The 60,948-nt window shown below is 36.2% G+C and overlaps 4 protein-coding genes and 1 non-coding gene across 5 annotated transcripts; all 5 read left to right on the top strand.

The window, feature by feature from the left end:
* Positions 1-231: 231 nt before the first annotated feature.
* LOC145212775 (uncharacterized) lies at positions 232-4,147 on the top strand. The gene is made up of 9 exons (XM_080081026.1): positions 232-295; positions 522-716; positions 781-852; positions 1,331-1,510; positions 1,737-1,808; positions 1,877-2,053; positions 2,521-2,592; positions 2,722-2,895; positions 3,362-4,147. The coding sequence occupies exons 1-9, from the start codon at positions 245-247 to the stop codon at positions 3,413-3,415; spliced, it is 1,047 nt and encodes a 348-aa protein (XP_079937152.1). The 5' UTR covers positions 232-244; the 3' UTR covers positions 3,416-4,147.
* A 1,790-nt stretch (positions 4,148-5,937) lies between these two features.
* On the top strand, positions 5,938-18,101 carry LOC145213054 (uncharacterized). The gene is made up of 23 exons (XM_080081297.1): positions 5,938-6,058; positions 6,128-6,193; positions 6,540-6,689; positions 7,339-7,413; positions 8,376-8,596; positions 8,655-8,789; positions 8,897-9,052; positions 9,120-9,182; positions 9,246-9,480; positions 10,078-10,262; positions 10,530-10,601; positions 10,668-10,862; positions 11,281-11,352; positions 11,903-12,097; positions 12,187-12,258; positions 12,800-12,994; positions 13,115-13,186; positions 13,659-13,853; positions 14,281-14,352; positions 14,678-14,866; positions 14,935-15,006; positions 16,032-16,606; positions 17,360-18,101. The coding sequence occupies exons 1-23, from the start codon at positions 5,938-5,940 to the stop codon at positions 17,769-17,771; spliced, it is 3,795 nt and encodes a 1,264-aa protein (XP_079937423.1). The 3' UTR covers positions 17,772-18,101.
* A 2,514-nt stretch (positions 18,102-20,615) lies between these two features.
* Positions 20,616-20,689, top strand: Trnas-gga (transfer RNA serine (anticodon GGA)). Its single transcript has one exon. It is a non-coding gene; the product is annotated as a tRNA-Ser (tRNA).
* Positions 20,690-22,868: 2,179 nt separating this feature from the next.
* On the top strand, positions 22,869-23,662 carry LOC145212789 (uncharacterized). Its single transcript, XM_080081038.1, has 5 exons — positions 22,869-22,917; positions 22,997-23,058; positions 23,147-23,299; positions 23,361-23,471; positions 23,547-23,662. Exons 1-5 carry the CDS (start codon positions 22,869-22,871, stop codon positions 23,643-23,645), a joined length of 474 nt encoding a protein of 157 aa, XP_079937164.1. The 3' UTR covers positions 23,646-23,662.
* Positions 23,663-23,721: 59 nt separating this feature from the next.
* On the top strand, positions 23,722-26,815 carry LOC145213053 (uncharacterized). Its single transcript, XM_080081296.1, has 8 exons — positions 23,722-23,779; positions 24,012-24,217; positions 24,486-24,596; positions 24,660-24,757; positions 25,843-26,034; positions 26,119-26,315; positions 26,381-26,404; positions 26,505-26,815. The coding sequence occupies exons 2-8, from the start codon at positions 24,053-24,055 to the stop codon at positions 26,813-26,815; spliced, it is 1,098 nt and encodes a 365-aa protein (XP_079937422.1). The 5' UTR covers positions 23,722-23,779; positions 24,012-24,052.
* The last annotated feature ends 34,133 nt before the right edge of the window (positions 26,816-60,948 follow it).

The following is a 60,948-nucleotide window of genomic DNA, read 5'->3' as shown; positions in this document are numbered from 1 at the left end:
ACCGAAGCAGATCCAACAAAATAGTTCCTCTTTTGGTGGTATTGTTGAATGAGTTTCCTATCTGTATACAAATTTCAGGTGATTTGAAATTGGAACATTGCTTTAGGTCGATTCTTTGCATTAAGACTAAACTAATTGGAAAAATGACCAATTCGGTAAGATACTGAAACAGTATTTAGTAACTTATATAAAACAACAGTCAACTGTGCTAAACTTGTGTTTGCAGGATATTCGTAAACTGCTTATGGCAAAAGTGGCAGATGCTGAACGATTTTATAACAAGCGAATGAATGAGGTAATAATTGACTTTTTATGCCTCGGAATAAAACTACAATTGCCAAAAGAGCTCTATAAACTTGAATAAAAAGTACGTTATTTCTTAATGACTATGGCTTGCTATTTATGGCAAATCTGTAATAGCAAATTAATTAAGGCATTGGTAGTGAGTTGAAATAGTTACCTGATAAAGTTTGGTGTCTTTGTGCTTCATTGCAAGTTAATTAGTTTCTTACAAAATGCAGCAATGCAAGCACAAGTATGCTGACCCAGGGCGGCTAAACGCTCTCGATGAATCCTGTGTGCTCGAAGCCGTCGAACATTTCAATAGAATATCCTCACACTTCAGCCTCGAAGACAGAGACGAGTACGAGATGATTTTGAACGGCAACCTACGAAGACTGTTTCACCGTTACCTTGTCGAAAACGCATCAAGAAAAGTTAATATTTGCCAAAGGTCGCCACTATTAACCGATTCGCATTTTCATTTAGCTGTTTTTTTAGGAAGATTTAAGGACTGAGCTGACAGCCGAAATGGCAAAAGGGAAACGTGTATACGTGGATATTATGGACAAGGTTGGTGCAAATCTACTAAGTAACATATAACGTAAGTTATTCATTGATGAGATAAAAGTTGTAGTAATGCTAGGTTTGGTGTTTACTTTCGGTTTCACTGTGGTTTGGACAACAGTTTTTTTTAACACCTGATTATCACTGATTTTTCGCTATCTCATCGTTTGTCTGCAAACCTTTTATCGGTGTGACGTAGTTGATTGTACCTTTTCTCGTTACTTTTCTGTGCATATAAACGCGCTTGTTTCCTCTTGTGTTTTACATTATATTCACTGATGATGACAATGGTTTTCGTCGAAACGTCCGAGTAATAAAATGAATTCGTTTTTTTCCACTTCGCTGGCAAATTGATTTTAGTAAAGCTACCATTTAAGTCCGTGTCTTGTGTACCTAAGTTAAAAACCAAAAATGTGAAACTTAACTAAGTTACTATATAACTAAATTGAATATATTTACGTTCTGAATGTTGTGCTTGGTGCAGGCTGCCAAAGGAAGCGCAGTTGTCGATATTCAGAAAATCCACGATCTTGCGTTAGGAAAAGCAATGGAATATCTTAATGCTGTTGAAGTGGGTTTGGGAGCGGATCTTAAGCAAGAAGTCGTTTCCGAGTTGTACACAGTCGTCAGCCAACAAAAAGATTCGTTTTTACGGATGAACAGAGTGGGTCAATTGCCCTTTAAGTTACATTAATTTAAAATAAGTATTCAAAGTTTTGGGAAGATGTACACGGTGTGAAGTGACATCAATACAGCTAAATAAATAAAGACGTTTGATTTTACTGTTTTACCACTTTCAACCAGTGGGTCTATTTCTATACGATGCAACCACATATTTAATTTATATTCAACAAATTTGTTTTTGGAAACATTTTCTTTGGTTTCTGCAGGATAAAGTGAATAGTCGAGTGGTGGAAGCTAAAAAAGCCGCTGTTATACAATACAAACAAATCATGACAGAGGTAACATTTTTGAGCTGACATTTGTCCTTGGTCGATCCCAAATTAACACGAAAATTGCCCCGTTGTAGAAAGCTAATGCGGCCTTCCTCGATACACAACAACTGAACACTGCACACCGATATGCGCAAGAAGCAGCCGTCTCGAAACTTAGAGCGCTCAAACTTGGATCTCTTGTAGAGAGGGAAGTTAACGAAGTTAAGGTGGCAACTTCTGAGTTGAGGCTTCCTTTTCAACGTCTGAGTTTGGTATGAACTGAACTACAATGTTTGTAAAATGAAAACAAAAACCACATGCAAGGGGTACGATGATAATTCGCTGATGACAAACTTTGGAGCTCAAACTTTTGTTTCGCCGATTAAATTGGTCGTAGCATACTCACAAACTAAAAGTTCAACGTTTATTTATCTTATATTTATCAAAGACAATATGCTCTTAGTTGATCAGGAGACTGGTTATTAAAAAAATTTTACTGAAAAATTTTTTCACTTTCACTGAATTTATTCAGTAAAAAGATATGGTATGATTCGTTTACAGTGACTAGACTTTTACACACCTTTTTAACTACGTTACACAGTAATGCTGAAAATCCATAACCTTGAATATAAAAGATAAAATCACAAAAAAAAATTTAAATCACGTGTACATGCTGGGCTTTATAAATAGCATAGAAATGTAATGTAAGCTTGGCTATTTCTGTTTTTTATGTTGCCAGGAAAAAGCTGTTGCATCGTTTCGTGAGAGGAAGAATCTGGCGTTGGTAGCCTATAAACGGAGTATGACCCAGGTAATCAGCTCATACAATAGCTTATTCGCAATCATCGTGTGTATCTGTAATCATGTGAGAAAATATATTATTCACATCCTAAAATACAGGGGATAGATTGTAATGATATACTTCATTTTTTTCCTTCAGAAAGAAATTCGCAATCTTTCTAAAGAAGATTTCAAGCTTTGCCACGGTTTGTGTAAGATGGCCGCCCTTAAGGCTTTCGAGGACAGCGGACCTCACGATCCAGTTTCAGAGTTCAACAAAGTTGGACAGGAATTGTTGAACCAGATACAAGAATTTGCTCGTCAGTTATTGCTGGTGTGTACAACATCTATTTGAAATATATATGCCATCTTCGAGTTGTTGTAGTAAGGTCAAGAGGAGACACTATACTATAATTAGGTCAAAACAACTATTAAAAATGTTGTATGAAAATCTATAGTTCCTTAAAAAGTCGTCATGGAAATAAGATATAAAGACGTATAGGCGACTTTTCTAAAACTCTTATACTCCATAGATTTCTTTTGAAGCAAGATTCGACAACTTTTATGACTTTTAAAGTGTCTAAACCTTTCATAATTTTACTAAACATGTACTAACTTACGACATAAAACTTCACCGAGAAAAACATTAAAACAGCTGGTTCTACAATCACTTTAAATTTGCTAACAGCAAATGTCATCTATGATAAAGATATGTTGTTTTTCACGTCTTCATTCAGAAAGTCATTTTAGTTTGCAGTACATGTAATTTTGCCTTAACTCTCACGTACATCTGATTACAGGAAAATCTGAGAGAGGATCTTGCAATGGAATTTCTTAGGATGGTACTCAGATAAATTGCTAAATGTCTGCTGTACTGCAGCATGATTCTATTGGAAGGAGAGTTTTCAAAAACAATGTCAGCACATTTTCAGTTTGTAGTCGAAAAGAAATTTGTTTACAGCAACCTCTTAATTTTTTTTGCCTCACCCTACTATTGCAAGATTTTGGCCTGGTAAAATGATTGATTATATGTGCAAGTGCTTTAATCAAATCTACCCAACCTTTCCGTTAGTTCCTTTTTTACGACAAGATATTGCAAATTTGCATCACTAGTATGAAATAATTTTCCGTATTTGTATTTTCATATTCATTTGCTAGTGGAAGTCGAGTGATGAGAACACAATACGCACATGGAACGTGGCTATTGCTAGAGTTGGTCGTACACACCACCGTAATTGATAACTTGATAAACGTTTTTAGAGAATCAGGATTGAGTTCAACTATTAAAGCGAATCATATAATTTTTGTCATGCAATATATATTTACACTTTAGTAGGCTAAACTTTAGTAGTTGCGAATTACAGACCGTATCGCAGGTATTACCTTGGTAAATGATCATCGTAAAAAGGTGTAAGTTAAATGCACGATTATGTTACTTTTTAGTCCATGTAAGCAGGCATGCTAATTACTTATTATCAATGTAAGCGGACATAATTTAGTACATGTTAATTACAGATACCACTGCAAATTTCACTAGTGGTTCGTTTGTTGTGTTAGTACTCCCTGATTTTCCACTAATGTTTGTGATTGTTGTCTGTTCGCGAATCTTCTTTTCGAGCGTAAAAATTTAAAATCAAACTTAACTTTTTCGCTTTAAGATTTTATTTACAACATTATTAAGAAAAAGCAAACAAAAACTGCACAATTCAAGTTATTGGCAGTTCCATTTTAGTTGAAAATTTGCGTTTTTTACCTCTTCCACATGATAACGGGAAAAGAAAGGGTACGGCTGTCGGTTAGACCTCACACTACCACACTGTTTGACGAATTTGTTTTGGAACCGGTGTACCGTTACAAATAAAGTTGAACTAGGTTTATTGACTTAAATCAGGGGTCGGCAACCTTTTTTGCAATGCGGACCGTTTTTGAAAGTGAAATTTTATCGCGGACCGGTCTTTAAAAAACTACAAGTATTTAGCAATAAAAACGCTTAAATTAGTTTATCATCTCCGGGATACATAGGCAAAATGTTTTAAAGCATTGAACCTAAAAAATTATACGGACCGGTAACGAACTTCTCGCGGACCGGTACCGGGCCGCGGATCGGCGGTTACCGACCACTGACTTAAATGACAGAAAATACACTTACGTAATCAAAAGTTGATATATCGCAAAACAGATTATAGGCCTACGATTTAATGAGTTAAACGATAGGGCTTATCGACCTTTTATGTAGCCAGTTGCAATACCAAGTTTGCGGTGAGTATTGAGTCTCCTTTTTTCCACTAAAACAAGTAGCTCTTGGCGACAAAATTTGCTCTTTTGGCAACGACAAAGCCGGGCAAATTTAACAGACGATGGGCAAAAAACTTGCTGTTTAGGGATAAGTTTCCTTTTAAATTGTTTACCCAAGGTTTCTAAAAGTCAGGAATGCTACATCAAGTGAATCTTAATTGACATTCATTGGCATTCAAGCGTAATCAAGCAAATCACGCAACAGTCACAGGTATAAGGTTGCACCACACAGTACTGCCACAGCGTCCAACGCGCAAACAGACGCGTCGTAGTTGTTCAAACCGAACAAGGTCGTAACGTAGACTTAAGACAACGGTGAAGTTTTTGCAGTTTCGGTGCAAGTTTATTGGCATTGTGTTTATTTGAATGAGACAGTTGTAAAAAGAAGACCTAAAAGTACCGGTTTACCGACAGTTTAGTGCTCCGTTCATTGATAAAACATAGGTTTAGATTTTCCTTTGTTTCGTTTGGAGTAGAGTTTTAACTGATCAACAAGCAAAAGAGGAACCATCGACTAAAATGACGTAGCGTGTGAATGTGCGTGCGTGCGAGTGTTATCGGCGTGGGCATCGTGAAAAACAGGAACTAGTTGCTTTTGTATGTCTTCAAATGAACTTTTCTTTTATTAATAGACTTGTGTTTGATTTGCTATTTGGTCTGACTGATCAGGTGTTTAAGTTTAGCCATTTAGAGCAAATATCTCCCGATATAAAGCAGACAAGAACAAACGTTTAGGAATTGTCAGTTGGCGAGGTTGACAATAATACAAACTTGGCAGACTGTGTGCGTCTGCTTTTATAAAAGCAATAGCCTCCACAATGCTACAAGTACAGTTTTCTAACCATGACCGTAAGTTTGATTTGCAAATTTTACAATGTTGCAAAGCTTTTTTCAAAAATGTGGTACGCCCCAACAGTGTAAATATTTGCACATGAAGGTTTATCTTAAGATTTGGTTATGTACAGTCAAATAGATTCCGTTTAATTGTCCTACTAAAGTTGCTTTTGCCCAAAGACAGTATCTGTTAAAGTGAAAAGTAAAGCATTTAAAATTGTTTATTGTCAACTGCTGATCTTTAACAATGTTTGGCGGATCCGAAGATCCCGGGTATGTTGCTGACAGTGATGAGCATAAAATTATACAAGGGCTAAAAGAGATGGGTTTTGAAGAGCAAAGGATAAGAAGTGCTGCTGCATACATTGGTGAACTACTTTTTGCTTATCCTGGTTAATTTAACTTTAACCTCTTTGCATTTTTTGTTTGTTTTTTAGGTGTTGAAATCAACTCGTCGTCAAGTGATCTGCTCACAGACACGTTACTCAACAATCCTAATATAGGTATATTGTTTCAAAATTTATGTTTGAAGAATTCCTCATAAATGTAACAAACCTGAAAGTGCAGGTTTTAGCCTAATCACTTTTGCATTAAAAACAATAGATAATGTTGGTTCCTATTATGCCCGAATGTGCTCTGTGTGATTGATTTGCTATAATTTATATCAGTTACTGTAGCTTTGAAACCACACGGAACAACGGCCACTAAAAGAGGAACTTGTTTCATTGTTGGGTGTCTGTTATCGCTATTAAGACAGTTTACGAGAGGAACTAGTCTCCACACGTCTAAAACGAAACTTGTGTTTTCATGCTCTTATATTGCAATAAAGGCGTTTTGTAATGTTTAAAGGAAGTTCCATGACCAGCGATCCGAATCGATTCTCTACTTCTTTCTCTGGTCAACAGAGTACATTAGACCCAATGCAGCATTTTGGAATGCAAGGAACGCCACCACTTAGGTCTCCGCAACCATCCTATTTCCCCAGAGAAGCAGTTTTTGGTGTGAAAAACCAGTTCTTATGCCACTATTGATATTCGCCATAACAAGCAAACAACATATTCCGACATTGTAGCAAGAGTAATCAACAACAGTTGCGTCAAATTTATGCAATATCAAATTTATAAAGCTCTTCTGGCAATTGAATTTATATTTCAACGTTTCGACGTTCTATACAGGACGCCTTCATTATGCAATATGTCAAAGTACCTTCTATACAGGTGCCCAAACATACCGCCAGTGTAAAACATTGGTTTAAAGATGTTTTACGTTGTTAGTTGTAGCGCTAATTACAAGGGGTCATGTGACCGCTAAAAGGGTATTTAGTTATGCCTGGAAATATTCGATACGGTCTGTTAAGCGCATGGCGTGGCAAAGAGGAACTATAAATTATATAATATAATGTCACAAGACCGAAAGAGGAACAGGAACCATATACGACGGGAACAGGAACCATAAACGATTTCTTGTTCCTATACGACGCTAAGCATTGTTGTAACCTAATATTTGTACAACTACACCTGGAGAAACAGATGTGATGCATTAAGCCTTTTTCAAAACTAATGGGTAAATTCATTTCAAAGGTCAAACTTTTTAAATCTTTAAATAAATAACGTTTATGTTGCATTAAAATCATTGCATTTGTCCGAAGGGAATCCTGTCACAAGCAACCCGAGTAGATCCTCTCCACAACAATCCCCATACCCCAGTTCTCAACAGAATGCAGGTACAATACATTATCAAATGTATTCTGTAACCTTTCGAACTTAACACGTTCTATTGAAAGAACCATTATTAACAACAAGGGTTTATGAGTTTAAAGTGTTGGGTGGATGTATATAGTTTATTACGACTTGGAAATAATGCAGTAGTATTTAATCGCCATCGCCTAAAGAAAAGTAAACAAAACCCTGATTTTACTACCGGTTTCAAAATTGCGTCTGCATTGGAGGTTATCTTTATCTCAAAAACAATGTTCACATACCGTTTTGGATGAGTCTGCATATTTTTTAAAAATTCTTTCCTGTCTGGTGTTACGTTTTTTTCGTTAATGGTAATAAATCAATGCTGTACTTGACATTTACCAACTAATGTCTACACTATGGCAAAGTAGTATACAAAATACGCTATTATACAGTTTGGCAAAGTACAACACAAAATAGTTCGAAATATTGCTCGTCTTTAACGTCATCTGATCGCTTCAATACCATGCGCCCTATAACATGCGGCAAAGTTCGCGGGTTGCTTACTTCAAAACTTTTCAGCCCGTGCGTTAGCGCCCACTTCTGGGCGTTTTATTTTTTCAAAATTTGTGCTTGTGGTACGCAAGTCGTTGATACATGCTATACATTGTAAAGACAAAGTTATGGGCAGGAACTTGGCCGAATGGTCCGGCGCTTCTGACCCATATACAGACATAAAAAACCCTGATCGGGATTCGTCCCCGGGAGACTCCTGGGTTCGAACCCCGTAAAAAAATGACAAAGTTATGGTACATTCATTACTCTGTTTTAACACACAGTTGAAACTTATTGTTGTAAGAAAATAATGAATGTATACTTTTTAGGTATTGGCACATATTATATCATTCATTCGCAAATTGGAATATCCGTTTCAAAAATGCAACACCACAACTAAAGGCCCCCATACATTTTTTTGATATGTTATTGTTTACTTCCGTTTCTTTAGAGTATGTTAATCCTTCGGAACACAAAGCTGTGCAAATTATACTTCCTGACCGTACGAATGGTTACAGCATCAACCAGGAAGAAATAGAAAGGATCTTTGGTCATCCAGATGTTGCCAACACACCAGTTGCTATCTATTCTGTTGCTGGAGCATTTCGAAAAGGAAAATCATTCATGTTAAACTTTTTTCTGCGTTTTTTGTGGGCAAAAAACGACAACAGGGTATGCTTGTTGGCGACAAAAAGCACTTTCCAAAAACATATTAAAATGTACTTTGTAGTCAGAATCTTGGCTTCAATCAAAACAAAAGGAATTAAACCATGGATTTGGATGGCGTGGTGGATCGGTGCAACATACGCAAGGAATATGGTTGTGGGACGAACCTTTTTTCGTAGAAACTCGTCATCACAAACGGGTTTGTGCTTCACGTCTATTATATACTCTCTACAGATGTTAATTTTCCAATATAACATTTCTTTATACACCGGGCTTTAATATTTTGATTTTTTTACATATTTTTAGGTGGCATTATTTCTTATGGATACTCAAGGATCGTTTGAACCCGGAGCTGCAGTAAAGGATTGCTCGGTGATCTTTGCACTTAGTACCCTCATAAGTTCGGTGCAAATATACAACGTTTCGCAAAACATACAAGAAGACACGTTGCAGCATCTTCAGGTTAGTTTAGTTGTTGACATAACTAGAAAGTTTTATAACATGTTGTAAATTTGAACGTTTTTTTTAGCTTTTTACTGAATACGGAAAAGTTGCCAAAAAGATGCGCAACCAAGGTGGAAAGTCGTTTCAGGTTTGTTGCAGAAATGGATGTTAAAAAAATTTAAACTGGCTGTTCAATAAAATTTTGTTTAAGGATTTGATGTTTCTTGTCCGTGACTGGTCCGACCCAGAGGTTCCATACGGATTTGGAGGAGGCGAAGAGTTGATGCATAGAGTTTTTCACGTACAGCTTGATCACCACGATATTAAATCAGTTCGAAACAATTTGCGTGATTCGTTTGAAAACGTTTCATGTTTTCTTATGCCATATCCTGGAGAGAAGGTTGCTGTACGAGGCCAAAACCAAGGAGATCATCTAGATTTGGCAGGTATAGCGTTTTTGGTATATTGGCTGGTATACGAAAAGAACGCATTTTGATTACACATTGTTTTACCTTTCTCTCGTTGTTGTGCTGCATACCATATATCTCAGGTAATGATTTTGCCTTTATATATAAAGTATACTAACCTGTTATCTTTCTAGCACGTAATGATTCTACTTGTTTCGCACTGTTAAAACAATACAGATTGGCACAGGTTTCAATCGTATAACTTGCTTTAATCAAAAATATGTTCCATGCTGTGTTTTTAACAAATTTGTTGTTCAACTGATGTGATGCTAAACAAAATACTAGCTGTTTTTTTAAGAACTTGTAGTTTTGCTGACGTTAAGCTGTGCTTAATCGTAATTTTTCACTGATTGTCGTAAAAACTTATTCACGTAGAACGGCCAATATATTACTTCACTTTTACAAAACAAGAACCAAAATAATATTAATGGAACGTTAATATAACAAATACCATGCTTCTATTTTAAACCTTGACATATTAGTGTTATATGTTAAAGAACAATCTAATCCTTAAACTTTTATAAATCACGAAACAATGTTCCAAGTCTTACTGTTTTACTATCATTGTATTTTAAGATGTTAAGCCGGTCTTCAAAGAAATGGTAGATTCTCTGGTGCGACGCCTCTTTTCGCGCGACAAACTTGTAGTGAAACAAGTCAACCAGAGTCCAGTCACAGGAAAAGACCTAATCAACTTCACGCTGGCTTACTTTAATGTGTTTCGGAGTGGGAAAATGCCCGAAGTTGGTACTGTCATGCAAGTAAGTGCTTTAAGTCAGTGGTCGTCAACCGCAGGTCCGCGAGTTGTTAGTTACCGGGCCGCATAATTTTTCAGGTTAAAGTCCGGTCCGCTATAAAATTTCCTTTTCAAAAACGGTCCGCAAAACAAAAAACGTCGCCGACCCCTGCTCAGAGTTACGAAAGTTAATGTCCACTGCACCACTATTAAAAAAAGTTAGCTTGACATCCTAAATATAGTAGCTCATTTGTTGTTGTCATACATATTAAAAAAACTTGTTGTTCATCAGGCAACAGCGAAGGCAGCGATTCTTGCAATCATTCAAGATTGCAAAGAAGTTTACCGCCGACAGATGAAAAAGGTTAGTTAAACTACTCCACTACTGCTATTTAAAGAATGTTAGAGCCTCTACTATTTTGTTCTGTAGTCGTGCGAAAATACCTACAAAAGTGACGAGGAAATAAAAAATACCCACGACATGTGTAAAATGGAAGCATTGTACCAGTTTGACCAAACTCCAAAATTTGGAGATGATTTATTCATTAAACAACACCGCAAAACGTTGGAAGACCTTATGAACCAAGAATTTGATGTTTACAAACAAACCAACATAGCTGAAAAGGTTTGTAGTCAAATCAGTTTGGTTTGATTTTTGGTTGCAATTTTTCTAATTCCGTAATTGAAAAACAGCAAAGGTGCATATTGATATTTGAATTAGGCGGTCGGGTCTTACCTTTGAACGTTATGTAAACGTTATTGGGGTCTAACTTTTAAACATGTCAGTGACAATAGAATTTAAGTTGATGTGTTAACTACCTTATTTAAAGAGGTACCTTATTCATCTTACGTGCTGATAGACTTTTACCGCCTGACTGCTGACACCTTAACCATCTTTCCGTTTCTGTTTCTCAGGATGAAGTCATTTTCGGTGGGGGTTATACAATAAAATTAAACACAGCCCTCAAGCTACATGCGAAACGAGACCAACTTGGCAATCTATTAGTGGTTTACAATTTTACTCACTGAAAATTGTTGTTTAGGAGCGGATGAAAAATGAAGTTCGAGATGTTGTTGCAGTCGCCGAACAACAATACACAAAAGGTCTTGAAGATGTAAGCATCTTTTTGTTAAAACAATACTAAAATAACCCTAACAGATCTTCGGCAACCTTTGCTTGCGATTAAAAATATAAGCAAAATTCTCTTCAAATAACTTTTTTATGACAGTTAAGAGCAGCAGCAAAATAAACATGATTTTGTAGAAGATGGCAAGGGCGTTAGATAACACCAAAACCAGTGGTTATCAAACTGTGGGCCATGGCCCAGTACTAGGCCACCAAGACATTTTCAATGGGCTACAGAGCCATTTGAACAGATTCTACTGTTTTGTTTGTTTTGAAAAACATAATTTTTGCAAAGAATTCCGAATCTTGTGGCCAAATTTCAGGAGCATGTATCTCATTAAAAAATAAATTGCTAGAAACCATTTCGTCTGTTTTTGAGTTTTTTATTTGTTTGTGCACAAATTTACAGCACGTGGTGGGCCACGAATCGCTATTAAATAGACATTTGGGCCACAGATGAAAAAAGTTTGGGAAGCGCTGACCTAAACTAAAGTAAATTTTAGTTAAACAAACGGGTAAAAACAATTTTTAATTAACAGTGCAGCAGTGGACAGTATGTTGAAAAAGATTCAATTAATGAAATTGACAAGGGTTGTCGAGAAGGTGCGCTGGAATATTTTAAAGAACAAACAAAAAAATATCCCCGTGATGCAGTTGAGAAGAACCGACGAAAACTGAATGAACTTTTGGATCAAGCATTCAAACGGTTTAAAGAAAGCAACAATCACAAACAAGTAAGATACTGTTCTCATGTTTTAAAATTTTGTTTAGATTATAATCATTTGCTTAAAAATGTTTACAAATGGCTTTACTTGCTTTCCAGGTGGAATTACGGCGCCAACTGGAGGACAAGTCCATCCAGGCCATGCAACAGTACAGACGCTCAATGGATGCGGTAAGTAAAATTAAGCAAACAATGAAGACAGGATATTAATGTAAGTTATATTGGAATTTAAAATCCCAGAATTATTTAAATTTTTGGGAAGACCCTTTTTTTATTAAATCCCACCACAGGCTAGATTTTTCTGGCCCATGTCGTTTATTGGACTGCTTGGGTGACCGGCTGGATTCGGAGTAACGCCTTCAATGGGCCCTGCGTACCATGGTAGCTAAAATTTAAGGCAAATTTAACGAGTCTGGTGTTTGCCATCCTAACATGTGTCCCATGTTGGAGACATTTACCCAGACAAGCGTTTAGGCACTGGACTGAAATTGCTAAAACACTTCAGGTCTGATTTTGAACGCACATTTACTCTCGTAAATTTACATGGGACAATTGTTGAATATGTGAGGGCCTATATAACTTTCGATGTTCCTTCAAAAATCGCAAGTTTGTTGTTCTGATTTGTGCAGTATTAAATACATCATGCTTTGGTGGCCTAAATATACAACATACTAATTTCGACCTTGTACATGTGCTTTTATTATTCTTTTAGAAAAGTGGTGATCTCTTCCTCAGCGATGCGGAGTTCGATGAAGCACATCAGGCGGCGGAAACTGAAGCATTAAAACAATTCGAAGAGTCAGATGTTGGCAGACATACTGATCAATGGACAAAAGAGAGGGAACGTCTACTTTTGCAAATTGAACAAGAAGAAGTCAAATACAAAGCAAACAACGAAATGAACAGAGTGATATACTTTTCTATGTTAGAACAATCATTTGACGAATAAAATATATTTTTGTACATTTGCGACGAAATAGTGACAGTAAACGCTTTTTTAACAAATGTGTCTTGTTATTTATTGCAGAAACTAGCGAATGCTAAGACCCTAGAGACCATGAATGAAGCAAAAACTATCTACAAGTCTTTAATGGAAGAAGTGAGTATACGAGAGATGGTCCAGTTAAACCTCTAATCAAAGGATTTTAAACTTCAAACTCAAGTTCAAATATTTGTTCCTTGTTTGTGTGAATGCAACACGTACTACGACATCATCAGTTTGAGTTCTCAGATAACCGATAACCTTCAGACTCGTTAGCTGTTTTAAAACTGTTTCTGCTTTTTAGGAATATTAGTTAGTTTCGTTTACCACAAATCCGCACTATGAAGCAATATGCATGCAATTATATCACTTTTGATTGTTTAAAACGCGCTTAACAATAGAGGAAATCAGTTATCAGCTTATATGGAGAATATGTGTTGTTAATAAAGAAAAATATGACGACAGGAGAATTTGTGTTGTTTGTCGATCGCTTGTTTCCAAAATGTATTTAAAATTTTCTCTGTTAGGTGTAATTCTGTGGATACTAGAGGAATATTTCCCTTTTAACCGACTACTTTTGCATTTGTAGGCCTGTGGCATTGGGTACATTGACGCTGCGAGATTGCAACAGACTCATTCTGACGCCAAGGAGCAAGCGAAAGCTGTTATCTCATCGGTGGAAGACAGCAAGGGACCGGAGTTTGCTGATAAATGCAAATCTCAGTTCAATGAATTCCTTAACAATGAGTTTGAAAAATTCCAAAGAAGAAATGAGAATCTAAAGGTTTGTAACCAAACTTTTTGTGTGTATGAAATTAATGCCATTACTTTCTATGTCTACAAATTGGAAAGATCATAAAGTGTAGTACCTGCAAAACACGAGCCACATTGTCTGCAAAATATCTTGTTCAGTAAAGATGTTATGGAATTTCATAACTACCTGCATCAATAACACAAGGTTTTCATTCATCAGAAATAGGATTTTAGGTTCGGTCTGATAATCAGTTTAGGACTGAACCTATTAAGGCGGGTTTAGCGCATCACCAGTTAATATTGTTGTTAGTACGTAAAGTGGTGGACTCCTGTAAACAAACGGAACAAATCCAAATAAACAATGGAGGGATATTAGTAAAACGTTTCGAGTAGATGAATTTTCGACTGCCCGGCGCATGAACAACGTGATGTCAAATAACCACTAATTTTTTTTCCAGCAAAGTGCAAACAACCGCTTTAAACAAAGAAAAAATGATGCATATACAAGATATCAACAGCAAATCGATCGCGTAAGTTGTTCCACTATGTTGTAAGTTATATATTTACTTGTAAATCGCTGCAAAGTTAATTTTCCTGAGAATTCAGGATTCAGATATGATTTGTGTAGTAGGTATCATTTATTATGGAAAAGCCTTCGTAAAGCGATAATTATATGTTCACGAACTCAAAGTAACAGTTACTTAAGCGAAACAAAATGAAAAAAAAAACGTTTAGAATCTATTACCTTGAAACAATCATGATAAAATACAAATCAAGAATGGTAATGGAACAGGGAATGATTCCACAGAATATGTTACCAGGACATACAAATTATTTTGATTCCTCTTTTTGTAGTTGACCGAAAAGTATATTGACGAAAGATCTTTGGGTGAACAACACAGCAAGGAAAAGCGGAATGCTCTGACGTATTATCGCAGCGGCGAAGACGAACCGAGAACCGATTTCAACGAAATTGGGGAGGAGCTGGATCGTGACATTGAAAAACATTATCAGTTGGTTCTTGAGAAAAATGCAGAGAACAAGGTTTGTTAAAATTAAAAGCTGGATATAGTGTTTGCCATTTTGTTGCCTAAATGATTTTTGTTGTGCAGAAACGTGCTGAAGAGATGGCTGAGAGAGTTCTACAGGAAATTAAGGATCAATATCTCAAGCACATGACAAATGTAAGTAAATGTAACGTACATTAGAAGGCATATCTCGATTAGCTGATAAACAAACCTCAGTTTAGAAATTATAGGCACTTCCAATCCTTAACATGCAAAATTTAGTCTGTTAATGTATTTGCATTACATATATTTTTTTTCTTGGTCATAGTTGCTCCACTTCTGTAAAACGCGATCAGTGCTGCACAATGTAAACTACTAAATCACAATAATAATACATAAAAAGGCGAAACGAAAGGATGGTGATTTATAAAAACAATGTTGTGACACATAATGTAAAGAGAGTTTAGTATTAGTCGATAATCATAATTTGGCGTAAAAAAAATAAATAAATAAACAAACACTTTGTTATCGATTTGGCAAGAAAAAATTAAAAAATGTCGCACAAAATGACCAAAATATAAACCTGCTTCTTCACAATAGCTTTTTATTTTCACCTTTACTGTCCCCTTTTTCTTGTTCCTTTATACCAACGATCTGTTAGTAAAACATTCTGTGATAATGGTTTTCAGAATTACTGTTGCACGTTACTGTTGACTCTCCTTTTCAGCTGTTTACCGATTTTTAGTTTAGTTTTTTGTGGTGCTATCATTATGTAGCATTGATCGTAAATCAGCCTACCCTCAAATATACTACGTTTATCAAACAATAAGTGCAAATATTTCGTGTGATTATTTATTACATTATTACATTACATTCTATTACATATTTATAAAAAACATTCTTGATCGTGGCTTTCTGCGCCCCAACTTCTTAGTGTGCACGAAAGCTGTTAGTGGTTTTGGTTAATAAAATAAAATTTAATTTACGTCGAAAAAGCAGAGTGTATAGAGGGTAGGGTATATCTAGTTAATCTGTGCTTACTAAACTCCACATTAAAACACGTGCAATTGCCAAACTTAGCATTTACATCACGAACTATTTCGCAAATTTGCATTTTTGGCTTTTTTTGTTCTGACCAACTTGACTAGTTGAAATGATGTAGCACTGCTTAATCCAAAGATGAAATTCACTTCTGGTTTTAGTTGTGTGATGGACAATACGTTGATCCAAGCGTGCTGAAGAATGTTCACGAAGAGTTTTGTCGGGGAATTCAGAGCAGGGTGAAGAATGAAATTTCTCACCAAAATATGGCAGAGAGAATTGTCAACGATTTCGAACAATATGCGGAGCAGCAATTCAAAGACATTTCTCTTCAGAACGACAAACAGAAAGATGTTTGGTACAGATCTATTGGACCCAAACTTGGTGCAGCTCTTCTCAAAGGAGCAACAGCGTTTTTTACTAATATGTCACATCCAAAACGCTGGGCATTGGCTGGAGTGGCTGCTCTTTCGAGTTTTCTTACCCACAAAGATGACGACAAGTCTGAAAATCCCCACAAGGCTGACCTTGAAAGTTTTTCCGGCAAAACGTTTCCTTTTATCGACCTATCGAAGTCAAGCAGTGTTGACCCACATACTTATCAACAACCCAGTACTTCAGGAATACCCGATACAGCACCTCCGCCGTACAGCGAAAAACCACCAACTAATTCGAAACCACGAGAGTCAATGGACTCTCCATTGAAGAAACGACCACCAAGCGATGAATCGAAAAAGCAATAACCAACGAGTTACTGATTTGTTTGTGCATGGGACATTATTTGTTATCTTTTCTTTTATGGTAGTCACATGAAGTTTGATGATAGCTGTTGATTTTCATGTTTCTTGTTTAATTGGTTATGACACCTTGGTTCCTGATTTGCATGTTTTTATTTTATGCTGCAATTACTTATCAAGAATAACAATTCAGTTCTGCTGTGCTTGTACTCCGTTTGACTGCAAAAATCTCAACAAAATTGCATTTGGTCGAAATGCATATTTTGCCACAATGGAAACATTGATTGGAATTATTGCTTTTAGTTATGTGATGGTCGTTACGTCAAACCCGATGTCCTGCGCAAGTCACATGACCAGTATACTTCGAACTTGCTACAGCGACCAATGGATAGCCCGCTGGGAGAAGAATTTAATAAGTCTTACAACAAGCGGTGTAGTGAGGAACTAGAAAAGTTATATCGCACCGTCCACAAAAACAACGAAGCCAACAAAGGCTTTTGGGTTCGAGTCTCAGAAGTCGTGGAAACTGTTATTGTAAAACCAGTACAGGCGCTTTGGAAGGCAGTTACCAGTTTATTTTCGTAAATTTGCTGTGTATATGTACGTAATGTTAGGCTATATTGGCATGCTGTTTTATTTTACTTTTTTTTAGTTCGATCGATAGTTATGGTGTGTTGCTGATGTGATATGTATATTGGTAAACATGTGCTTTTTATGCGGTTTGGCAGTTTGGTTTTAATCGTATAACAAAGCCAACCATTGTTGTTGCTCCATATTGTGTCTTTAATCACACTTGTTGGTTTTATTTTTTTCCGTCTGCAGTTTTGTGATGGAAAGTACGTTGATCCGAAAGTTTTAGAAGGCGAGCACAACAAAGTAAAAGAAAAGATTGAAAATGAACTAAAGCTGGTCGATGGTGCAGAGCTACTGAAAAAATTTATGGAGCGATTTAAAAAAGAAATTGCCCAACTTTTCCAACAAATCAAAGCGAACAACCAAAAAAATAAGCCCACTTGGATTCGTCGTCTTGGAAATGTTTTGTGGGAAACAGCCAAGGGTGCTATAGGTGGTTTCGTGTTTTCTCCCCCAGGGTTGAAGGTTATCAGCAGTGGCATTGGTATGTTGTCGGGATTCATCGGCGGATTAAGGAAATTAGGCAAATGATACATAAAATAATTGCAATACCCAATGTATAAATTGTTTTGCATGTCTGTACAGTTTTTTCGTCCGTTTGTTTATGTATAAAATGTATGAAGTAAATAATTTATTTTAAAGCAATAGAAATTAACTATATCTTTTAGTCACATACGGATAAAATATTCATTTTTGTGGGATTGAACCAACTAATCAAGCTGGTTTGAAAACTAGAAGGCGAAGACACATTAGAATAAAAACGGAACCTAACAAAATTCATCGTTATATTTTTAAAATGTCATTTGTATTGTACATATTTTCTGTTTGTAGCATTGATTTGTGTTTCCAACTGTAGAAAATAAAATGTAGTGAAGTTTGTATATATAGCCTACGCCACAGATTCAAAACTTAGGTATATGGTATGGTATATTGCAAGTGCACGGCGATGTAACAAATATATTAAATATTGTGATAATATGGCACGAGAAGCACAGGATTAAGCTGCAAAATTTAGCAGTTGTAAATACGCTGATACAATAGTAATATGGAGGAATTGATGTAACCAATACTGCAGCTACATTTGGTAAGGGGCCGGACTGAGGGGAACCTCGCTGCATGCATGAGAAGTTAGATACGCTAAAGACAATCCGTCTAGGTTGGGCAACATTGGTGAATAGGGGTCGGTTAAAACACGTTCGAACAATGTTATAGTTTTTTTACAAGGCATTACAAGGTTTCACTTTAACGCTTCAAAAACGTGTCGATGAATCTTCACATGGTCGACTTGTTATGAGTAATATTTATGTTCGCACTGTTGGTGGTGCATGTAATATGAACGACTTTAGCATACTGCATCAGATATAAAATCACTCCGTATTGAAACTTGACACTTTCTAAGGCCCAATTGCGTTAATGGGGTATGTATTTTGACGACCAAAAGAACTTTTAACAAAACTAATTGTAAAATGCATTATTTTTATAAAATTTGTTTTATAGTGTTGAAAGAGAGCTCCCGGCGACAGGGATATTATTACATATTGTTATTTATAGTTTTGGAAAGCCCAAAATCCTCGACCCTGTTTCCATGGTAATAATGCAATATGTTTTCATCCTTTTGCTTTGGCTATTAAAGTTTAGTGGTAGTTTTGTTAAAAAGACGATTTTTTTTATTTAACACTTAACAGATTTACTTGAATTTAAACCTAACATTAAACAACTGATAAGCAAAGTATATTTGGTATTTCGGTAAACGCGTGAAATACATTAACCCTTACCGACGCACTATGGATGTGAAAATCCAAGATCACCGTACATGACATATATATAAATTTATATATATGTCATGTACGGTGATCTTGGGTTTTCATATATCAACAAAAAGAGAGACCATGCACACAAAAGTAAGAGCGCGGCTATTAGTTAGCCCCAAACAACATTTGTTTGATGAATTTAACTTTTGCAACGGAGTTCCGTTACAATTAAAGTTCGACTTGGTTTGTTTCAATTGAGGGAAAACACAATCACGTCAAAAGTTGATAGATCGCTAAACTAATCACTATTTTTGGATATTAGGTCTTGTAGCGCAGGGATGTCAAACTCAAACTGCTTTGAGGGCCAAAACCAAATCTGTAAGTAAGTTGTAGCGACCCTTGTCGCCTATGTGTTTCTTATAAAGCGCGATGTTTGCCTTTTTCCTTTTGCGCGCAAGATTCTGTCTTTTCACCTTGCACGCGTATAGTGGAGGAGTTTGTGTCTGACGAGGCGTTCCTTCTTTTGCGATTGAAAAAAAACGGGCGCTACAGGTATTACATATGTTAAGTTGAGTTGATTTTGCTTGAAAAAATCGTATCGAAACAGATTAGAGGGCAAAATGAAAAACTGCAGGTTTGTGAGGATTTGAGCACATTTTTGTTCAGGCGTGCCAAATTTCTAAAACAAAGTATTGTTTAAGGACTTAATGTTTCTAGTCCGTGACTGGCCTGACCCCGAGATTCCATTCAGATTCGATGGAGGCATTACACTACTGCACAGAATCCTAGACATACAAGTTAATCACCACGACAATGAGTCAGTCCGAAACAACTTGCGAGATTCGTTTGAAAATGTTTCATGCTTTCTTATGCCTTTTCCTGGAGAAAAGGTTGCCATACGGGGCCATTCCCAAGGAGATCATCTGGATACGACCGGTGCTTGTTTGGTTATTATTAATTAGTGTCAAAACAGGGATTGAATTTGTACAATAACTAACATTTATACAATGGCTGTATTTGTGTTGTTTAAGATTTAAACTCAAAGTTTAAATTTTCCATCGATGCGTTGGTGCGGCAACTGTTTTCACCCGACAAACTTGCAGTGAAGCACATTGCCAGTTGCCCTGTGACAGGAATCGATTTCGTTGATGTTACGTTTGCATACTGGGAAGTATTCCGGAGTGGAAAATTGCCCGTATTCAGTACCATTATGGAGGTATGCTAGATTTCTTTGAAAATTGATATCATTCTTCCCGTAAAATTTACAATTAACGTACATTTCCCGGTAGCTCAAAGGAAATCCACAAAAAAGTGACCAAATTAGCTGATTTGTTTGTCAAGAACAGGTATTAAAGTAATTATTGCCTGCTGTAAGAAAAGGATTAATACTTGTGTTTTTTAAGATGAACATAAATTCATAACTGGGATCAGCCCTGAAGCGTCGATGCAGACCAGCGATCACGGCACACTGCATCGACGCTTCAGGGCTGATCCCAGTTATGAATTTATGTTCATCTTAACTGATACTGGTCATCTGGCGATCCCCTACTACGAAGCTGATATGTGCAGCATACGAGGCAGGCAACGGTGCTTGTGAGTCGACTTTCGGCGGATTCTCCACTGAGCCTGCGTAGCTCGGTTGGTAGAGCGCGAGTCCCGGAAAGACTCCTGTCGTGGGTTCGAATCCCACCGCAGGCTAGATTTTTCTAGCCTACGCCTTGCCATATGGTGGTGAATGCTTAGTGACCGGCTGATTCGGTATGACGCCTTTAATGGGCCTGGCGTACTGTGATTTACTTGTGTTTTTGTTTGTTATTGTCGGGTAGTTGCCGGCACCCAATTGCGACAATAAAACCTATCGTATCGTTCTGCCACTAGCGAATGGATTGATGGCTATACAACTGGCATTTTACAAAACGTCAACACGCTAGTGATAGCGTTGTTATAATATTTTTTGTCATCTCATCGAATCCGTCAAAAACAACCTCAATCCCGGGATCCCGAGAAATCCCGGGATTTTATTCATTTTTTGTTAAATTTATAATGTTAGTTTGTTTGTTTCATATTTAATTTCAGTGGGCCGGCTAAGCATAAATGCAATATGTTCACGAGGCCGCCGTCGAGCTGTCTGTTATGCTCGAACTTAAATGAATATTTTTTTGTTAAATCTTTTTTAAAATTATAAATCTTTTTTTTTAATTGAAAACAGTTTTCGATTTAGTCGGTTGGTGAGTCCTATTGTGTTCAACCCATTGGGTTCCAATGGGTTAGGGCAATGCCGTTCAAGTTTCTTGTTCAGGGAAACACAAGCTACTGAGATAGGATTAGAACCCACAACCTTGAGACAAGTCGATGGCGCTATAACCACTCGGCCGTCTTGGCATTGTTACAAATTGCCAGATTTTTACCAATTGGAGAGCTATAGCGCTAATTTGACAAACTGGAGAGCTATAACGTGGGTTCTAACATTGTTGTACTGTTCGCAACAACAGTACTATTTATCATTCCTGTTTGAATTGTTACAAAAAACCTCGGGGAACCCTTTAATTCACGGAAACCCTGTGGATGTCGCACCTCTTGTTGAAGAGTGCGACTAAAAAAAGCATTCAATTTTTGTCCCGGGATAAAAAAATTTGCTGAAATTGTCCGGGATTCCCGGGATTCCCGGGATCCCGGTAAAGAAACTCTAGTTCAGTGGTTCTTAACCTTTTTGCTGTGGTTTCCCACTAAAGTCAATTACCAACTTCGAATTTCCCCATCTGTTATTTTTATAATCATGTTTACAAATTCTTTAAACGTTAAAAAAAATTCTTTAAATGAAAGAATTTTGTGGAGCGATTTGGTCTGGACCCTAAAGGTATACTACAATCTTATTTAGTTTAAAAAATGCTATTGTGAGAGAATAAACTTTTTGGAATACTGAAGAGTCTGCTCTGCTTGTATTAGTCATTTATCACATCACAATCAACAAAGGAAAGGCTTTTTTTGCGCACAATAGCAAAGCCATTGATTGGTTTTAGTCTTCTCTGTGATGTAACAAACGGCCTTTGAATTTGAATGTGTCTTGTAAAAATTGTAATTGTTTTGCTAACGTTTTTGCGGTTTCCTGTCAAAATATCCAATTTAATGACAAAAAACTCCTCAGTGACAAATCATAGTGTAAGCGATTTGAAAAAAACTCGACTTTTTACCAAATCAAATTCTCAAAACAGAAATGTAAATATTTTGTTTAGTCCAACTCACTCGATACAAAAATGAATACCATTTTTAAAAGTACAATTAATAAAGATTTTTGCCATAAACTCTAGATCAGGGGCGGGCAACATACGGCCCGCGGGCCGGATCCGGCCCGCGACGGGATTTTGAGCGGCCCGCAGACAGTTTCTGGTCTTACATGATAATGTGGCCCGCGACCACAATCTGCCGCAATCCCCCACTACTTGCTTACTATGTCAAATTATAGTTGTAACGGACAGTAACGCTCCCCAATAGCAAAAAACTTTCCCGCCGTTGTTACCATTGCACCATACATCCATTGTTACGACATAACTGCCGACCTTGTGTGTGGCCTGCTTTCACGGTTTCCTTTGTTTCCACACGTGTAGCCTAGTTAGTGTTTCAGCAGTATCCAAGTCTGTGGTGTATGCATTAAATTTGCTGTGGTGAATAATTTTATGTTATATCAGTTAGATTGTTTGGACTGTACTGTAATTGTGACGTTCTTGATTGTATTTGGTTTAGGTGGTCAAAAATCCGTTTTAAATCACTGGATAAATAGGCGATTAATGTATCGATTTAGGAATCCGGCCCGCCAAGTACTTCATTTTCCCATATCAGGCCCGCCGACTGGAGAAGTTGCCCGCCCCTGCTCTAGATTATGGATGTTCAAGATCAAGAAGAAGAGAAACCGACAGTTGCACAAAAAAGTAAATTATTAACAAGGACTTAAAAAATACTATTTAAAGCTTATGTGCGTAGGACAACGCTAACATGCACGTTTTACAGGAAAGTCAATTTCTAATGAAAAGCTACCAAGCAAAGAGGTTACAGTCAAGCAGCAAACAGCTGTAAGTCTCTTAACCTTAAGCCTATTAGCTTTGCAACAATATATATTTCAAAGAATTGGTTGAAGGATTACATATTTTTGCACAGCAGCATTACAAGTATGAAAAAACGATAGAACAAACTGTTGGAGATAAAGGAGCAAAACTTACTGTTGGTGGATGTATTGTTGATATTCCACCTGGCGCATTAAACGACGACGTCAAAATCTCATTAAAAGCATCGTATGGAAATCCACTCGAAAAAGTGGGCTTAAATCTATTCCTTTTTACTTTTTGTTCAAAATTAAACCTTGTTTGTTTTGCAGGTTGAACTAACTCCTGTGCTTAAATGCAAGCCTGATGGCCTTACGTTTGAAAAGCCCGTGACTATTATGCTTCAGACTTGCTACGTTGCAGATGACAACGAACTGATAAAGGTTTGCTGGTTAAAATGTTTAGAAAAATATTCAAATTAGAAAACGTATACTTACACATTTTATGCGGGTATCAAGATACAAACCAGGAAGGAGGGGGACTCATGGAAGCCATTAACAAAAGTTAACCACAGCACTGATAAGTACATTACGTTCGAAACATATCATTTTTCATAGTATGTTAAATTACAAAACTAAAAACAACCTTGAGTTGACCACGTGATTTAGTTTTAGAACGGTGAGAAATATTTCACAACAAACCGAATACACTGTCATTGGGGAGGTTCCAAGCACTCCACAACAGCCTCATGGTGAGAAGTAACACTAAAGTTTAATTATAATTATCGATCACAAAGGTTTTGTGGTTTTCAAGACAGAAAATTGTTTTACTATTGTTGTTATGTGTACTATTCGTACTGTTTTAGAGTCATCGAAAATTCCAAAATGAAATCTGTCGTTTTATGTCCTGTTTTAAATGTATGCAAACGTACGTGATTCAAATAGCTGACGATATGTACTGTAAAAAACAGTGCTATTTTACAGGTGGTACAGAAGACCATTCTCAGAAAAGAAACAAAGTGACAATGCATCGAAATATGCAGCTGGCCGAACCATTTTTGAAAACAGTTTCGAAAGTTTTTGCATGTGAAGGCGGGAAGTTGGAAATCAATGGATGTTTATTGCAAATTCCTCCAGATGCATTAAAGAAAAGCGTATGCATTACTATCACTACATATACTTGTGAGAAGGTTAGTTCTAATTTTTTGAATATGGTTGTATAGTAGAAAAAATGGCTCAAATTTTTAACGTTACTTGCAAAAATTAGTATTTCACAAATCGAGCCACTGCGACATATATCACTACAATGAAGTCAACTGTTTCTACGCAGAGTCACAACGCTTTATAATACGGTGTAACAGCAGCGCGTTTAGTTATAATTCATCAAATGTGTTGTGCGTAATACTAAAGTTAGTTCAGACACTATAGCATTTTTGTGTTTGTTGTAACTACATATAGTTTGACATCTCTCCACGCATAAGATGTGGTCCAGCTGGTTTAAAGTTCAACAGAAATGTCACTATTACACTGCCTATTATTCATCATGAAAACGATGTGAAGTCGGCTAAGGTATTTTAGTGATGATATAAAAGTATATACTTTGGCAACATTTAAAAAGTCTTTCATTTTTAGGTCAAGTACTGTAACCAAGGATGTAGTTGGACGACATTAACAGATTCAGCTAAAATTACCAATGGAATGATCTCGTTTGATACGATCCACTTTACTGAGTATGTTTTAATGTTAGGACTCATCAAGCATAGCACAGTGAAATGAACAAACCCTGCCATAATTAGTGACCACTGCATCTGCACCGATTTCTATTGCCATCGGCAGTACCGAACCAAATACCGATGCATTTCTAAACTGATGAAATGTGCGTTATACTTCCGTTTTAGACAGAAAAAACTCAAAATGTCGCTTGACATCGACTTTTCTCCATACGTTATTGCAACACAATCTCTTGTGTGGATACAGAAAGTTTGTAAGACTGACAGTCGATAACGAGTCAAACACATTTTTTTTCATTTTTCATTTTTTCCGATTTTAGCGCTTCAAAAAAAATCTTTAGCGCTTCCAGCGGAAAAATCGATTATGTTTCACAGGTTATCGGCTTGTGTATGTCTGCAATGTAAAAGTTTTTTAGCCGTCTTTATTGTTGTGCTGCGGTAAAACGAAACCACCTAATTTTATATATGAAAGAAATTTACACGTCGTACACTAATATGCATTAGTGTCACAAAAGATTCGCTTAATCAATTGATTTCAAGTGCTAAAAGATTTGCAGACAAAATATTGAGCCAGATTTATTTTGTTACAATTTAACGCAAACAATGTTAAAATGTGTTCACTGGCGGCAGACAATACAACACGTTTATATTCCGTTGTTCTGATACGTTAAGGCAGTGGTTCTTAACCTTTTTTCCTTGCTGCACCCCTTTCAAATCACCAACCAATTTTCGCACCCCCTTTCAAATCACTAACCAATTTTCGCACCCCCTTTCAAATCACTAACCAATTTTCGCTCCCCCTTCTGTAATTGCTTAAATAGAATAGACCTAACCAACCTTAATGATTCAGCATCCCTGCACCCCCTAGGAACAGTTCTCGCACCCCAGGTTAAGAACCCCTGCGTTAAGGTTTGTAAAGTTTCGGGTACTGATATCGGATTACACAGCACGATCATCAGCCCGCCCCAATAGTCACAAACATAATTCGAGCCACGCTATGCAGACAACGAAAGAGTTTTTTTTATCTTGACCTTTTTACTTTATACCGTATGTAAACAATAACCAACGAAATATATTTATGTTAGGTTTAAAGCTGAATCAGAACGCTCAATTTTAAACAAGCGAAAATGGATGCAGTTTGAAATGCGACAACCAGCAAGAGATGATTTGAACCAAATGATTCTAACTTGTTTTATTGGTGACAGTCTGAAAATCATTTCAGACAGTGACGAGTATAAATGCTGCTCTCCTGTTCATAAAGACAATTTCCAAATGAGGTAAGTGTAAGTGTTTGCCAGAAAAGTTTGTGACTGAATAGTACTTTTACATGAAACATGTAAACAAACTAGATCTTTAAACAGGAACTCTGATGACCCTGTCACATTAAATGTAACTTGTGACGATGACCAGTCAATTGCCACGAGGCAAAAGGAAATTTTTGAATGTAACATTGCATTGCTCCATTACATGATACCAAACAGTGGCATTGAAATTTGTTACAGCGTACAATGCTGTAGGATGCTTCAGATAATAACCGATGAACGTTTTTTCAATCCAGGTAATGATTGTAATGCAGGATCAAATGTTATTATCAAACAAAAAATATTGTCATTTTTTCAACAGCATTTACAAGTGTACCAGTCAAAGGTAGGAAAATATTTGAAGCACTTCTCTTCTTAAGAAGAGCTTAATTAAGCTTTTACACTACAGTGTATATTGCGTAATTTGCAAATGTTGTATAACTTAGATCAAGTTAAATCAGAGTTGCTTAAAATCTCAAGAAGAGTTTGTAACGATCAGTGGAATGAGTTTGCGAGAAGATATCTAGAAATTGCGGAAAAGGACATGGATAACTCAAGATTTGACAACCCTGATAACATTGAGGCACGCCGACTATTTATTCTAGCATGCTGGCAAGAACACAGTAGGATATTACTAAAAAATCAAGATATTGATTATCTCGGTATTTTGGTATATATTGTAAGTGGAAACGATGAACAAAAGCTCCAACAACTTATTGACAGCTTTATCAGAAGAATGGGTCAAAACATCTCATAGATCGTTCAACTTATAAATGTGTGAATTGGATGACGAATTTTACGATTGAGTGCTGCTCAGGTCAACTTGACTAAAAAGATTTGATCACTACGGGAACCTACACGTTTTTAGATTTTAGCATCAAGCAAAACCAAACCAAAAAATTGCATGTATGGTTTCTGCACCATATATAAACTAAAATGATTGTCGTGGATAGTAATTTAGAAAAAGCAATATTGCTAAAAACTAGTTCATACAACAAGAATTTGTTTTTTCTATGCCATATACTAAAAAATTAAAATGTATCAATCTGACCATACCCGAGTTCAATTTATATATCTTCTACAAAGGAAAGCGTGTGCGGACAGAGGACCACATACTTTTCAGTGGGAAAAGTTAATTTCACGTAGTTATTCTGTCATAATGTATCACACTAAACATATGTAAAAATCTGATTGTTTATGTTTTTGCACATTTTGTTCGTGCTTTTTATGCTTTCCTTCTGTCGTGAAATCTATTCATTAAATCTACTTTGTTTTAGTAATCGTGCTTTATTAGTGTGTTCACTTTTGTTGTTAATAGTCACTGCAATAAAATTGGCCTTTCCCGTTCAGCACCGGATTTCCCTTCAAGCACAATAGGTAGCCTTTGACATTTAATGTGTTTCGTGGCTGTGAGCTTGTTCTTTCTTTGTTTCCTGTCATACAGAAACGGCCAGAATGTGAACTATTGTTAGATTTATCGTTGGTGATTTTTATGGCAAGTTTTTAGCAAGAATCTATGTCGTGGACAAGTGAAACCCTAAAAAAAAACAATTGTAGTGTTTTATTGCCAGGATACAACAGTACAACCACAAAGCAAGTGCGCGTAAATAGAATGACCTCCAAGGTTGAGGTCAGGTACAAAAAAGTAGTAGAATAGTAAAAAAATAGTATAATGTAGTAGCAAACCACTCAAGCGTAAGCGTATAATTACGTCATAATTTCACTAAATAATGACATATTTTATTTGTATAAAATTTTGTTGAATGATATATAGATGTTAAATAAATGTAAATAAAACATTTTTTGCCGATCTGAGCGCAAATTAAGATGTTTTTTTGTTAATATATACGTATCAATTTCGAATATTTAACTAAATCAATAAACAACAAACAGAGAAGAATCTGTGCAAAGTATCTTTGTAATGTCTGGATATGTTGTTTGCCTTAGCCAATGTTTATCATGAAGTTATGTTAAAATTTTTACATGGCGTAGTGTAAAGATACTCAATATTCAATAAATGTTCAGTGTACACAAGACTTGTGGATACAATATGGGTACAGTTTGATAAACGCTAAAACAAGTCAGTAAATTGTCAAATTTGCCGATAATTTGGTACAAACAATCACAGCACGCCAGGCCCATTTAAGACATTTTAAAATATCTAGCTTGTGACGGGATTCGAATTCACGACAGAAGTCTTTGTGGGGTTTGCGCTCTACCTAGGCTATTAAGCTTTGACTTAACTTGCAAATTTAAATGAACCAACCAAACAGCACACAATTTACACAAAAGCAGATCCAATAACTTTTAGAGCATGTATATCAAGGGTCATCAAACTATGGCCCGCGGGCCCATTTTTCTGCCAAATCCAGTACGTGGAATTGATATTACCTAGTTTCATAAGATTACAATGCTCAGGATTAATCCAAAGCCAGTCTGTTAAGTCACACACAAGACTACAAGTGGTAATTGTGCGCCAACAATTGCCTTCTTTCGTTATTTGTGACGTAATATGTAAGGATTCCACATGAGATGGGACTAACCCAGGGGTCGCCAACCTGCGGCTCCGGAGCCGCATGCGGCTCTTTGATCCCTCTAATGCGGCTCAGGTTTTGAAATTACCAAATGTTTGAAACATTTCATTTCAAAATCTGTGACGATTATGCCGGAACAAAAGTCGAAAATATAGCGTAACCGCTTCTAGTAAATAGCCACAGCCGCGCTTATCATGAAACTAAAAGAAGTAAACTGGCGGCGCGAAAGTTGTTAAATACTGTTTTGGTTTGCAGTGTGTGTGCCCGCGCAACAATAGTTGTTTGAAATTGTTATGAAACAAGCGTATTAAACAAAGAAATAAAAATTAGCGTCTGAAGAAAACGGAACATTTAACGCCACATGGGGAGATTAATTTGCATTTACTGTTGATAAGGCTGTTTTTGTGCCCAATAATATGCAATTAGAAACTAGCTAACAACAAAAAGTTTAATGTCGTAAAAAACGCTTATGAAGTTACATTTAATATTTTATTACGACTTTGTGGCTCCTAGTGTTTTATTTACTATGTGAAACTGGTTCGAATGGCTTCTTGAGTGGTAAAGGTTGGCGACCCCTGGACTAACCATACAACAGTCGCATCACCAGGTTTTACATGGGATTGTAGAAAGACCATAATTGGCACCCCCATCAAATCGTCTCGCGAGTTAAGTTTGGAAAGACGGCGCTAGGACACGTTAAGTTTGCGGACTGCGTGAATCATTATTAAACTTATCCGGCCGGCGGTAAAAAAGTTTGGTGACCCCTGATCTATATGAATAACTTACGAATGACATTCTTCTGATGTGAAATGCATACCTAACATATCAGTTTTCTGCTGTTCACATGTTGATAAATATTGAACAAGAATAAGATTTACTGGTCTTCACCCACGGGTAGACTTGTCAAAAGAAAAGCATTTTTTAACTGTAGCGTTCCGTGAACTCACCGGGTAGAGCTACTAACACCACACCAGAGCTGAATTATTTATTTAGCAGCTGCTGAAGAGGGGTAGGGTTAGAATGTAAGTTTTAAAAAATGTACAATAGAAACTAAATTGTATTGAATTTTGAATGCGATTACCTTACCCCGACCCCTAAACCACCGTAAGCATTTTTTAGAGGTATATCTTTTAAAATGGGTAACAGTGAACTTTCCGCCACCTGTCGAAAATAAGCTAAATGTGTGTCTTCCGTAAGGTATGGTGTTTTATGATTTTCCAAACCCAACCGGGTTCTAAGCGCGGAACATAACAAGAGGAAATCAAGAAACGCTATTTCAATATTCAGTAGATAAAATCAATAAATACCACGGCATTTATGCTTTTGTTCAGATGTTATACATCGACTTATTATTAAAAGCGACTTATTATTTCATTTATGCAACGCTGCTTTTGTTAAGATGTTATGCATTGACTTATTTTTTGGAATGTATCAATTCCCGCAAAAAAGCAACTGTGTAACAAATGCGAAAATCGACCTATAGTCTGCGATAGTTAGTGCATGCCTAAAGTAAAAGAGACTTTGCGGTGATAATCGAAACATCTTTTAAATATTTAAAAGCCTTCTTAAATTTCGCATCGACTCAGGTCAAAAAATTAAAAAGTCTCCTTCTTGAATTACTGCTGGAATATCAGGTACGTCAACAACGTAAAACGATATTCCTGGGATAAACAATACCGTGATGCGAAATCTTTTGCGTCCACAAAATCGACAAGTAATGCGATATAGGCTATCTTTTTGAACACACAAATTATTTTAAGATAGACACAAAGGGTAACAACAAAAAAGGTCGATTTAATTTCAGCAAAGTCATGTAATTACATCTCCCTTTTGCCATAGGTTGAAATTTTAGGATGCCTTTTTATTGACTGATTCTACCTTTGGCATCAGTATTTCACAAAATCGAGTAAACCGCGTTTCTTTACTATTAGATGACTTACATCGTTTTCCTTCAATTAATCTAGGCAAGTTAAATGCTTTCGAGCGAGCATATTTACTGGAAAATCTTTCTTGAAAGTTTTATGAAAAGAGAAGGCAAGCATTGACATTTTGAGGAGCTATTTTTATAGGGCAAAATACAATGCATGATTTCATTTTTTTTTCAAATCATTGCCACATTGTCTTGTACTTTACTTGTTTCTCTTGGCGATACAGGGTGGTATTTTTGAAGAAGAAAAAAACTTTACACCTTTAAGTAATAATATACTTTGCAATTACAGATGACTATATAGTCGCTTTGTTAACTTAAATGTAAGTATTGCTGGCTGTGTTTGCGTTTCAACGAAATTACAAACAGTGCGCAAGTCTAGGGTTAAAAGAACCCAAGTTAGAAGTACCCCAAGTTTTGTACATCAACAGCTTGCAAACGGTTTTGGTAAAATTCTTTGGCGAAAACAATAAGATGTTACGAGAATGAAATCTGAAATAACATCTAAAATCAACCTATAGTCTTAGACAGCGAGTTTAACATAAAAGTTTGTGACGAACATTTTAATTTGTGAGCACAAATCCCATTTAATTCTTGCAAGATAGTAATAATAAATCAAAAATGCGTTTGAACAATATGATGATTTTGATTGACTTTTAAATTTGTTGTACAATATGCCGAAAACTGAGTAGAACAATTCCTTGCCGGTAACGCGACCTTAATTGACGTTAATACATAAAGGCCAATTGTCCGCATTTTGTAAGAGCTGTACGCACACGTCAATTACGCTCAGTGCCTTAAGGTCACATTTCACACAGGAAGTAAAATGTTTTGCTGACAGTTAGAGGGCCATTAGTGACGAATAAAGGTGACTTGTTCCCCTGTAAGCAAGTTTCGTATATAGCTTAGTTTCTGTTTAAATTGGACTACAAGGCAGAAAGTATGTTTTATCGAATTTGTTTTGGTAACCAGAGACTTTTCTCTGATTAGGATGCGTGATTTTTGTTTGATTGAAACCACCATGCAATCGTGTCGTCCTCACTCCTCGTATTATTAGTTACTGTACCGGTTGTATTGTAGTGCAGTAAAATTCAAAATGATCATTGAAAAAAACAACCATAATAATAAAAAAGTAAACTGTTCCCCTGTGTCCTGTAAAAATGTAATGTTATAGTTTAGGGGACTTTAACAAACACATTGTTTAAAAAATTAAAGACGTCAAATGTCTGATCAATTTGAAGTTTCGAAAGACTTCGTTGGGGACGCAAAGACAAATGAGGAGGAAGAAATTCTATCAAATTTGGAAGAGATGGGATTTACCGAACATCAAATTCGCGTAGCGGCTGAAAATATCGGTAAGTGTAGGGCTCCTTCAAAAAAAGATGCACTGAAGTTTAATCACACTGAAACATTTGCCTACAGCACAGTGGTTTCTGCCTTATTGAACAAGCCTCGCACATTAAAAACACTTTAGTACTTTACTTGCATTGTGAAGATCTGTTCTATTTTGCGCAACTTGCTGAAACAAAAGTAAATCGTATCGTGAACGCGCATATCACGCGAGAAGAAATAGAAACGCCCTCTAAAGTCCTCCAACAAATTATCCACGCAAATACATGTTGGAATCTTGTTTGAGCTAACAGATCGAAATGTGCAGACGGGCGGAGATGGTTTCTACATGAACGCATTGCGTTAACTACTGCATTGTCAAAGCACGTGATTTGTGTCTCTATAGCGCGGTCAGAGTTGACAGATCAACTGCTGTTGTTGCCATCGCAGTTTCTGTTTCCAAACTTAAACATTTGTTTGTCCTTATACTTACGTAACTATCTGTCGCCTATGGTTAAGCGAAAGGCGTTTTGCAGAAGCGAATAAGTTTTGACGTTAAACACATGAACTTATCCTTTTTACCCGAATGGCGTATTTTGCGTGACGTCATTCAAAGCCACGATAGCACAATTTTCCCAAATGCAGCTTTCTGCGATGGTTATTTCGTGAAGTTATAAATTTTGATGTGGCGGTAAAAGTATGTGTTACGTCACAGTGACGTCATTGTGCGTCACATATCTGCGCTATGACATAGTTAAACTGAAATAAAGGTTGGTGTATGTGCAGCCATGACGTGTTGTCATAAAAGTGTAACAGGCCCTTAAATGATTCACGTTTAGAGGTCGGTAAACACGTTAAATGTCAAAGCAACTAGCTAGCCGTTAAAAATCCCTAGCCGATAAAAAAACGTCTAAGCGACAAAACAGGCCTTCTCAATGTTATCGACCTTGCGCGGTGCTTTACGAAAGTCAGGAACGAAAAGAACTAAACCACGTTTCCTTATCGGACAAAAATGCCAGCTAATTGTTTCGTCACACAGCGCAATAATTTGCAACACATGTTGTAGTGAGGAAAAGCGGGAATTAATAGATATCAGACAATTACTGGTAAATAAGATGTAACAAAAGCAATTGCTTAGATTCCTATAAAAAATGAACAAAGTCGTTTTTGGAGTAACCCCACACTTTAAAAACCCAATTGGACTTATGTTTTAAAACAAAGAATAGGCTTCAAAGGTTGAACTTTATTAAAAAAATGTATACTTCTGACTTTTAAAAGATTTTATACCAGGGGTCGAACAGGAAATAAACCCGATGATCGAAGCAGTTTGAGCGATTTAATTCATTAAACTCGAACCTTAAGTTACATTTTCTTAACGCGAACCGGAGTTGAACCCCCTTATTTTGTTGGCGTTCAACCTCAGCCGTAAGCGAACCTGTAAAAACGCAGCTTTGTATTATTTGTTGTGATCGGCACTACAAAATTGATGAATACCAAAACAACAAATTACTGCAGAATACGTGAAAAAATTGCAGTGGGGCGTGTCAAAGGGTGTCGCACAATGCACAGTCAAAATCATTTTAAAATCCGTTACGGAGATGGAGATGCCGGCTAGAATCAAACACTGCCGGCCATATGCGCGTGTAAAGTAGCAAACACTAGAAAAACAAAACTTCCAATTAATAAAATGTTTTTAGGTATTGAGATAAACAAAAAAACGATGGAAATTCTGATGGATTACTTGCTCAGCAGTAATAACCCAGGTAATGTAACCATAATATAAAAATAATTAGAACAGAATTTCATTTGTAAAATAGGGTTCAACAAAACTTTGAGGTTATTGGTGTGGAATAAATATTTATCTACTTCACACCTTGAGAGACGTTTTCCGAAAAAAGTGCAACATTTTCTGTGTATATTTCTGTACCTATTTGTGGTGTTACCGAATTGTTCTGACAGCCCCGGAAATGGTTCTTGCAATCTCGGGTCGAAAACCTAATTGATCTCGTACTGCTTATACTTAATTGACCTCAAACTGGTCTCGCTAATTATCAGGGGCGCAAATCCATTTTAAATGTTGGGCGGAACATTTTTTCACTTGTAGAATTTGATGATGTCATAATAATTATGTAAAATGTAATGACGCCACAATACGTCAACACAGGTTAAAAAGAAATGGCCTACTAAATAACAAGGCCATTGAAATCAGCTTTGCGCACGTTTGGGTACATCCTATAACATTGATGTGGTGAGTTTTCTTTCTTTACAGTCGATTAGTTATATCAGTGGTTTCCAAATTGTTTTTGAAACGCTCTCCCCTTATCCCTGTAATTTTCTCGACTACTTGATGTGAAAGCACAAACAAAGAAACAAAAGAAGCTTGTCTAACATCAAAAGTATAAAAGTCTCCCCAAGAAAAAAAATTTGGGTGACATGTTTACCCTTTTCCCCCTGGGATTTGCGCCCGTACTGTTTATTATCTTCTTTAAATCTTTTGGCAACGCTACATGTAGTACACCACATCTCTACACGAAATTGACAAGGACGCAATAATAAAGTAACAACCGTTCGCTAGACAACCACAGGAAAACTGTCTACGTACCGCCGAATTTGTCACACGTGAGATTAGCCAATTTATGAAGCAACAAAAATTTAGGTGATCGGGCACTTTCGGAGGCGGCAATTACTGATTCAGAAAATGTGGCGTGACAAAGTAACACTCTGTAAAATTACAAAAAAGTAACAGTGAAACTAATCAGATCAACAAGAAGTGAAAATATGGGGTCTTGGTAAAATAAAGAAACAAATTTACACATTCCTACCATCCCAGAAACGTCCTTCTTATGTTGGACCATCGGATGCTGGATAAAAAACCTTGTTGGTTTTCAAATGCATGTTGACTTCCCACCCTTTAGCTCTCTTTTGTCGTCAGATTCTTGGCCCCCTCAAGTGCCTGCTCGGTTGGTATCTTCGGTATGTTCTGTGATAGTAACGGCGGCTTGGTACGCCAAAACGTATCTCCGCATCTTGCTGTCGCTTTGTTGATGAAACTTGTCTGTTGCTGCCTTCATCCGGTTATAATGCACGATTTATCGATTGTCAACTCTTTTTTATAGACGTGGTTTACTGAACCACGAATCGCAATTACTCGGTATGGTCCTTTATATGGAGGCTGAACTTCTTACGCTTGCCCTGTGGGATTGTTGGTAATCAAAATAAAATCATGCGGCTGACCGTGTTGCCCCTTGGCGGAAGATGATAAAAAAACGCGCTCTGGCAACATCCTAAAATGTTCGTGTTCGACAGTGATTGATAAGTAGGTTTAAATAGCACAAACAAAACATAAAAAATGTGAAAGAAAACCAAATTGGTGCTTAACGAAATAAACAAAATGGTACGTTAACGAGTACATCGTGCACCCTCATAAACTACTTAATAATGTAAAGTGGCAGATGATTTTGCCGAAGATGGTGCGGGGAAGACAAATGATGAGGAAGAAACTCTATCGAAGCTTGAAGAATTGGGATTTTCCAAACTGCAAATACACGAAGCTGCTGAAAACAATGGTAAGAGGGGAGTAAGGATATCAAGAAATTTGTTCACATTACGGGTATCATGGAGTAAAACTGCTTCGTTTTTCATAATACAAAGTGAACAAATTAAACATATTGTAATTTGTGGCATACACCGGGATATGAGGATGTAATTATGTGATTTTTAGGTTTGGGGCATTTAGGGATTTTCTTAATTTTGCATTATCTCATTTTTGTGGACCATCTAATACAGTGGTTATCAAACTTTTTTGAGCGCGACCCAAATCTGAGCTTTCTCACGACCCAAGCCTCAAACAACAAAAAAAGTATATTTTTTCCTTGTACGAATATTTATTTATCTCCAAGTTCAGTTTCGCATGATTAACTTATCCTATTATTACCCGTGCTATGACGTTACTAGTGCGTAACAGTAAAATTGGACTTGTGCGTAACAGAAAAATTGGAAGGCTATTGTCTGCATACGGTAATGATTGGTTTATTTTACCGTACAACGTGGTTGAGTGAGGCTGTACTTGGCTATGGCTATACTCTGCCATCAAAACTCTCAGAAAACCACTTATAAACCACCACATAAAATGCTTATGATGCAATAATTCAGTCATGATGGAGAATTAAAAATACTTTAAAAATGAAATGAAAAAAGTTCGTTTGGGCAGAACTGGATCACTATAGCGCGACCCATTTTTTGACCCTGCGCGACCCATGTTTAGGTCGCGACCCATACTTTGAGAACCACTGATCTAATAGGTATCGTATTTACCGCCATGCGCAACAAAAGTGTAGCTCATGGAATGGCCGATTTGTAATATTCGAAATATGAACAGGCGTACATGACCTGAGTTTATCTTTCAAATATGACAACTGTCCATGTATGATTAATCAATAACATTTATGGATAAAATCAACTTGAAATAGTGATAATTTTTCGATTGGGAAATTAATCCCGAGACCATAGCATGTGCTACAATGTTCAATGTAGAAATTGCACACAGAGAATTAAAGCCACGCGTTTAGTTGATAAAATGTCATTTCTTTTTAGGTATCAAGATAAACACACAAACGTTGGAAATGTTGACGGATTTCTTGCTCATTAGTTGCGAAACAGGTTAAAAAGATATTTGACATGCAACTTTTAAGTTTAGGTCTTTTTAAATACATTAAAATTGTACACATTTTACGAAGTAATTTTATCACAAAAAACGTTGTTTACAGATTTTTAAAAACCTTTAAAAATATTTGAATAAAGGAAACACTACTTTCCCCACACGGAGCCACCATAAATCGGTTCAAATCATCAGTCCCGACCCTGCGAACAGAACTTCCTATCAAATTAATAATGAGGAAATTAAAAGAATTTTCGGACATCCAGACGTCGCCGATACAGCAGTTTCCATTTACTCATTGGCTGGTGCTTTTCGAAAAGGAAAATCATTTCTCCTCAACTTGTTTCTCCGTTATTTGTGGGCAGATGAAAACAACAAGGTTTGTTAAAAAAGACCGTTTAATGGTAAAATACAAACAGAAAGCAATTAAATAATATTCTAAACAACTGCGTATAACTACAGAGCATAATTCATGGTTATCTGTCTTGAAAATCACATAAACTCTAGTTTCAGTATGCCCTGAAGTAATATTGCCTCTACCATATTGTAAAACTTGCTTTGTTGATGGTTTGGTTCATCTTTTTCTATTCCCACTTTCCCACCAAATACTAATTAAATTTAAATCGCCACATTAGGACGACATATACATAAATCGCCATATTGCATGTATATATTTCGAATGTTGGGTTGTTTTGTTACACATTTGGAAGCTCAAAACTGTTTAGCAAAATGTTTGCCATCAAACCTACAAAATGTATAATAAAACTTTAGGCATATTTTGCCAAAACAAATATTCATTTAAAGATGACTGATCGTGAATGCAGAAATCAAAAGCTGGTTATGATACGAACTACAAGTGATTCAATTAATACAACCCATTTTTCATTAACGGGAACTTCGTAGATTCGAAAATCAAACGTAAGATAAAATAGGCTAGTTACTGCAAATATATTAATAGGGTAATTCGTGGCTTCAGTCAAAAGAGGATGAATTGAACCAGGGATTTGGTTGGAGAGGTGGGCGAGAAAGACACACGCAGGGAATATGGATATGGGATGAACCGTTTTTCCAAGAAACACTAAATGGACGAGTAATGCTCATTTGTAATTTTCCAAAAGTTGTAATTTGTATACAATATTTTCTTGTTTTAAAAACCTAATAAGCTACATTGTCTTTCTCACACCGTACTAAATAGTACAATAATGTTGTATTTTGAAAATAAATAAAATTAGACAAATAAGTGATACTAAACCTAAATAACACATTTATGCGGCAGGCACAGACTTTTAATTTTGTCAAAATTTAACTTTGCATTTTGTTTGTATTTTAATCTGCTTAAAATATTTCTTGTCAACCGATCTGTTAAGTTGGCTACTTAAAGCTGGTTTTCACAGCCCACTATTTCTTCTATTAATCTTTTCTTTGGACAAAAGCAGTTCGACCTTATGCGTTAATACCACTCACATGTTTCATAAATCATTATGCTAATAAAGTTGAGTGCTATAATCGCATAATCACAAACATAACTGCCAAAGAACTTGTGTATTTAGAATACATTGTGCAGACGTTCCAACAATCACTGTTGTCATCATCAGTGCAGGTTTGTCAATCAAGCTGAACACGGTATATAAAGCACTTAGGCATTTCCTAAGTTCTTTGGCAGTTATGTTTATGATTAAGGTACAAAACTTTATTAACAAAATGATTTATAAAACATGTAAGTGGTATCAACGCTTAAGGTCGCGTTGCTTTTGTGTATGTATTCTATATGCACAAGTTCTTTGGCAGTTGTGTTTATGATTAATTTAATCTTCAAGTCCGTGTATATTGTTCCTAAGTTGAGTACCGTTTATTAATTATGGCAGTGTTTAATGTTTATTTCAGGTGGCCATATTTCTGATGGACACTCAGGGTTCGTTTGATCCCAAATCATCAATGAACGACTGTGCAGTTATATTTGCACTGAGTACTTTGATTAGTTCAGTGCAAATATACAATGTATCTCAGCAAGTTCAAGAAGACTCACTTCAACATCTTCAAGTAAATACATGTTATATATATAGTCGTTTATTGCATAAACCGAAAAATGCCATTTGGGAACACTTTTTTGAAGCATTATATGTAACACCTACTCCTACCTCTAAAATTCAATAGCAATTTCTTCGGGAGTTGTTTGGTTGGATTCTATTTTTTTCATATTTGATGTGTAGGCCTACTAGCTTTTTACGCTGCATTTTGTTTTAGCTATTTATTGATTATGGAAAGCTTGCTCAAAGCAAACAAAAAAACCTTCACGAAAAACCATTTCAGGTTAGTGGTATTTTACAAAGGGACAAATGCATTATATACCCTAAATTTTAGTTTTTGAGTCAGTGCTTTTTCGTGAAATGCTTTACATTTTCCCATTAAAATTTAGAAACTCATGTTTCTCGTTCGGGATTGGTCAGATCCAGACTTTTCGTATGACTTGGATGGTGGTGAAAAGTATTTGAACGAAGTCTTTCAAACACAATCAATGCACAAGGATCTAAGTTCTGTGAGGGAAAACATCATCCAGTCTTTCGAGGACGTTTGCTGTTGTTTAATGCCTCATCCGGGTGAAAATGTGGCAGTTAGAGGAGCAAAGCAGGGAAACAATCTCAAATTAAAAGGCATTTGAACTAAGTTATATTTAATTTTGTAAAGATTTGACGAAAACATTTTCGGCGCGACGATCGTTTTGTGCTCAGTCTGGCCCTGCGCTGTTTATTGTCACTCTCTAACTTTTCTTGAAATACACCAAGCGTATTGCCTGTCCTCCGGAAGAATTAAGAACAGAATTAAAAAGTCTGGATAATAAATATGTCCCCAACGTCACGTTTATTCGCTCGATGACGCAATGCACTGCAAAATTATCTAATTCCGCAAATTCGAACGAAATGGCACAGTTGTTCCAAAAACGCTAGCTATAGTCCAACTGCATTTTAGGCATGTGATATGAGCATGCCTTTTATGTCTTATGATATGGTGTAAAACGCGCAAATTTAGGAGTTTAAATTTGAAATGAACTACAATTAGTTTGTTGAAATCTATTTCCAGTTCAAAATCTAGTTCATTTCTTTAGGTTTTTAACGAAATCGTAATTCTAATTCTAATCTCATTTGCAAAAACTGAAAAAAATCTTCTTGTCCAAGTCTGGACGTAACATCAACAGCAATTTGTCATTTACTAATTGATCGTCTAACTTCGTGGTACATTAGGTAGCAAATGACACACACACACCTAACTTGAGGCAACTCACTGATTGTGACACATGTTTGGAACAAGCACGCAATTGATCTCAACCACTGAAGCGTCAATTGTTCTATTACTTGTGACGTAACAGGACAATTGTTGCGTTTGACAAGAAAAAATCCTAACATAACGGTTGGTAAAAACAAAAATCACACAATGAAACAAGCGATGCTTCGAAGTTCCGGTTGTCCGGCGATTACCTATGTTTTTTTGCCTGCCTTAAAAACCGTTCAATACAGTCCATTTAAAACGTCCTAAATTAACGAGTCATAAATTAGCAACTGGAAAATGTTACATGTTTTGTTCAGCTGAAGTATTGCAAAATTTGTTGTAAAGTGACATAAATGACCTGCACTAACCTGTCGGGAACCACTGCTTTAAAACATCCAGTCCTTTATTCCAGTTAAAAAAGTTAAATCTGTAATTTTTAGCCAAAATACAAAAAAATTTGACTCAAAGGTTGAGATGATTGTAAAATTTGTCAGTTCTTTTAGCGCAGTACAGACTAAATGGGTGGTACTGTGGTAACCTAGTCACACGATCATAAAATTGTTTTCACTGTTATAATTTAAAGCAGCATTCAAATCTAATTTTTAAGAAAGTGGTAATTTTAACTTAAATTATAAAAACTGAGATGCTCGAATATTAATTTTAATCTAATTTGAAAAAACGACAAAAAATCTGGTTGTCCGAGTCTGATAACTGCGCTAAGTTCTAACTTGGCCTACTTCAATTTTATTTTGTTTATGTGAACAATTATTTGCCAATTGACAAAGCCACGTTGATATAATATCCTTGCGTACTGGTTAATTTGCGTAGTCTACTGTTTAAATCCGAATGCCTAAAAATTGCGACTCAGTTTCAATTGAATTTTTGGCGAATAACAAGCCTTTGTTCATTTTTAGATATTGACATGAAGTTTCTGAACGCTACCGATAAATTGGTACACACGCTTTTTACAAGTCAAAACCTTGTACAAAAACGAATCAATGGTAAAATTGTGACCGGAAGTGACCTAAGAAGGTATTTTCTCGCATACTTTGAAGTATTTGGAAGTGGCAAACTGCCCCAAGTTGATACCATTATGCAGGTAAAAATCAAAGGCTACCACTGATAAAAAATCCCAGAAAGTAATACCGTATTTACTCGATTGTAAGCTGCGGCTTATAGATTTTTTTTAGCTGCCGTTTGTGCGACTTATAATCGAGGGCGGCTTATACAATTGAGGGCGGCTTATATTTTAATTTTATACCGAAATTATTTCTACACTTCAACATTTTAAATTATTTGGGGTTCAAAACATGTATGCGTGTACAGATTATACGTCGATATACGTTCTGTTGGGTACAGTTATCAACGTAACTAACATATATGGGCAAATAGTCACACCATATAACAACAGAAAGATGTATTAAGAAACAATCGTATCTAAAATTCCAGCGTGCGGCTTACAATTGAGGGTGGCTTGCATTATTTTTGTATTACCTCAACATGCGGCTTACAATCGAGGGCGGCTTATAAACGAGTAAATACGGTAATTGATTTCACATAAAGAACAACTTTATACTTGAATAATGAACGTTGATTGTGTCATATCATACTGGCCTACAGATGTTTTGGTGCATTAAATGCTAAAATTGATTTTAACTAACTTTGGGATAATGATTTAAAAAATCCCTATGGCTTTCTTCAATCTAATCAATTTTTCAAGTTAATTATAAAATCAGAAGTTTTGTTAGATTACACACATTTATTATTTACTATACGCAATGTTTCATTGCATAAATATTTGGTACGTATCACAGTTCTGTCTTAAAGAAAATGGGCACAGACTATGGATACCTTTAAATTATGGCGTGATTTTCAGACTGTAAAAGCAAGGGAAAAATCTAAAATTGACAATGACTAAATCAGCTGCGTGCTGTTGTTTGTATAACCTAGATATTTTATCCTACATGTAGTGAATATCCTTTACAACACAACAAAAAAGAACAAAAAAGCGCGTATCTTTTTAAAATGAGCGTATCTTGCATATTTCAAAGCGGTTTAAAAATCAGGGCAAATAATGGCCATATCAAATGTTGATTGAAACATTCGTGGTAATAGACAAATATACAAGAACAGACACATGATTGAGTTACCGAAGTTACAGATTTAAGATGCTGGTGCGAACTCAAACATAAAGCTGCACATCCCCACAAACCTAGGGGATGTCAGTGATAAGAATAATAAACATGACAATATTGTTGGCATTCTTTCTCGGAAGTTAAGAAGCGCATGTTTAATTTAACAACTTGAAACCATTTTTGTTGTTGTGTTGTTCGTTGGCACTGTATATCTGTTAGATCTAAACTAAAATGGGAAGGTTTGTTGTTGCAATACTATTCATTACTAATAAAATTCTCAAAAACAACATCACTACATACAGTTTGTTTTTCAAAGTGGATTTACATCATTAAAAATGTGCGAGAGATATAATGGATCCGTCAATGTTGCAGCCACTAATCGCTAACTGCAAACGCCCATTTTTGACAATACTGCACGTGTTTCTATTTGAATGTTTTAAACAAGTAAACACCCTTGTCAGACTGCAGGTCCAGTCAAAGCACTTAAATTTTGGTCGCAAATGTGTTTCTGACAGTGGAATACTTCCATGCTATAAAATTTAGACCAAAATTAAAAAACCCCATGGGGAATCGCAAACAATTTTAGTTGGGGCACAGTACGATGTAAGCAATATTTGCGTAACTTTTATTAAAAAGTTTTTTTACGTGATTGTTAATATTATTTACTGGTGACGAGTTTAAAATACTGAATAAACTGTACTACGGCAAATGTGTGACAAGTTTTGATGGGCTGAAACGGGTAACGAATGTGTAACCCGCATGATACATTGTTAGTGCGTGGGTTTAGTCCAGTGGTTCGAACATTAAAAAAATAATTAGTAACAAACTCTTTGCCATTAACTCAGGGACTCGCCGACCATAAAGCTCATTGTATATTTTGGTAAAACTAAACTTAAGTCAACAAACAATACCTATACCAAATATGTCCAAATCCGACCTGTAACACGTTCTACCACGTTTTTTATTACTCACCTAACGCTTTATTACCAGTCTATTTCAGTACCGGTTGAGTTGAATGGACTTTAATAAAAAAGTCCTTGGGATTGAGATCAGCTAAAGTCAAATACCGTCTTATAAATAAATAAAAAAAACTGGAAACGACCCGAAATTGTTTTTCTACTTTTGTACAGGCTACTGCAAAGGCAAACATTGTGTGCATTCTGAAAGAGTGTAGCGATTCCTACCGAGCAGGCATGAATGAGGTATCGCATATTTTATAACAACCGTAGTGGCATCATTAATATCATGAAAATAATAGCTTATGTTGCAGACGTGCAAAACATATTTGTGTGATAAAGATCTTAAAAAAGTTCATATGCAACAAAAAATGAAAATTGTGGATTCATTTAACAAACAACCGAAGTTTGGAAACGAAAAATTTATATCCGAACATTTGAAATACTTACAAGACGGCATGGAACACGATTTTAATGTATTGTACAAACCATCTAACATCGAGAAACTGGTAAGTGCTGTTATATAGCTGCATAATTTTGTAAAAGTAGTTGTTTTGGTTTAATATTTATATTTAGGTTTTTAGAATTATTGACCTAATATGATGAAATATTTTTTGAATTAGGAGCTTTCAAAATTCCATTGCCGAAAATTCCTCGATGCAGCCAAAAAAATGTACCAAGACAAACTTGAAAATGTAGGTTTTTTGCCAAATATTTTTGGTGACGCATGATTTGACTAAAATCCTGACAACAAAGTGCACTGCGCGGGTTCGGGGAAAACAATATTATAAATAGTAAACGCTACTGGCAATATTTGTGTATTTACAGTGTGATTTTCAGGCCACCTGTAAACAATGCATCAACAACTATTTATTGGCTGATGTTAAACGAAACTGTTCTCATGATGCTCTCAACACATTCGACCAGAAAACATCACAATTTCCGGAAGACATAAGAGCGGAATACCGTGTCGATTTAATCAATGGGATGGAGCAAACATTTCAAGTGTACAAAAAGTTAAACGATCGCAAGCAAGTAAGTGTTCTCTATATTTTTTAATGTTGGGTTATAAGCTCTGTGTACTTTGTAATTACTATGAAGTAATATTGTTTGATAGCTAAAATGTATTATTTTGAAGAATATTTTTTTGAACTTTGATAAAATATATAACAAGTTACACGTGCAAAAACTTGTTAATGTAAAGAAAACAGATTTGGACCATTTTTGTGGTCGTTGCAGAATTTTTTTTTATGTATTGTGTTATTTTTTAGTCTTGTTTGTCATTTATAGAAAATGTAAGAATTGTAACGGCAATTAAATAACATCGCTTACTACAGCACGACTTTTGTAGAAAAGAAATACATATTCATAGATGCTAATCCAATTATATTACCTGTACATTAACATTAACGGTCTGGCAATGTACGTCTAATGTTTATCATATGATTTTTTTGATATGTATTTAATAAATATCTAAGTTAGGACGCTTACATTTCATGTTGTTTCACTTAATTTTGTATGTTCTTTTGTATGTTCAGGAAGAGCAGCGTAGAAGGCTGGAAGAATTGTCTTTTCAGGCTTTAGCAAAATACGAACAACAGATGAACAAGGTAAAACGAATTTTGACTTTTTCTTTTTCAATACAGTCACTTAATATTTGTTTGCATTTGTTTTGCACTGTCTATTTGTATCTATGAGTTTGTTTATATCTTTAACTTTTAAAGAATAATTTATATTCTATTTGTGATGTATGTGTTTATCGCTAGATGTGGTCCCTGTGTTGTGACGTCACTAGTCGTATATATCAGTGTACCGCGTCTTAAACGTGGCAGTCAATGCAGATAACAGCTTGAAAGTGTGAGCGTTCATGACATAGTTATTAAACCTTTTTGCACGGTATTTCCTTACTGCAGCAACTGTTTTGTTAACATTTATTGTTTCTGTCACGCTTTTAGCATTGTCTTATTCTGCTCCGGAATGGTGAATTTGATCAAGCTCACGAGTCAGCTCTGGCAACAGCATTACAACATTTTAATGAAACTGGCTTTAGCAATAACACAGAAGAACATAACAATCAGAGGAAGCATCTTGTGGATCGTATAAAAAATAGTCGACAAACATTCTATAAATCCAATGAGCAAAGAAAAGTATTTACTTGTAACCCTTTTTCTGTCAATTTAGTTTATTATATTTGGGTCTTTTTTAAGAAATTGGAGCAATCTGAGATTATGAACGCCTTACAAGAGTCTATGAACATTTACCTGACTTTAATGCAGGCGGTGAGTATACAATTTTGACAGATAGACATAAGCGTATTTCTCCTGTTTCGAGCCGTCAAAAGTCGAATCACAAGCGTCGTTGCCTAGCCCCTGGAAATGCTTGGTGACCGGCTGATTCGGCTTGACGCTTTCAATAGGCCAGACGTACTATAATTGATATCAGACAAAAAGTGTCATGTAAAAAGTAATTTAATTTTTAATCCTTTTTAATATCGCACTTTCTGGTATTAACAGGAAACGATTGGAAATTACCTTGGCAAAGATTCGTTGACAAAAACCCACAACGAATCTCTGGCCTGTGCTGTTACATTGTTTGAAAATGAAACAACACGGATTCCACAAGATCTAATAATTCCACATCTTCAACAGTTGCACGACTTTGCCATAACCGAGTTTGCAAACTATGAATTAGACAATGAACACAGAGGGGTAATGATTGTAATCGTATTCCGCGTAGCTGATATTAAAACTTAAATATGTTGATAATCTATAAAATATTGAAGTTTAAACATTATGATAGATTATCGCTTTGCATTCCGTACAGCAGAAACATCATGTTTTATCCATCCGTTTGCAGCGTTTATAAAAACGAAACAAATATTATATTTTTTAGAAAGCAGTGATCGATGCAAAAACTCGGCTGATGAACAACATGCTCTCACATTTTCAAAAACTAATGGAATATGTAAGTGTAGATGATGTATTACAGTCAGATGCATTACAGTCAAATGATACAAATTTTCGTTTTGTTTCAAACTAACTAATAACGGCTGTTGCGGATTAAACATTTCAAACGTATCAAGGTAACTACTACCCAAACGTGTATAAGCATTATAACCAGTAAAAAACAAAAATGTCAACTGCTGCATCGCTCAATTGACATTAACATTAGTTGGGCAGAACATTTAAAACTACACAAAAAAGAGCATCCCATTTGCATATCCCATATATTTCGAATGTTAGACTTACGGGACCTTGGCATAAGCCTATTATGGAACAAGTATGTTTTCTGAAAGGTTTGGTTTTTCAAATGCTTGTTTTAGTGCGAAATGTGTCTGTGCAGTTTTTTTTCAGGCAGCCATTTGATTTTAATAATAACTCGAATAGAAACATAATTTACATACAACTGTTGTAGAGCTGCTATACTTTCTTTCAATGGAGAATTCAAAGATTTAGTTTCAGTCGAGTATATGTTTTTTCAGAAAACAAAGGAGTATTTAGACGAAGAAACACTTGAATTACTTTACACCAACGAAGAGTCAGAAACGAAACGTGCATTTGCAAAAAACAACCATGACTTATCAAAAGAAGACTTTGATTATTTAAAGCAACAATTAGAGATTGGTTTGAAAGCTTACTTTGTTAAGCTGCGACTGAGAAACAAACATCATCAGGTTACTATTAAGTTCTCAGTGGGTTTTGTTAAATTCGTGCAAAGTAATTCAACTTGATTTTTACTGCAGTGAATTGACACATGTTTTTTATCACAATCAATGTTTCAGATTTATTTATCTATTTAAAGTAATTTTGTAACGTTGCTTACAGGAAGCGATGAAAATGAAAGCTGAAAAAAAGCTAGACGAATCAAAGGCGGAATTTTTAAAACTGACGAAACAGGTATAACTTCGAAGTTGCTTTAAATTTACAGTAAAGTGCTTGAGCTGCTTAAGACTCAATTCGGAATAAAACCGAACTGACAAGCCGGCCATGCCAAACCTTATTGTTAAAAAAAACATTGACTTATTTTTAGATCTGTGAAAAGGGATATCTCGACCCACATTCGTTGCATCAAGCTTATATTAAAAATAAAGCAAAAGCTGAAGAAATGATGTCTCCAGTGTTGAAGGACATGGTTCCATATGCTGAATATTGCGCAACACAACTCGAAGAATTTATTTCGCAGGAGTTTAAGTTGTTCGAGCAACTTAATGAGAGGCATAAGGTAACAATGTTGACATAAAATATATATCTAAATTTTAAATTATCACTGACTAAAAGCATGTCATGAACTTTCATTACTGTTCTGTTGGTTAATTCAAATGAGATAGGTATAACTTAACAACAAGAGAAATTTCAGCAAAGATACTGTTTCAAAGGCCGATGAAATAAATCGCCTTGAAGGTAGAAAATACCAAGTCCTCCATGAATACATAAAGCAAATGGATAAAGTGAGTATTTTTACCGATTTTTTTTGATTAACACTACTTTTATTTACGAAACGAAACTTAACACACCATGGTTTATAACAGAAATCCAAAGGTTATTACGATAAATTAAAAGAACTTCATCAGAAGGAAATGTCAAAGGCAGTGAAAAACTTCGATGGATACGAAGAGAAGCTCATTAATGAATACAATAACCTGAAGAAGAAGCTGATAAATGATATGAAGGAACACTTCCAAAGGGCATGCAAAAGAAACGAAGAACACAGGGTAGGTGATATTGCATTTCATGTGCTTTGTAAAAATAAATTTATTAAAAAAAAAAATTAAATGCAGAAACGTCTGAAGGAAGATGCTGAGATGGTGTTGGAGGAAGCAAAGAAGGAATATTCAGAAAACATGGATAAAGTAAATGCCCATGGTTTATACGACTTTAACATTTTGCTTACAATAAACTTTTAGGTTTAATAACAGAAGGAATAAATATTTCTTACTTGATCTGTTAATTGCTTGATAATTCGTAAAAAAAATTCGTTCGGGCAATAAAACGATATCCTGCATGCCAATCGTACTTACACATCACAAAATTAATGCGAATTGTGTTTTTTATTCTCAGGAATGCCGCGGTGATCCACATATAGATCGACGGTTGAATATGATCCACAGTAAACATCTTAAACATGCCAAGGATAAATTTGAGTGTTTTAGAGAAGTTTGTCCGTCTGTGGCGGACGAATTTCAAAAACGTTGCGAGGAAGAGATTATGGTCATGTTTCAAAGCTTTCAACAACAAAACCAGTCATACTGGGAAGCGTTGAAGGTCCGTGGTGGTTCTGTTGCTCATTCGGTAGCTGGAGCCGCAGCTGGTGCATACGTTGGAAGTGTTTTTGGACCTGTTGGTACAGGAATTGGAGCAGTTGTAGGTGGCGCTGGTGGCGGTTTGCTGAGCCTGGCAACGAACTTTTTTAACTTTTAGCATCAAATTTGTTAAATACAGAATAATAACATGCATTCCAAGCGTTATGTTTACTGTAGGTTGCGCAGAACACAGGTAGTCAATCTGTCTCAGTGTTTGAGTGTCAGCAATGCTGTTTCAAACAGTTAATTGTAAACGTTGTTAATCAGCTAACGAAATTAAAAAGAAGTAACGTTTTGGCCCATGCATTTTCACTACTTCGGATTTAGTAATGCAAAGCAATTTGTTCTCAAATAAATTAGTATTTGTAACTGAATGCATACCTTAACATTTAGTTATTTGTTTGTATGTGTAAAGTCTAGATCAGCGGTCGGCAACCTTTTTTCTACTGCGGACCGGTTTTGAAACTGAAATTTTATCTCGGACCGGTCCTCAAAAAACTACAAATATTTAGCAATGAAAACACATATGTTAGTTTATCCTCCCCGGGATACATGGGCAAAATGTTTTAGAGCATTTACCCTGAAAAACTATACGGCCTATATATATATGTGTAATATGAGTTAATAACGTTGCTTGTTTGAACTTTTATTTGACCGAAGCAAAGTATAAATGAGTCTGATTGGTTTCTAGACTATTTTTAAAAACATGAAAATGTTGGGCTTTAATAACAGCATAGGTTTGTATTAAGGCCCAAGTTTTAATTTTTTTTAAACTGTTATCCTACAAAAACAAAACTTGCAAACACCCTCAAAATCTAATGGATGTTTAATATCAACCTCTGCGACAATCATGCCGAATTTGGCCTGGAACGGTTAAATGTTTTTTCAGTTATACGCTATAGTTTTTTAATGGGCCTTGTTAGCTGCAGGTACCTTAGCTTTTCCAAAGAAGTATATTTTGCAAGCTCCACAATCCAATTCATGATTTTTCATATCTACTGAAATTATAACAGATAATCCCATTTGCTAGATTTAATTGGTCCATCGTGTATTTGATGTAAATACCACAGCATTTTAGGATGCGTCTGAGGCATAACACCCGTCTTTTAAAGATTCGTGGCTGAAACGATAATCTCCACTCTAGTGATAGTACAGTTGTACTGAGCAAATGAGTATCACCACAAAACACCCAACATATTTAGGTATAATTATTGATTAAAATGTATGTGCAAATTCACGTGTACTTGGGTCATTCAGTGGCAAAAAATTGGGTGCGAATTTATGGGCGCCAGCGCCAGCGCTATTATGCAATAGGGCACAAAAGAATAAAAGGATAATTGGGGTGCAGAATGTACATTTAGTAATTGTTGAGAACTTCTTTTTATTTTCTGGCTGTAATGTTTTCATAATGTTGCCTGCTTTTTTCTGAAAACATTAAGTTTAAATACCTGTTATGTCAAGTCGCAAAAACAAACCTGTTTTTTTTCATAGAGAAAGGCGTTTTCAATTTACCTACCTGTATATAGGTGGCGTAAAGGAAAATGTGAGAATTATTGTTCCAAACGCATTTGTTTTCTTTTTTCTAAACATTAGGATCTAATGCATCACATACATAACAATAATGTGTTTACTTAGCTTAATACTACTTTGTTTCTCTTGGGAGAAAACAAAAAAGTAATAAACAAATTCAGGGTAAACGGTCAAAAAGATTTGGTTTGCTGCTTATTCAAATTGTACAAATATCTTTGGAGATTACATTTAGCTACAAGAGAATACCGTGCTCGTTAAAAACTGTTTCGCTTTTTTAGCAAGGAATGATTATTTTTAGACAAGTATATACTTGTATAGTTACCTGTTTCATTACTTGTGAATATTTTGTCTTTGATTCCATTAGTATCATGTCTGCTTTTATTTTCATTGTTTTCTGCAAAATATTTTAATTTTATCACGGACTGATCAAAAAACAACAAATACTAAGCAATAAAAACGCTTGTTTTAAAGCATTTAACCTTAAAATCATGCGACGCGGTCACGAACTTTATGCGGACCGGCACCGGTCCGCGGCCCGCGGTTGCTGACTACTGATAAAATCGGTCTAGACCAGGAGTTCCCAAACTTTTTTGGTCTGTGGCCCAAATGTCTATGGAATAGCGTTTCGTGGCCCACTGTGTGTTGTAAATTTGTGCACAAACAAAAAAATAACTAAAAAACAGGCGAAATGGTTTCTAGCAATTTATTTTAATGAGATACATGCTCCTGAAATTTGGCTGCAAGACTCGGAATTCTTTGCAAAAATTACGTTTTTCAAAACAAAGCGCATAATATCTACACTATAACAAAACAGTAGAATCTGTTTAAATGACTTTGTGGCCCATTGAAAATGTCTTGGGGGCCCAGTGCTGGGCCATGGCCCACAGTTTGGGAACCACTGGTCTAGATAAACCCAGACGTATTTGTATTTGTTTTACCTTAAGATCGTGTTTTTTTTTCGGACAGCACCAGATAGTAATCCTTTAAATCACACTCTAACTTCTTTTTCAGAGAATCCAAATCTTTCTTTGGCAAATTATTGTTGCTTTCTACAAATGCACGTATTGTTTCTGTCTCCTTATGTTGATAAAGGAGTTTTAGTGTTTCGTCGTCTGGGTATTCTTTTGTTTTCTGTGCAAACACATATTCGTCTTTATTAATAGACTAACTGCAAATCTGATTGTGTTTATAAAGCAGAAAATATAACAACTTTACAGCAGTTGTTTGTAAAGTATTGGTTGACATTGCTGGAAAAATGATTAAAAGCTTACTTGTTAAAAAAATAGTAAATTACCCTGCCTACAGAGTTTCTCCGCAGCGGTTTCTATTTCGTTTTACAAAGACTAGTTAATATTACCTAAAAAACAACTTTAGCATACTTACACTATTCACCTTTTTTTTGAAATTCTGTTACAACCTTTCTCATGTGAATATTTTGTCATCGATCACCGCTTTCTGATAAATATAAAACTGTTGGTTTGGGGCGTTACTTGTGGCATAGTAGAAGTGGAATAACGTTATTTTAGTATAGTATTACAAAAAAAGATGTGTTGTATAGAATATATGAAAATAATTCGTTTTTACAACATGTTGATGCTGTTTACCCCTTTTCAAACATTGACCAATGCAAATTTTACGAACTCCGTTTCGGCAAACTTCTTTCGGCAAATGTGGAATAATTACATCCTGCGGAATCTGTGTTGTTGCATCTTGAAGCATACTAACAGCGCAGGTTAAATATTCCTGGTGGGCTTTTGTCAAAAGCTCTTTAGAAAGGTAACTTCCTTTCGTCGCCTATAAATAAAAATTGTGCAAAAATTAAAAACCAAAACGCACATTCTTGTTTTTTTTTCTTGTTGCTCATCCAACATCCATACTCCTTGCGTGTGTCTTCCTTGCCCACCTTTCCAACCAAATCCCTGCTTCAATTTGTCTTCTTTTGATTCAAGCCAAGATTTGTCCTAAAGATACAAACGCTTTGCGAAAAATCTGTTTTTGAATTGTGTTTAAACCCCTCTTAATTTCCGGAATTTTAGCGTCCAAAAGACTACAGTAGTTCTCAAAGTAGCCGAAATTCTCCTCCTGGGTGGTTCAAACAAGGAAGCAAATATCTCATTAGGTTAGGCCTATACCCAAAACCACTTGGTTTCTTCGTTATGTCAGTGAACATGGATGTTTAGAGCGGTTTACGTTTTACTGATGTCTATGCGATTTTCGATGCATTAGCTATGCTGGGAAAATATCAGTTTTTTTTATAAGAAAGTGCATGTACAGCGTCTTTAAACTGATCACCACCCCAAAAATGACTTTCTTCAATAACTTCAAGCGTAAAGATACTTCAATGTTTTATGTTTTTGGTTACTAAATGTGAACTTCTTATGTAGGAAATCACGTCGCGGTTCAAATAGAAAGGTTGCAGAGTCCAACTAGAATTCTTATTGTCGTCTTATTTTCTGCCGACCGCTAATTAAACAAACCTCAATGTGGCCCTTGTGGCTTGTGTTAAGGCCCGGTCCTTCAAAGAGTTCTGTTGCGCTACAAAAATGTCCGTCTTGTGTTTTAAAGAGTCACACCCCTATTTGGTTTAAGCAAAATTGTTTTTTTAAAGGCGCAATGTGGCAATAGAATAGAAATCGTGATGTAAAATAAATCTTCAGCAGTGTTTACTTGGTGCGAAGGTATCAAAAAATGATTAACCAGCAACACCACCTTAATACTTTTCAATACTACTGAGATTTAGAACAATGACTTGTTCATTTTATTTCATATTGGTGTGTCTCATTTTTTCTAAGCAACGGTCGCTGTAGAATAGAATAAAAAAAGAAGTTACAAATTTCAATTAAAAAAATCTTTTGCAGAAACACAGACATAACTTGCATTATTTTGAGATTTTGCAAATGATTTTCCTCTTTTGAACCATTTGCAAACGCACCTTGTTATTTTATCTGCACATAGGTATCGAAGAAACAAGTTGAGGATAAACGATTTTCCTTTTCGAAAAGCTCCAGCCACTGAGTAAATGGAAACTGCTGTGTCAGAAACATCTGGATGGCCGAAAATCCGTGTAATTTCCTCTTGATTAATTTGGTAGGAAGTTTGATTTTTGGGGGTCTAGACTGATAATTTGCACAGGTCTATGGTGATGTGTTGTTAAACTTTTATACTATGGTTTAAAATAATGTTTGGTTTCAGTTACCTGCATTACAGCTACTGAGCAATTGATCGGTCAGGATTTCTACCGTTTGTGTGTTTATGTTGATACCTGATGACAAAACAAAAGTGGAAACTAACTGCTTTTCAAATCGGTTGTTATAAGTATCAAGCTATATCAAGCCTTAGCAAAACACAATGGTCATAACTTACATGTATGATTGTCTGGGTTTGGATTGGTCATTTTGAAAAGTTTAAAGGTTTGTGTTTTCACAAAGAATGCAGAGCGGATTTAGCAGAATTGAAATAGATTTCGCTCGAAATTGAACAAAAATCATATTCGAAACGAATAGCTTGAATTTGAGCTTAAATGTGTCCTTAACCACTGACGATCAAATTTGATCTTACCGAGTTTGTTAGCAGTATCGTTTATTTGCTTTTCTGCAAATCCAATCTCCTGAAACTTCAGTAAAATTTTCTCTCCATTTGTTTGCCCGGGCCCCCATAAAGTTCTCCGGGACTTTAAATTGATCAGACATCTAATCGTTTAACTGTATTAAAAGTTAATATTACCAACTCCTTGGGAAACAAAAGGCATCACGACAATGGTTCACTTGTTGCAATAATTGTTTTTAAATCGCCTGCGTCTGGGTATAAGTTTCTCATAAAACCAAATGCATTTATAGATTATCCCACCATTTTTAGACGTATTTTGTCCGGCAATGATGCATTGCAGACTATGCCAAACTTACTACAGATATTCGTTCAGTATCATAATGTGCTACATGTAAATATTTTGCGCATTGGTACGTTTTACGCTATCATTGCAATTACTATTGCAGTTTATTTTTATTATTTTCTGCTTCGGCCTGCGACTGTTTGAACAGTAAGAATTCAGCACAGTCTTATCATGAACTAGTACAAAAGAATCTTAAAACAACACATATAGGTCATCCCAAAAGTTGCGTGAAAATATAAAAAAGTTTAACTCCTAAGTGAAAAAATCAATTTAATGCCGTGGCAAGAAACATACTTACACTTGACTGGGATATTGATTTCGCACAGACAGCAATTTAAAGTTTGCACAAATGTATGGCTTGCGCTTTCGCCGGATCCTGCACACACAAGCCCATTCAAATATAACTTATCCAATCGAAACTTTGCTTTCGACTCCGCCGACAACGTTATAGAACGTGTTCAAGAAGAGAGAACATGACCGCACCAAAACTGCTGATTAAGTAAACATTAAGTTTGTACAGCAAGTTAAGACAGACCCGTTTAGCCAAGTCAAAATTTGAAATATTGCTCTAACGTACATCTGTGCCAATTTATAGAAAAATATTAAGCTCGGATTTTTTTTGTTTCGTAACATTGGATTATATACTGTGTATGCATCCTACGTAAACAAGTATCGGTTAAGTCATTTCGTTGGCAAATACTGTTTGAGTCCAGAAATGTGACTTTACAAGCTAAAACGTTTTCTCCCAGATCTCAACATCCTCAAAATGCCGATTTGAACGTATCTTCACCACGTTTTATGGTTTTTAAAAAAAAAAAAATTAAAAAAAAATTTTTGGAAACTGTACGCAGTGGTGCGTAACGCTTATTAACAATTTTCGCAGTTACCATTTCGGCGAAATGATGATGGTCAGTACAACTATTATAAAGGGAAATGACATTTTAAGTCATTGCAGTTAAGTTCGCATTCATTATAGTAATTCACATTTTGGAGTCATTAAACACATACATATACAAAGTGACTCACCAATAATCGTCAACACGACAATAAACGGCTTTTCTAGTACAACCGACGCAGCACCATGCTCCACGGAAGTCAGCAACGAAAAGAACTAAACCACGTTGCGTTATCACACAAAACTGGCAGTCAATTATTACGTCACACAACGCAACAGATTACAACACAAGTTGTACTGAGGAAGTGCGGGAATCAATAGAAATCGTCAATTACTGGCAAATGAGATGTAACATACAGTTCGTATCCAAGATCCAAAACAGTTGAATTGCGGCCCAGTAGATGTCAAGACTATACAGAAATGAAGAAATTGAAACAGTTGAGATTTTTGAACTTTACAGTATCTAGGTATTTGTGGTATTGGTTTTGCCCGACTCCACAATATATCATTACATTTTGGCCCGCGCATGCAAAAAGGTTGCCCACCTTTGGTCTAAACCAGGGGTGGGCAAACTACGACCCGCGGGCCGCATGCGGCCCGGCAAAGGAGTTCATGCGGCCCGCCAAACGTTATTAAGTTTTAAAGAGAAAGCTTCCGAGTAACGCTGAATAGTTTTATGAGCACAGCCGCAGAGTTTTAAAAATACCAGGGGTGCGACTTGCCGTTACCTATACCATGTGCAGTATTATTACCCGTACCATACTTACTTTGGAACTAAACACAGATACTTTTACCAGCTTTAACCTGTTGTTTCTGCCACGTTATTTTGCAAATCGTCACTTGACACAATTTCTTCGTTCGATAAAGGTAAATAAAAGTAAAAGCGATTCACGTTTTCAAATACAGCCCACTTTGTACTGTTGACGCCAAAACTTTGTTCACATTGGATCAAGTTTAGGTTGTTGCAATACTTTGCAAGCGGACATTAAACACGTCTTTAGAATCGTTAGCATAGACCCGCACAACACCTAAAAAATGATACTAAAAGCGGCTCGCTTTGTTTAATGTTGACGCGAGAATTTATTAACAAAAAGACGTGGTGTAGCCTATGTTGCAACAAATGCTAGTTTATTTTGAAACAATTGCAATTGTGACGTTTCGTTTGTCCAATAATTTAGTGAAACCATACGTATTTGCACACAGCTAAACATATACTCCGTTAATATTTTGGGCAAAATCACAACCTGCGGCCGTACGGCGACATGCGGCCGCGGAGACGAGATTGTGCGACTGTGACCATGTATGTTAAAATACACGTGCTGGAGGCGGTGACGAAACTAAAACTATTTTGCCAAATATTTTGATTTTGAAACTGCTAAAAACAGATTTCGTCAGACTTGAAAAAAAGATTACCAGCCTAGTAACCATATGCGACAGGCTTTTTATCCGCTTATTGTGTGCAAACAATGCTAAAGAACAGGCACCGCAATCGTCACAATACTGATTATGACGTCATAAACAGTTAGCTCCGTTTAGCTAAACTTATGCGTCAAGTAAGAATTTTTTAATCTGAGCATTTTAGGCGGCTTTAAATGGTATATATAGGATATAAACCTAATTCTTTACAACAGTTATTTTAAAACTAAAAAAAAACAAGCAAGCAATTGGCGGCCGTTGGTGAAATACCATGCGGCCCCCTGAGATTAAGAACTTTTGAATGCGGCCGTTGCACTGAAAAGTTTGCCCACCCCTGGTCCAAACATTTCAACAACAATAATAAACAAACGAGAAGCGCTCCACATGGCTAGACATTATCATAGTTGTAAACTTGCTGACCATGAGCTAACTCACAAACAATTAAACTGTTTGATTCTAACAGATTACTCACTAAAACATCGAAACCGCAGTTTTAGATCAAGGTGTGGCCGAGTCCAAGCACGTTTTAGTCAAACGACGCATATAGATCTTGGGAAAGGAAGCCGAGAAATCATATTTAAAAATTGTGATGACGGAAATGACGGAAATGACGGAAAACACCATCACAAAGTCAAAAGGTGATAGATCGCAAAACTGATTAGCCTACCAGTGAATCAGTTGAATAGTAAGGCTAATCGATATTTTAATTAGCGGGTGGAAATATCAAGTTTGCAAATATTTTTAAGCCGCGTTGTCTCCACCAGCAAGTAGCTCTGATTGTCTGTACACTGATTAAGTTGAGTTGACTTCGCTCGATGAAAAATTTTAACGACTTAATGTACCTTACTAACGAGCGATCAGGTATGTTTGAGAAGAAATGCCGACAGAATTTGCTCAGTAAGTTACGACAAAGCCGGGCAAAGTAGGCATCCAATCGGTTTAAAACTTGTTGTTTAACTACAAGAATTAGGTTATGTTTTCTTGCAATTATTATATACAAGGTTCTAGAAACAAGGAGTGCTGTAGCAAGTGAATCGTAATTGAACTCATTGGTATTCAAGCGCAATCAAGCAACTCATACAAACGGTCATGGTTATAAAGTTACACCAGACAGCATTAACGACCACAGCGTCCAACGCGCAAACAGAACTTTTAACATTTAGGGTCTAAGTTGCTTGCAAATTTAAATAAGACAGTTTTAAAAGAAAGATTGAAAGACAACGGGGCACCAAAAAAGAAAAGAAAAATGCAACCAAAACGTAAGTTGTATTTTCCTTTGATTCTGTTAGTGTAGCATTTTACTAGTGTGTGAATGTGCGTACATACGTGTCAGTGTTATCCGCGTAGGCACACTGTGAAAAACAGCTACCAGTTGCCCTTGTGAGTCTCCAAACGTTCTATAGAAAACAGTTCTTTTCTGCTGTTTAGCCCAGCAGATCAGATGAATAAGGTTTGTCATTTAAGGGAAAATTGCAACATTTCGTAAGGGAAAAAAACACAGAAAACCGCAAAGAAAATTTTTTGTAGGAAAGGATCATTCATAATTGACAGAAAGAGGTCGTTGAAATCAATAGTCCCCCCAATGTTATAAGTACAGTTATTTTTCAACCATGACCGTTGCTTTGTTTGTAAATAACTTGTAAATAACCTATCAATGTTGCACTTGTGTTTTATTTAAAAACGGTAAACGGCACCCAAGTAATGCAAATATTTAAACATACTGTTTTTTTATAAGAACAGGTTGTGCGCAGTTACATAGCTTAGTGAGGTTACCAAACATTTGGAACTGTTTGGAGTTGGGGGGTAAAATCTGTTCCGGATATGATTTTCAAAAAAAACATAATTTAATCATTTTCGTAATTTTCAAAACATAATTATGATTAAATAATGCGAACTTAGTCTGATCATCAAATCGTAGTTTTTGTGTTTACTGTATAGGTTCAGCTTATGGATGATGAACGTTTACGTTTATGAAGGCAAACCAACATTTTATTGACGCTTGAGTAGGCTGCATACATTTTTTCGGATGCCTAGGATAGTGGTTTCCATACCAGTGGCGTAGCCAGGGAGGGGCCAAAAGGGCCATGGCTCCTTCCAAACTTCAAAGTTGTATTTTGAAAAACTTTAATTTAGTTTGTAAGCTAAAATCGATGCTTTTTATAGACACGGAATAAATCAATAAAGCGTTTAGCTGTCCCGTGTACCAAAGTTTGGCAAGTCACGTGTTAGGTGAAAGCACGTCTTACGCTGAGTATTAGCAAAAAGTTGTGTTATATAGCAAACTATTTGGCCCCTACCAAAATTTTCTTCTGCCTACGCCACTGTTCCACACCATTTCATTGCCATTAGAACTAATTGAACTCGCGGTCCAAGATAAATTCAATGCTAAAGCCACTTAAACACATTAGCAAAACGAAATCCTAAGCTGGTGAAAGTAATTTTCAGTTTTACCACTACAGCTTTTGGGATTCATTTCACCTAAATATTATTTGCTTAGTAACGCATATAAATGATCTAAGAGCGGTTTGTGACATCACGGACAAACCTAAGATATAAATTATGCACAAACAATTGCTTTCATTGTTACTTGCGGTGAAATCAACAAGCATTGAACACGCAAGTAAGATTGTAAAGCCATGAGCTCTTGGAGGTCAACGAAAATAGCGCCGTCAACTGGTAAAAAACCAGAGACTTTAGTTTAAAAAGAGCTGGCCAAGAGTGATATAGTGGTGTAGCGTGCAGTATCAAGGTCAAGCATTTTGGCAACTAAGGGCGCATGTCGCCCGCAGCCTCACGGCAGTTCGAAAATTGGCCCTGGACAAACATTCAGTTGTAGACCTCTTGTTTACATGAAACTACTCTCTGTGTTGATTTTGATGTACGATTCACCCCACCGCGTACATTCATGCAACTACGCGTCTTAAAAAACTCATCTGCTTTCAGTTTAGACTCGTCGCATTTTCTCTTCACGCCACATAGGTTTGGAGGCATTTATAATACAGTTTTCTTAAATAAACGAAATCAAAATCAAATATGCACACCAGTATAAATGACAACGAGTTTTCCAACCAAACAACACTCACCAACTTTCATTTGCACATTGTAAACATATAGAGATGTTCCCACACAAATGTATGACCCATATATTTCTAACAAAGACAAACATCGAAATGTTAACACACAAAAACACACACTTAACAAATATGGGCGGCACACACAACGTCAACAACATTTAGCTATGGGTTTGTCGCACAGTGCGTGGTTTTACAAGATCCGAACGTACAGTCCCGGACTGGTCCGTAATGGTGAACATCACTCGACCTAGTGCATATTTGGCACGCGGGTGTGTTTCGTCAATCAACAAGACTATGTCATTGATCTTCATACTTTTTGTCTTCTGGAACAATTTCTGGCGCTCAAACAAAAAATCCGACACACAGCGATTAGCAAGGCGTTGAACTTGAACGAGGCAGGCGATTTCTTTTTTTCGAAAAAATCAATCGTTTATACTTTTAGACGTAATAAAAATACACCTTCGGCAGGTTTAGTTATAGCTGTTGTTGGAGAATGACAGACAGCAATGATTGATAAAATCCAGCAACGGGCCACAGACATAATATCGTCAGCTGCAACTTTCCAGTTGACGCGGAGCACCCTCTCATCCACGCAGCATCGATACTCAACGACTGGGAGTTTTTTGCTACATCTTCTTTGGGATAATTTTCCAAAACTTCTTTCTTATTACTTAACCACTTAGTGAGGTAAAATCCCCCGCATACAAGCAATTCTGCTAAATCTTTTTACAGTGTAATGGCCTGCTTCAGGTTTTTTTTAAGGTTTGGTTTGGGTGACCGCTAAGTAGTTTTAACAGACCGCAAATGTTTCATTTAAATACCAAAAAATAGCCATATTTGCTTATTTGCTTGCAAGTCCAAATTTTGGGAAACCGCTGGAGAAATTTGAACACCTTAAAAACACCTTAAAAAAACACTGGCCTGGTTCACACAGGACACAGCTACCAAATAATCATCAACGTAAAAAATATTTTGATCAATGTCCCATGGGACAAAAGTATGCATATTTTTTTCTGTAATGCTTTCGAAATGTTTTAGCTGTTTGTTTTTATCAGAATGTGGCGCAACAGGATGACGACGTACACTCCAAAAACATGCACTGCTTTATGATGTTCTGTTGCTTCTGCATTCAAGTTTCCATCTTTCCACCAAGGAAAGTCTAATAAAATCCAGTCCTTTGGATGTACGCACACATGAACATCGCTTCAACTTCAGCTACAAAAGCCACTTCATCTTGTCGAAAACGTGTGAGCACTTCCACCAATCTTTTTGTTGAGATCTGGACCTTGCTTTAACACGCCATTCAAGGCAATCGAACACAATGCGAACTTTTGCTGGCTTTCGCGGGAGCATGACTGGATGACTCAGAATGAACTCTTTCGCCGTCTCTTTTTCTCGCTCACAGTCCACAAGAACTGCAAAACCTTTCTTGATATAAGGTTTGCATAGCGGTATTGTATTTACTTTGAAGGTAGCTGTCTCTCAGCAAACGTCTCTTTAATCGAACAGCTTTTTTCTGCCATCCCCCGATTGTCGGATAAATTTTGAGCACCCTATCTCCACGGTAGAGGAAGTTGAAAGTGACCTTGTTTATTTGTTCCAAAGCAACTCGATCATACCTAGACGACGGGTTTCCACACACAGCGGTGGCATCGCTAAAACCCAGTTTAAACAATCGATTGATTTGTTGCGACAGTGATCTGTCCACCAATGACGTAAAATTGCAATTTGGCGATCCCGCTAGTGATGTCGCTCCAATAAGTGACTTTACCAACGGAGTCTTCCATACACAGGGTTTACCAGGACTTTCTTTAAAAACGCGCTCCACACAGAGCACTTCGGGCACGTCAATGCCGATGAGTAGATGACTGTACCCTCATCCACTTGGGAAAAGTTCAGCCCTTCAAGGTGAGATAGCTTATCAAGAACTCTTTTGTCCAAAGTTGCATTTGGTTTAGTCGAAATATCATCAGTGTAGAAAGCGT

This window comes from Phallusia mammillata, chromosome 2 (assembly GCF_965637545.1).
Source record: "Phallusia mammillata chromosome 2, kaPhaMamm4.hap1.1, whole genome shotgun sequence".
Lineage (NCBI taxonomy): Eukaryota > Metazoa > Chordata > Ascidiacea > Phlebobranchia > Ascidiidae > Phallusia > Phallusia mammillata.
This window is presented reverse-complemented; position numbering and strand designations above follow the sequence as displayed.

Excerpts from the sequence above, each read along its gene's own strand:
- LOC145212789 (XM_080081038.1), top strand. The coding sequence starts at position 22,869 with ATGGATGTTCAAGATCAAGAAGAAGAGAAACCGACAGTTGCACAAAAA. Across the intron at positions 23,059-23,146 it reads CAGTCAAGCAGCAAACAGCT|CATTACAAGTATGAAAAAAC; the intron begins GTAAGTCTCTTA and ends TTTGCACAGCAG. Across the intron at positions 23,472-23,546 it reads ATGACAACGAACTGATAAAG|ATACAAACCAGGAAGGAGGG; the intron begins GTTTGCTGGTTA and ends GCGGGTATCAAG.
- LOC145212775 (XM_080081026.1), top strand. The coding sequence starts at position 245 with ATGGCAAAAGTGGCAGATGCTGAACGATTTTATAACAAGCGAATGAAT. Across the intron at positions 1,511-1,736 it reads CGTTTTTACGGATGAACAGA|GATAAAGTGAATAGTCGAGT; the intron begins GTGGGTCAATTG and ends TGGTTTCTGCAG. Across the intron at positions 2,593-2,721 it reads ATAAACGGAGTATGACCCAG|AAAGAAATTCGCAATCTTTC; the intron begins GTAATCAGCTCA and ends TTTTTCCTTCAG.
- LOC145213054 (XM_080081297.1), top strand. The coding sequence starts at position 5,938 with ATGTTTGGCGGATCCGAAGATCCCGGGTATGTTGCTGACAGTGATGAG. Across the intron at positions 14,353-14,677 it reads ATCAACAGCAAATCGATCGC|TTGACCGAAAAGTATATTGA; the intron begins GTAAGTTGTTCC and ends CTCTTTTTGTAG. Across the intron at positions 15,007-16,031 it reads ATCTCAAGCACATGACAAAT|TTGTGTGATGGACAATACGT; the intron begins GTAAGTAAATGT and ends TTCTGGTTTTAG.
- LOC145213053 (XM_080081296.1), top strand. The coding sequence starts at position 24,053 with ATGCATCGAAATATGCAGCTGGCCGAACCATTTTTGAAAACAGTTTCG. Across the intron at positions 24,218-24,485 it reads CTACATATACTTGTGAGAAG|TTTGACATCTCTCCACGCAT; the intron begins GTTAGTTCTAAT and ends AACTACATATAG. Across the intron at positions 24,758-25,842 it reads GATACGATCCACTTTACTGA|GTTTAAAGCTGAATCAGAAC; the intron begins GTATGTTTTAAT and ends TATTTATGTTAG.